At 44.8% G+C, this 72,089-nt stretch overlaps 1 protein-coding gene across 1 annotated transcript; it reads right to left on the bottom strand.

The window, feature by feature from the left end:
* Nucleotides 1-15,680: 15,680 nt before the first annotated feature.
* Nucleotides 15,681-50,068, bottom strand: LY86 (lymphocyte antigen 86). The gene is made up of 5 exons (XM_060242994.1): nucleotides 49,901-50,068; nucleotides 33,353-33,439; nucleotides 29,091-29,219; nucleotides 18,452-18,504; nucleotides 15,681-15,990 (listed from the first exon to the last, which is right to left on the bottom strand). Exons 1-5 carry the CDS (start codon nucleotides 50,007-50,009, stop codon nucleotides 15,907-15,909), a joined length of 462 nt encoding a protein of 153 aa, XP_060098977.1. The 5' UTR covers nucleotides 50,010-50,068; the 3' UTR covers nucleotides 15,681-15,906.
* Between the last annotated feature and the right edge of the window lie 22,021 nt (nucleotides 50,069-72,089).

Genomic DNA, 72,089 nt, shown 5'->3' with positions numbered 1-72,089 from the left:
GCCCATGAGCAACTCACTGTCATCTGCTTCCTTCTCTCTCTCTTGCTTCCTTCTGCATCACCACTTGCTTTGCCAGGCTTGCTCAATTAAGCTACAGAGCAAAGCCTCTATTTTCTCCATTGGCTGACCATGTCATGAAGCAACTTATGTACAAGAGATCGCAGTGCCCAGCCATTTCATGTTTTCTCCTGTGTCTTAGATTCATAGCATTGACCATGAGATTTCTGTAATCAATGCCAATGCAAAAAGTTAGTTTGCAACTTATGGACAAACACTAGAACAACACCTGAACAGCATACTCAAGAGTGCTGCAACATGAACATTGTCCCCAAATTTTGATGCAATCATTGAAAGCAAGAGGTGTCAATTATCAGAGACTGTCAAATAAACAAATTAAAGATTGCTAGAGTGTTAATCTTTTAAGAATATTTTAAGTTTTTTAAAAAATCTTTAATTATGTTTATCTGTGTCCTTTATAAAGTTTATACCTGGCCTGACAAGGTCTCGTTTATGTCCATGCAGCCCTCATAACAAATGAGTTTAACACCCCTGTTTTATACTAATAAGCTTTATTTGTTTTGATACACATTAAGTCTTGTCTCCTTTATGCATGCACATCACTTCTGATTTACAAAAGAATATCCTACATTAGGGAATGGGAAAGTCTCCCAGCTCCACCCCCAAAGATCCCAGATATTTCCAGAACTGGACCTGGGAACCCTAGGTGTGGCTTTACCTTTCCTCCTTTCTCCATATCCCCTGGTGCCCTGGAAGAGGCTGTTCTCCACCAGACTCCTCTCTGAAGCGTTTGAATATGGAGACTGGGCTGCCCCCCAGTACAGCAACTCTACTTGCTATCTCTGATCCGTGCAGCAAATTAAAAATAAAGACAATATAGTTGGATGAATAAAGTTGGAGTGCTAACAATAAACATTTAAGCCAGTTTGGTGTAGTGGTTAAGTGTGCGGACTCTTATCTGGGAGAACCGGGTTTGATTCCCCACTCCTCCACTTGCACCTGCTGGAATGGCCTTGGGTCAGCCATAGCTCTGGCAGAGGTTGTCCTTGAAAGGGCAGCTGCTGGGAGAGCCCTCTCCAGCCCCACCCACCTCACAGGGTGTCTGTTGTGGGGGAGGAAGGTAAAGGAGATTGTGAGCCACTCTGAGACTCTTCAGAGTGGAGGGCGGGATATAAATCCAATATCTTCTTCATCTTCTTCTTCTATATCTTAAAGAGATTGTTAAAACATTTCAAATGCATACAGCAAGTACGAGGAGGGGTCCTAACAGGCCTCCAACTTGTCATAGTTCATTTTCTCTTTGTGCCAAGGCTTTTTTTTGGTAGAAAAAGCCTATTTGCATATTAGACCACACCCCCTGCCTTTGGCGGGGGAGGGCGGGATATAAGAATAAAAACTAACTAACTAACTAATGTCACCATTGTTTCACACGAGGCTTTTTGTAGAAAAAGCCCAGCAGGAACTCATTTGAATATCAGGCCACACCCCCTGACATCATCATTGTTCCACACAGGGCTTTTTTGTTGAAAAAGCCTAGCAGGGACTTATTTGCATATTAGGCCACAGCCTTGACACCAAACCAGCAGGAACTGCATTCCTGACTCAAAAAAAGCCCTGTTTTGTGTGCTCAGTTTATACCACTGTTAAATTCCTTCTGGGGAATGAGAAAGAGAATTCAAGAACAGTTTGAGGCAAACCAGCTGCAGAGACTAGTAGGGATTTTCTGCCTCTGTTTCATGGGGAAAACACCACCACTTATTATCTTGGCAGTGTTCTGTTCCGCTCCTTGACGCACAACACCAGTCTTCAGAAGCTAAGCCAGCAATCTGAAATCATTCACAGAAATGAAGATTGTCTCCAAGCGGCAGGATAGGGTTTCATGGCAGCATAAAAGTCATGGCCAGAAAACATCTGTATGTCAAGATGTTGCTGTAGCCTGAGAGAGACTTTCAGAATGGATGTTTTCACTGACAGGCAACCCCAGTGCCCATTCAGTCAACACTGGACATGTGATACTTTGCCTGGTGACCTATCTCATGCTCTTAAATGCTGTTGATGGAAGCAGGGGGGAGCAGAAAGATCTCAGAATAGCAGAGGCTTGCAGCCAACTTTATTATTTTTTTTGCTGATGTACACCTATGCACACACATTCACCCCCCCCCCCCCAACAATGCATGTTTGCCCATTTCCCTTCTCTATCTTTCACCTGCACACTTGTAACCTCCTCCCCACTCCCTCCTTTCTCGGATCCCATTGCCCCTGCTATCCTAATCCCCAACCTATTTTTCCTCCCCCTTCACTGCTCTTCTCAAAGTCTCTTGTGAGGTTTCTCTCTTCTGGTCACTGTTTCTCTCAACTGTTTCCATCCCCGTTCGCTATTTCCAGGGCCTTTTTTGTAGCAGGGACTCCTCTGCATATTAGACCACACCCCCTGATGGTAGCCAGTCATCCAAGAGCTTACAGTAGGCCCTGCAAGCTCTTGGAGGATTTGCTACATCAGGAGGTGTGGCCTAATATGCAAAGGAGTTCCTGCTACAAAACCCCTCCCCTGACTGTCTCTAACCTCCCATACCCATGCATTGTAGGGCAAAATTACAATACAGTATACAATTCCTGATGCACAAGAATGGAGGTCCTGTTCACAAGTTACACTAAACACACATACAATCTGTGTCCAGGGTATACTTGTTTTCCTTTATACACATTACTTTCAACAGCTGAACATGTAACTGAAACCTCACATTTATCAAGTTACTGTCCTTGGTTTCAATTGCAAAGCAGACGTGTACATGGACTCTTCCTAACAAAAGATGTACCGTACGTATGTACATCCTTGTGAACAGGGCTTGTATTGTTAGTTGGTAAATCCTCTGCCTTTAAATGATTGCCTAATTTAAATTTAATTTGTGCTAAAATTAATTTACTTATTACCAAAACCTCAGCATGCTTCCCCTTTTCAAGAACTGAAGGAAATATCACATAGCAGCTTGATTAATGAAGCCAGCTACTTGTTGTTACATTATAGTCTCCAATTTCCTTTTTAATTTCCTATTATCTTTATAAACATCAAAACAAAAATATTTGCAAAATGATGCTAGTGCATTCTGAATTCACAGCCCTACCAATTAAAATTGGCCAATGCTCATTAATCAATTCAAAATGCAGTTGCCCATTGATCATTTTAAACAATCACAAGCTGCATCTTGATAACAATGTCTGTAATTTGGAGCCAAGACCTTAAAACATTGTGGGGGACTTCCTTTTATTTAAAATTACTCCAATTAATAGTTGTGACTTGAGTATGGGAAATACTGAAGTATTCTTTATAAGTACATGCTGCCCTCTAATGGTTTGTATCTCTGGTTGCTATCCATATATCTAAGTCTTCCAAATTTGATTCCTGGAGCACTTTGGATCAGGGTATGTTCAGAAAGATAGTTTATAAGCACACATTACACTGACTTAGGGTCTGAGGCATGTGCGTCTGCAAGGATGTATACAGAACTTCCCCCATGAATAACGCAGCACCTGGAGCTCTCCCACGATTACGGTTGATCGTGTGACGCTTTGGAAATGGCTGCTTTGGAAGGTGGACCATATGCATTGTACCTTCCCCTCCCCAAACCTAGCCCTCCCCAGGTTCCACCCCAAAATTTCCAGATATTTCTCAATCAAGAACTGAGCTACATTCAGGGCTTTTTTAAAAAGCAGGAATGCATGGGAACGCAGTTCCAGATGTCTTGGCGTGGCCTAATATGGAAATGAGTTCCGGCTGGCTTGGCGTCATGGGTGTGGCCTAATGTGGAAATGAGTTCCTGCTGGGCTTTTCCCACAAAAAAAGCCCTGCCTACGCTTACCCCCCTGAGACTTTCAAAATTCTAATTTTAGCAATTGTGGGACTCCTGTAGGTAAAGTCAAGTGGCCCGAAGGCTTCATTGTGGAGGGGGACCCAGGTTAGCAGCAGTGATAACTACAGGGTTCATTTTGAATTCAGTTAACGTGCTATCCTTCATCACAGTGCCTACGGACTCCCATCCCTCACCCCTTAAATCTGTTAGTCAGGGCCAGCCCTAGGGTGCAAGGTGCCCCAGGCAGAGTTGCCATGCTGCACCCCCTCTGCATGCTGTGCCCCCTCCCCTCCCTTCTTGTGCGCTGCGCTCCAGCCCCCGCCCCCCCCGCCAGTGCTCTCAGAGGAGCAACGCCAGCCTCCCCCTTACCCGGCTGCTTCGAAGCCAGCATCTCATGCCATACATCTCCATGCCATACATTAGTTGGCATTTTTTCTTCACTGCATGCACCTGTTGATCTAGTAAAATGTTTCATGAGAATTACTCATGAGTTTCTTAGCAAGTGAGTTTCTCAGAATCTTGGGGGGGTGGTGGCAATTAGAGGGCATACTGGAGACGGAAAGGGTGGTCATAGGCTGGAATGTAACCACCATATATATAGTCTGTATGTGTCAGAATAGGATGGGGAAGCTGTATTTTCTGGGTGCAATCACATGAAAGATTTGCTGCAGCAGTATCCTAGCTCTGAAAACGCCAGTTCTCTTTGATCCGTGCTGCAGCATTCACAGCTCTCACCCTGCTGCCAGGAGAGGCACCAGCTGCACACACGCAAGAGGAGCAGTCAGACTGCTCATGTGTTTGTGGGGTGGGTGCAGTGTGCGCTCAGCCATTCAGACAACTGGGAAATGTGCCCTACATATATGTTAAAGGTTTGCTACTAGGAAGTTCCCAGTATCTATTTAATCCGGTTCCAGCCCACCCTAAAATGAGGTAGAAATGGGAGAGACTCTGGGAGCAGTTGTGTGCATGTGATTGCGCACATTAAATCTGGATGGGAGGCATGGCTAGGTTAGGCCAAATCTCTCGTGTGATCGCACCCTTTGTGTGATGTTTGTTGGTTTCTCAAAAATATTTGGTTAGCCATTGTAGAAGATGGATTACTGAGCTTGATGGATGCCAATGAAATAGTTTGCCCCCCCCCCCCCCCCAAATCCTGGGCAGCCTTGGATGAGTCACCATACCAAGTAATTTGAACTTGCGTGTTACCATACCAAAAAGGTTGGGGACCACTGCTCAAGAATGCCATGTTCATTATAGAAGAGGCTGCTCACCATCCCCAACACTTCATCTCTTACTCAGGCTTTTATAATGGCAGGCCTTTGCAATGGGCAGCCTAGAGCAAGTGTGAGAAGTGTTAACTCCAGCAATCTTTAAGGGAAATAAGGAATTATTAACAAACTATTATAAAAGGGCTTTTGGAAACTGACCTGTTGGGCAGATAGTCTTATTCGTTGTTGTGGGTTTTAATGTCTATATATAGAAATGGCTTTGAGTGTACCATGGAAAAGAAATACAGAAATATTTGAAATATTCATTTGGGCCTATTTGAATTGATAAACAGCTTTTTTCCTTAGGTGCAGCCCAGTCCAATGTCTCCTAAATTCAGTTTTCATCTATTTCTGTATAAAGTGGAATTAGAATATTTGTAATGCTGTATATATCCAGCACGTGACAGCATTATTCTCCATTATTACCAGGGCTTTTTTTGTATCAGGAACTCTTTTGCATATTAGGCCACACACCCCTGATGTAGCCTATCCTCTAAGAACTTATAGTAGACTCTATAAGAAGAACCCTATAAGCTCCAGGATTGGCTACAACGAGGTGGTTGAGGGTTGGCCTAATATGCAAAGGAGCTCCTGCTAAAAAAAAAAAAATCCCCTTACTAAATGAGTTTTTAAATATTTTATTTATTTATTTAGTAGATTTATATTCTGCCCTTTCCCATGAATGAGCTCAGGGCAGATTACAGACATAAATATATAACAATTAAAACCAACAATAAAATAATAATAAAACAATATCAAAACAAAGCCAATAAGATAAAATACAACATAGGCGGTACGGGCACATTTTACATATTAAAACGTATATATCGGCCTGAGATGTAACGGTTAAGATGGTAAAATAATAGTCACTGTGGGGGAGGACAAACATGGTATGATCAATAGGGTAAGGACACCCGCTTGCCTCAGCCAAAAGCCTGGCGGAATAGTTCTGCACTTGAAAAATATTTTGCGGGGGAGGGAGGGTAACCCTATGACATACTTTCCAAATTTCCTTTGTAACAGTGACTACCAGGTGTCTAATAGTGTTAGATTTAGAAATGTTTTAATTAATTATTGATTGGTTTTAATGTGATTTTAATGTCTTATTATTGTATTGTTCACTTTTAAATGTTGTTAGCCGCCCTGAGCCTGCTTCGGCGGGGGAGGGCAGGATACAAATAAAATTTTACTTACTTACTTACTCTGTGCCCAATGGTGGTTGTACTGGAGCTCTTCCATTTGGGAGTTAAAAAAAAGGTAGTCCCCTGTGCAAGCACCAGTTGTTTCTGACTCTGGGGTGATGTTGCATCACAATGTTTTCTTGGTAGGCTTTTTATGGGGTGGTTTGCCATTGCCTTCCCCAGTCATCTACACTCCCCCCATCCCCAGCAAGCTGGGTACTCATTTTACCGACCTTGGAAAGATGGAAGGCTGAGTCAACCTTGAGCCAACTACCTGAACTCAGCTTCCACCAGGATCAAACTCAGGTCATAAGCAGAGAGCTCAGACTGCAGTACTGCAGCTTTACCACTCTGTGCCATGGGGCTCCTATTCCGTTTGGGAGGAAAGGAAAGGTCCCCTGTACAAGCACCAGTCATTTCCGACTCTGGGGTGACGTTGCTTTCGCAATGTTTTCACAGCAGACTTTTTACAGGGTGGTTTGCCATTGCCTTTCTCACCATTTGGGAGACCCAGCACTAAATTCTGTGTTGACTTTTACTTGAATGAATCTCTCATTTGAGATCAGCTAGAATTTTGCCTGCGGGAAACAAAGTGATCTAACAAAGGTTGGCACTCAGTGAAAGAAAACCTCCTAACTTCTGACAGAGGAAGGATTCACTCTCCCACACACCTTCTCCCTCCGCTTGCAACACGGCACATAAATTTGGGGCAGCTTCCAGTACATAATTGGCCTGTTCTTAGGGCACCCAGATGGATTACTGTCCTACTGTGCCAAAGAGACTGGTGGCAGTAATTAGATGTATGCAAACAGTGTTCAGGGGTCAGCTGAGAGGTTTCCTGCTGCTTATCCCATGCAGCCTTCCATGAGTCAAAAGGGGAAATGAGTAATATTTCTATGCTTCTGTGCCGTTGGTTTCCAGACAAATCGCTTTCTAGTTGCTCTCGCACATCCATGCATTGCCCTAGCTCTCCTCTTGTAACCATATTCTTCAACATGCTATTATGCAAGCCCAGCCTGTATGGCAAACAAAAGCAAGAGAGCAGTCTAAATCATGTAATGTAAAGACTATAATTAAGAGGGGAAAAGTGCTTATTTAGCATTCAGATGCCCACTGGCAATTCAGATTAGCTGAAGTAGCAAATCACTTGGCAGTTCCTTAGTGAGGGAAAGTCTCGGAATACGCTAAACAGCTATTTTGCCATGTCGGGCCAACACTGGCCGATGTGATTAGAATGTTATTGCTGAAGCTCCTTTCCTGAGTAGATGTTTCGCTGCCTATGTAGAAGAGATCTGATTTTTTCCTGCCAGGGATCTCAAATTCAATTATGACCCAGCTCCTGATTTATAAATTCTAGCCATTTTTATCACATCGTTTGGTGTTAGGTTTTCTCTTATGAGCCACAGCTGACAAAATCCTGAAAAATTAGTCACTTAGTTTAAAAGGAAGCTGATGGCACAGATACCGTACCCTATCTTAACCTGATGAAGGATCAAAAGGGGGCAGGTCACTCAATCGGATAAATAGATGGGTGGCTGAGGGAAAAGCCAGTCCCAGCATAATAAAGTGGCTTGCTAACTCCTGAATCTCTTTCCATTATACCGCTATCAACCACAATTTCTAAGGAGTTTGTAAGTAGAATTTTTAAGGAGTTAGAAAAAAAAGATGCCTCACAATGGTCAAAAAGGTTTTGAAAGAAAACTTACAAATAGATATGATAGTGGCACGAATGTAACTACCACAGGCAATTATGCATCTATACCACCATCAGGAGAGGCCTTGTTCGTCTCTAGCAGCAGCAGCAGTGTGTCCAAAGCTAAATTGTCCGTGTAGAAGAATAGGTTTTTATACCCCACTTCTATGCCTTTCTTAAGACATCTCAAAGTTGTTCCCTCCCCCTCCCCACAACAGGCACCTTGTGAGGCAGTTGGGGCTGAGGGCGTTCTGAGAGTACTGTGACTGGCCCAAGGTCACCCAGCAAGCTTCATGTCAAAGAGAAGTGGAGAATCAAACCCAGTTATCTGGATTCGAGTCTGGGTGACTCTTAACTACTAACTCTTAACTACTGTGACTCTTAACTACTGACTCTTAACTACTACACTGCACTGGCTGTCATGTAGTGGCAGATGTGCCTTGGAGTGGAAGTCCTCAGGCAGAATTTTCTATGGGGTTATTACGCATGCTGTATGGTCATATGAATAGGCAAGGGTTAGTCAGCTAGCTCCAACCAGCCTTCTAGAACTTCTTATGTGACCCTCAACAATTTCTACCAATCCCAAGACTCATATCCCATCCTGTTACACTCCATAGCCACTTTCTTTCATGTGCTAGTTATCTCTTTACTGTCTAGTGTCAACAGCAACCCATTCACTTAACTTGCTCACAGGACCGTCTGACATCCTAGGTGAGGCTAATTTCTGGTGCCCCTCCCCCCTCGGTGCTGATAACGTCACTGAGTCACATGGGGTGTGTGCCAAATTTGGTGTCCCCAGAAGGCAGGCACCCTAGGCAATCCCCTAGTTTACCTAGTGGCAAAGCCAGCCCTGCTTGCTCAGATATTCCTGTTTTGTGCCATGGGAATTACTTACTGAGGTAGACCAGGGGAGAACTCTGGCAGAGGCTTTGTTGCTATTCAGTGAATATTAAGTGCCTCAAGATTGCTGTTTTGGTATTCTCTATTAAGAAATCCCAATATGTTTTAATATGACAGAACCATAATATTACTGTACATTTACAACACCCTTGTTCCCTTTTTAAATACAATTTTATACATAATTGATTGGATTACAAATTACAGGGGAGGAAAGACAAAATTACAAAATGATATAATTATACCAGTAGGAAAATACCACTGTATTTTACAATACAAATTGTTAAAAAAATGTATTTGCATTGTTCTGTAAACAGACATTATACAATCATATCATTCCACAGATTTTAGACCCCTAATGGAAGGTGAGGAGCTGCTGTCTGAGAGTTAATATAGGTTTCAAATTGTATAAAAGAAGAAGATATATTGGATTTATATTCCACCCTATCCTCTGAATCTCAGTGGTCACAATCTCCTTTACCACCCCTCCATACACACAACAGACACCCTGTGAGGTAGGTGGGGCTGAGAGAGCTTACAGCAACTGCCCTTTCAAGGACAACCTCTAAAAAAACTATGGCTGACTCAAGGTCATTCCAGCAGGTGCAAGTGGAGGAGTGGGGAATCAAACCTGGTTTTCCCAGATAAGAGTCTGCACACTTAACCACTACACCAAACTGACTCTCTTCTCTCTACACCAAAAAGGCTTCTTCACTTGTTTGGCCTGGTTAATTTCATCTGGAAATATAATTTCTCTACACGAGGTATCTTCTGTGCCACTAACACTGTATATTAATTGTTAGTCATGTAGAAGATTTTGAATGCTGGGATAACAGAGTATGGAAAAGAAATATAATCAAAAGATAATAATAAATTCTGTATCACTAGATTATATTTTTGTAACCAAAGTGGTGTTTTTTTTAAAATTTACCGGTCTGTTGTTGTTTTTTGCATACTCCTACACTGCAGCTATAAACAAAATTTGCTTGTTTGCTCAAGAGACAGCTATTAGATATATAGATAGATGCCAGCCTTATATTAGAAATTGGGATGATCAAGGACTTCTTTTTCCAAAGACTGTGATTTTCTAGATTTCTGTTATTTTGGGATTTCTATTAGTATTTTGCCGCTTTTTCATTATTCGCTTATGAGATAGAGGCTGCTTACAAAGACATCAGTTAAGCAATATAAAGCTTGTTTTTCGGGTCTTATAGTGCCAGGATGTGACCTGATGATAACAGAGGGCAGGGCTTTTTTGGTAGAAAAAGCCCAGCAGGAACTTATTTGCATGTCAGGCCACACCCCTGACATCACCATTGTTTCACATAGGCCTTTTTGCAGGAAAAAGCCTAGCGGGACCTCATTTGCATATTAGGCCACACCCACTGACACCAAGCAAGTTGGAACTGCGTTTCTGTGCATTCCTGCTCAAAAAAAGCCCTGATAGAGGGGATGCTCTAAAAATGCTATAAGATGTGTGCTAATTTTTCTATCCACAATCTCCAACTGTAAATCTAGTAATCAGATTCAATATCTCAGAAGCCCCTTTTAAACTTCCTGCTGTGTATGTGAAATATTTGAATAGATTAATCCCTATATTCCACTGCTCCCAGATTTTCCTCAGAGTTTTGTAAAAAAAAAAAAAAATAGGCTCATTTGTTTCAGTTGATATGCATACATCTAAAATTTAAGATTAGGAATGTCTAATTCTCTCAGCTTGATGACCATGCAAGACAAGTTTATTTAGCCTAGGTTTTTTTATTTTGCTGTATAGAAGTTAATGACCTATTTTGCTATTTTCTGAATATTGAGGGGCAAATAAGAAATTTTGAAAATAAAAATCAGACAGATAACATAGACCAGGGATGGCCAAACTGTGGCTTGGGAGCCATATGTGGCTCTTTCACACATATTGTGTGGCTCTCGAACCCAAGCCAGCCACAGTTTGGAGAATACATTTAAAGTTGCTTTTTTCCCACCTCTCCTCCCCCATCTATTTGCCTGACTGGCCTGCCATCCTTCCTTTCTTGTGGCTCTCAAACATCTGATGTTTATTCTATGTAGTTCTAACATTAAGCACGTTTGGCCACCCCTGACATAGACACTTCCATGGTCAGGCAGAATCTCTGTAATAAAAGGTCGTAAATTTTCCATACTTTCATGAGGCCTCCAATACAGAACCTAATATGCCTCTTTAAATCAATTGCTGGTGAGCAGAGGTAGGAGGATGCTGTTGCAGTCTTCTTGTTGTGGGCTTCCTAGAGGCAGCTGGTTGGCCACAATGTAAACAGAAGCCTGGACTAGATAGGCCTTGGGACTGATCCACCATCTTATATTCTTCAAACATGATGATTGGTTACCACAAGGCCATGTGACTTCTGTGTGGTTTTAATGACCTCCTAGGCAAGAAACTAACACAGGCCGTTTTCGCACTAGCCTTTGCTCCGACGTAGCGCCCCATTTACCTCCGGATCTTTTCCTGGATTTCGCACCTGTTGCTCCGGCGCTTCAGGGGTTTTACACCGGAGTATGTTTTTCAGCATGCTGCCGGAGTTTTTGAAAACCTCCGGATCCACACCGGATCCACTCCGCGGACTTTGCAGTGGGAAATCCATCCACGCCGGATCGACTGCTGTGTGGGCGGCACCCTCTCCCTTTCCGTCCTCCCACCCCATCCACCCCCTTGGCCAATCATCAGCCTTTCACGGCGCTTCCCCAAAGTGCCGGCACGGCCATTTTTTTTTTAAACTTCACAGTTTTGCGTAATAGCGATATTTCGAAATTAACAAATAGGAAAAAAAAAACCCTCCTGGAATAGCCTCAATTGCCACTTCAATTGGTTTTTTTTATTGACTTTAGTTGCGTTATTTCGCGTTATCTCGATAATGCGAAAACGAACATTGTTGGGGGGGGGGGAATCTAGTGCCGGTGCGGGCCAAAGCGTTCATGTGTGTGTGTTTTAAAAAGGGAATGCCTCCCTCAGCTGTGCCACCAGGATTTCTGGACCTGCACAAAATCGCCATGTATAAAATGGAAAGTTGGAGTCCTGCATTCTTCTCCCTGGCTACATTCCGCTCGGTTAGAAAATAGACGCGAGCGAGCTCTTCACACGCACCACAGAAGGGGAAGGAGAGAATGGGGCGGGGGGGGGGGGAGCTCTGGCAGCAGGAATCAGTCAGGTCCCCATTGCAAGCGCCAGCCGGGGAGGGGAAAGAGAGCGGAGGAAATTTGGGGGGGGGAATCTAGTGCTTCAGAATTTGGGGGGGGAATCTCGTGCTAGGATTCTGCACTGTGAATGCTTCTGTTAATACATAAAGGGCTGTGGAGGATTCTACAGCTGCAGCCAATCCATAAGCAGCAGCAGCACACGTGATGCGGTTTGTCCACGAAAAGAAGGGGAGAGAACAGCTCGATGTTACGTTAGTACGTTAGTACGTCATTACGCAACCAGACTTGCGCTTAAAAAAAAAAATTATTGACAGGGCATCGAACTCAAGTCGATGCCAGTGGGAAAACGATTTGAGCCAGGGCTTCAGGGAAGGCGACTCCGCAAAGAGTCACTAGTGGGAAAACGAGAAAAATGATCCGGACATAATTGCGCCGCGGAATAAGGGGAGCAAACGCTAAGTGCGAAAACGGCCACAGAGTACAATGTGAGGGAGGTGATACCTTTAACTGGAGCAAGTAGTATCTGAACTGGGCATGAACTTCTGAGCATTTTCATCAAATGCCCAAAACATACATAATGTGTTGAAGCTAATAATTCATAATATGGTTAATTGATTGAGGACCATCTAGAAAGCCAGGGTCCTTGTGTATATGTAGTTTGGGCTGATTCACATCTTTTCTTGCTAGTAACAGAATGGGGACGCTGGTACTGAACAGTGAAACCAAAGGGAAGCTGAAGGGTTAAATCTCAGTTCCTCTGTCTGCGTAACCCTGAGGCAGGTTGAGGCTACAGGAGCTTCTGATAGGCATTTTATGGATAGGCCAAGTTGTGTGAGTGTTCTTTAGACAGTTTGAGCCTTTAATTAACAGGAACTAACCCCAACACAAAGCCATTTAAAATGAAAGCACTTTTTAAAAAGTCCTCTTTTTAAACAGCACCAAAGTTACTTTTTGAAAAATCCTCAAAATTGTCTCAAATCCACACCCATCTTCTAAGGAAGCTGTCAAGTATTTGTGCAAAGAAGCAGAGCAATTTACACTCCCACCTTTTGATTTTAGGAAGGACTGATTGGGAAGTTCACAAGTCCACTTTTCCATTTTTAAAAAAGTATTTTTCTCTTCCTCTCTAGAGCTGTGAATCACTGTACAATGTTCTTTCACTCAGGTTATAATCAGAATCTGTTAGGTTGCTAGGTGTAGCTGAATTTGATCTGGAAGGCTATTTTAGACCGACGGTTGCAGTAATTGTTAAGTGGATTCTAAATTTGGATGTTACCTCAGTCAAACTCAGCTTGGCAGAAACTGCTTAAGTTTCTAGTTCAGAAGGTGGGGGCAGTGGGGTTGTGTGTGAGGAAAAGGTAGAGAGACCTCCTTCTCAAGCGCTTGGTTAGATACATCTTCTCATACTTGTTCTCTGTTACTTCTCTGCTGACTCTCTCCTGGTAGTCTATTTTAAAGCTATATCACTAAGGTGTTACATCTCTCTTTCTTCCTTTGTTTCTGAGAACTGCTGGTTACTCTCCATATAGAAAATCTTTCTTCTGCCAATCTGTGATTAATATAGGATTTTTGCAGGCAAGCTTAGGTATTCCCTTTCGAAAGAGCATCAAGCATGTGCAAATTGTATACTCAAACACACTTTCTATAGGGTGAATAAAGATGATTCTTCATTCTGCAAGTTTTCTGTGCATGAAACAAATTACTATGTGCCCGTAAGTAAGCAAGTTATGCACAGTGTAATGGCTGCATTTGAGTTTTAAAATGGAGAGCCTGGGGCTGAATCCTGACTTCTTTAGTCAGTAGGACCTTTGTTGTTGCCCTGTGGAGCAACAATGCTTCTTCAAGGGTTGCGCCTTGTTGAGCCACTGTCTCAAAGGAAACTAAGTAAACCTACAAATCATTCCGTTCAAATGAATTTGAAACTTTCCTCCAACAGGAGTCTCTCTTCATCTAGTGGAAGACCAGCTTTCATTGGTTTGCTGGGCTTGACTGGGCTGTGGCTCAGTGGTAGAGACTCTGCTTGGCATTAGGGTTGCCGATCCCCCGGTTTGGAGGCCCTTCCCCCGCTTCAGGGTCGTCAGAAAGCAGGGGGAGGGGAGGGAAATGTCTGCTGGGAACTCTGTTATTCCCTATGGAGATTTATTCCCATAGAAAATCATGGAGAATTGATCCGCAGGTATCTGGGGCTATGGGGGTGCTGTTTTTTGAGGTAGAGGCACCAAATTTTCCGTATAGCATCTAGTGCCTCTCCCCAAAATACCTCTAAAGTTTCAAAAAGATTGGACCAGGGGGTCCAATTCTATGAGCCCCAAAAGAAGGTGCCCCATCCTTCATTATTTCCTATGGAAGGAAGGAATTGAAAAGGTGTGTCGTCCCTTTAAATGTGATGGCCAGAACTCCCTTTGGAGTTCAATTATGCTTGTCACAGCCTTGATCTTAGCTCCACCCCTAATGTCTCGTGGCTCCACCCCCAAAGTCTCCTGGCTCCAGCCCCAAAGTCCCCAGATATTTCTTGAATTGGACTTGGCAACCCTACTTGGCATGCATAAGGTCCCAGGTTCAATCCCCGGAAGTTCCAGTGAAAAGGACCAGGTGGGAGGTGATAAGAAAGACCAGTGCCTAAGACCCTGGGGAGCCTCTGCCAGTCTGAGTAGATAATACTGAATTTGACAGACTGAGGATGATAGTCTAATTCAGTATGAGGCAGATTCACATGTTTATGTTGGGTTGCCAGGCCCGACTCAAGAAATATCTGGGGACTTTGGGGGTGGAGCCAGGAGGAAGGTTGTGGCAAGCACGACTGAACTCTGAAGGGAGTTCTAGCCATCCCATTTAAAGGGACCTTCTGCCTTTTAAATGGCTTCCTTCCATTGGAAATAATGGGAGTAAGGGGCACATTCTTTGGGGGCTGATAGAATTGGACCACCTGGTTCAAACTTTTTCAAACTTGGGAGGTTTTTGAGGAGAGGCACCAGATGCTTCACTGAAAATTTGGTGCTTCTAACTCAGGAAACAGCACCCCCCCAACCCCAGATACCCATAGATCAATTCTTCATTATTTCCCATGGGGATGGAGTGCCCAGCAGACATTCAAAACCCCCCCCCCCGCTTTCTGATAACCCTACAGTGGGGGGGGGAGGACCTCCAAACCAGGGGATAGCCCTGCCCCCAAATGGGGATTGGGAATCCTATGTTCATGTGATCAAACTTGGCTTAGTGGCAGGGCTGGATGTACTTATTTTTTTTGAGGGGGGGGGCAAAGTTAAAAAACTGTGCCCTCCACTACCCTCCTACCATCTACCTATTTTTGGAGGGAAAATGGGTACTGGTGGCACCCCTCTTGCTCTGGTGCCCGGGGTGGCTGCCCCCTCTGTCACCCTAGATCCGGCCCTGCTTAGTAAAGTGGTAGTGGAGAGGCCATTATAATAGTGGTCAGGGCCTAATAAAGATGCTCTGAGACTTGCTTCCTGAACAAAATATATACAACTGTTCTCTGATACACAGTGCCCCCACCTCTCGTTTTGAAGGAAAGTCCAGATCTGTTGGTAAGAATCATGACTGTGAATGGTCTTGCGGCTGCCCCTCGGTTGAGCTTAAACAGAACATGTAATCAAAAGAACCAGAGTGTTATGAAACTAAAGCTAAATATACTTCAGTGAATCTGGAGGAAAAAATTGACACGTATGGGTTTTACAACTTCCTTAAAAGCAACGGAACGCAAGCAGATTGCACCTAAACCTCTGTGTTCTGTTGTTCCACAGCATCATATTCATTCTGTAGGTTTTGGTTTCAAAACTTTCAGAAGATGCAGTGATTGAAGGGTTTAAAAAATCTCATTGGTTCAGAATGGTAAAATTAGTACAAGCGACGGTGTGCCAGTCTTCGTTAAACAGCTCCACAGTTACATCAAAGTCTCCCTGTAAGAAAACAACAGCAGAGTATTAGCTTAGCATAAACCTGCAATGACTGCTCCCTTCTTTTACAAAGTAAGGACTGTGATGCTGGGATCTATTTTTGGATCCCACAATATGTAAACTGTAAAAAGTGGCTGCTGGGGCGGGATTGCTGGGGGATGAGGAAGTGGGGGCGAACATCTCCTCACACCATTTCCTCAACTGGCAGTGCCTTCCCCAGGGGCTGCTTTAGTGCAAGTACTGACCGATTTCCCACTCACCCTACGCCGCTCTAACATGCCTCTTTTCAGCGCAGCTTCCTTCTGATTCCCCACTATCTGCTCCAGGGCTCCATCTTGCGTTGCCGTTTTTGTGCGGCGACAAGAAACTGCTTTTTAGTGGTTTTTGTTTACCATGCAAAAACCGCGACGCAAGGTGAAGCTCCGGGGCAGATAGTGGGAAATCGGAAGGAAGCCCCGCTGAAAAGAGGAACGTCAGAGCGGCGTAGGGTGAGTGTGAAATCGGTTATTGTCTTTTGCTACTGAAGCTTAAAGCAGCCGAGGCAGCAGGTTTCCAGTCAACAAAACTGAAGGTCTCATTATATGACATTAGGACTGCCAAGTCCTACCTTCTGCCCGATGGGCGGGTGGGAGGGACGGGGGTGCAATCTTTGGGCCTTGCCGGGCTGCAATTCCAGCAGGAGCTCCTTTGCATATTAGGCCACACACCCCTGATGTATCCAATCCTTCCCTGCTTCAGGGTCATCAGAAAGCAGGGGGCGGAATGTCTGCTTGGCACTCCATTATTCCCTATGGAGACCAATTCCCATAGGGTATAATGGAAAATTGATCCATGGGTATCTGGGGCTCTGGGGGAGGCTGTTTTTTGAGGTAGAGGCACCAAATTTTCAGCATAGCATCTGGTGACTCTCCTCAAAATACCCCCCCTCAAGTTTCAAAAAGATTGGACTGGGGGTTCAATTCTACGAGCCTCAAAATAAGGTGCCCCTATCCGTCATTATTTCTAAATGGAGGGAAGGCATTTAAAAGAAACACGGTCCCTTTAAATGTGATGGCCAGAACTCCCTTCGGAGTTCAATCATGCTTGCCGCACCCTTTCTCTTGGCTCCACCCCCAAAGTCCCCAGATATTTCTTATTTATTTATTTACATTTATATCCCTCCCTCCCCTTTGCAGGCTCAGTTGAACTTGGCAACTCTACACTTGCACAACACAGGAAATTCACAAATACACCCCCCCCCCTTCATGCCTAGAAGATGGCAAAAACAAAAACCCTCCAGGGTCCCCTGGCCAAACTGGCCTGGAGAAAATTGCTTCCTGGCCCCAAAAGTGCCAATCAGCATTTCCTTGGGCGTTTAAGAAAGGGGAGGGACAGTGGCTCAGTGGTAGAGCATCTGCTTGGGAAGCAGAAGGTCCCAGGTTCAATCCCTGGCATCTCCAAAAAAATGGTCCAGGCAAAAAGGTGTGAAAAACCTCAGCTTGAGACCCTGGAGAGCCGCTGCCAGTCTGAGTAGACAATACTGACTTTGATGGACCAAAGGTCTGATTCAGTATAAGGCAGCTTCATATGTTCAACCATGAGAACTAAGCACTGACGCAACCCTTCCAGCCCTCTTTCTCATGATCTGCCTAAGTTCACAAAGTTCATTAACTGTAATGTCACATCTCTGAGAAAAACACATTTCTTTCATGAGGTGGCTCCTTTTCCTTTGATATGATCTGGTTTAAGTTCCTGTGAGCAAGGGGTTTTTGTAGCAGGAACTCTTTTGCATTTTAGGACACACTCCCCTGATGTAGCCAATCCTCCAAGAGCTTATAGTAGGCCCTGTAAGAAGAGCCCTGTAAGCTCTTGGAGGATTGGCTACATCAGGGGCGTGTGGCCTAATACGCAAAAGAGTTCCTACTACAAAAAAGCCTTGTCTATGAGCCATCTGACAGTGGGGTAATTCTGAACACTGATCCTGGGATGCATCTTTGGATTGTCCTGAATATTATCTTTTTTTTTTTTTTCAAATGGATCAAGTGCAAAAGATACAGAGCTTGAATATCTAGTAAGCTCCTTTCTTAAGTAGTTATTTTAAAGTTGGTGTATGCATACGTGTTCATCATGTGATAATCATAGTCTAAAGTGATGGCTTTTCTTTGATACATGAGCCATAATATATTGACAGTGGTAGAATGGCCACGTCACCTCAAGCAGTTCACATCTTCGACTTGGGTCAAGTGATGGATCAGACAGTTCATACATTCAGCTTGGGTCAAGTTGTGGATCAAACAATGACAATGCAACACATCATAGTGTGTGCACTATTAACATAGCGCATCTACTAAATAAGATTGCAACAGGCATAGACCTTGTTAATATGTCTAGTTTTTGTGAAACATTCACATAATCACAGCACTGCTGCTGGTAGTTTTCTCACCTGGTGAGTATTTGTATTTCAGAGAGCAAACCAAAAACTTACTTTGGGGATGTTATGGATTTTTAATGAAATAGGCCCTTCATAGTAGATAAGTTCTGCAAAACAAATGGACCAGTGATGGGTTAAGAAGGTCAGGCTTGGTAGAAACCATTTACATCTAAACAGTGCACTGACTCTGCACACAACATTCATAATAATAATATAAAAAAGAACAAATCATGTATATTGGATGGAACCCAGAAATCAATATTGTTCTTCTAAAGAGATCGATTAAATGACTTCTTGTGGCATCCTAATTTCCAGGTGTTTCTTACTCCTGTAGCTATTTCCAGCAGCTGCTTCAAGAAACCTCAGCAGCATCAATGTGGCTTTAGTAATCAACTGTGCTCTTTGGCTTCTATTGCATTTCTGTTTCCCAGGGCCCTGGCACTTCCAAAGACTGAAGCCTGTCCGAGATCTGTACCCTGTCTTTGCTAGTTTGAGAAGCTCTGCCTGGTTTCTAAGAGAAAACAAGTGTTGTTAAAAATGGAAATTAAGCTGTTTTTACCATTTTAAGGAATAATTCACAGGACTAAGTATATCTATTACAGACGGCCAGCCTCGCACTTCAGCCTGGAAGTTCTATTTTTTGAAAACGCTGGCAGCTAGTTTGTTTGTTTGTTTGACGTGTTGCATCCCCATTCTGCCACATGGCCTGAAAATGGGTGGTTGGTAAAAATTTCTGTGCAGATAAAGCCCAGCAAAATTTCAATGCAAATTCCAGTAAAACCAACTCTATAACAATTAAAAGGTTAACTTTCACTTATTTGAAACGGCACAGTAGCAGATAAAATGTGCAGTCCTGTGCAGAGCTGTCTGCTGAAATAAATTCTGCATAAGATTCAAGACCCTTTGAATACACAGCCAGCCAGTGTTGCATATAGGGCTGCCAAGTCCCTGGTCCAGGCGGGGGTTCCCCCACCCAGGAGGTTCCCAACCCACTGGCCCACATTGGGCTGGCGAGGGGGAACCTCCCCCCACATTGCTGGTGCAATGACGTTGCCCGGAAGTGACGTCATTGCACTGGTGTGCAGCGGCCGCTCTAGGCATTTCTGGGAAAACGCTACGATTTTCCCAGATGCTCTAGCCATTTGGGAGGGAAAACTCTATGGTACATTCCCAAATGCCTAGAGCGTCTGGGAAAACCATAGAGCTTTTCTGGAAACACCTAGAGCAGCCACACTCCAGGACAAAGAGGACTTGGCAACCCTAGTGGTATAGCAGTTAGAGTGTTGGAGTAGGACATGGAAGTTCCAGGTTCCTATTCGCTCTGTTATGAAATTCACCTTGGGCCAGATACTCTATCACAGCCTGAACAACCTCAGAGAACCAAGTAAAGGGTCCTGAGCTCCTTGGAGCATGGATGGGATAAAAATGTGACAGACTGATAAATCTTTTGCATAGTAAACCCAAGATTCAAGAACTAAGTAGGTACAAGGAAACAAAGAGGCCGCGGTCATAGTGCCTGGGGGTGTGATTTGGCCTTTAATGATTAAAACAAGAGTTTTGAACTGAGGTAATGATTGGAAACCAGTGGGGCTGTATCAGCATAGGTGTCCTGTCCTGTAATCAGGACTTTTTTTGAGCAGGAATGCAGTGCCGGCTGGCTTGGCATCACGGGGTATGGCCTAATATGCAGATGAGTTTTTGCTGGGCTTTTCTACAGAAGAAGCCCTGCCTGAAACAATGGTGACATCAGGGGGTGTGGCCTAATATCCAAATGAGTCCCTGCTGGGCTTTTTCTACAAAAAGAGCCCTGCCTGTAATTAAGTGAATGGCTGTATTTTGAAGAATTGAAACTTACTAGCCAACTTTTAAAGCCAGCCCTGCAAAGAATGTGTTGCAGTAATTCAGCCTTGAGGTTATAGAAATATGTATCATAGTGGCCAAATCAGAGGCAGTGTACCTCTGAATACCAGGTGTGGACATCCACAACGTGCCTTCAAGCTGGGCTTATGATCTGGCTAACTATATCGGGCACAGAATGCTAGACTAAAAGAACCTTTGGCTTAGGGTTGCCAGCCTCCAGGTTGGGCCTGGAGATCTCCTGCTTTTACAACTGATCTCTAGCTGGCAGAGATCAGCTCCCTGGAGAAAATGGCTGCTTTGAAGAGGGAACTCTATGGCGTACCATGCTAAGTCTCTAGATATTTTCAAACACAGACCTGGTAAATCCTACTCTGCTTGATCAGGGCTTTTTCTGCAGAAAAGGTCCAGCAGGAACTCATGGGCATATTAGGCCACACCGCATGATGTCACCAATGTCCCACAAAAGGTTTTTTCTGGTAGAAAAAGCCCAGCAAGAACTCATTTGCATATTAGGCAACACCCCTGTCACCAATTCAGCCAGAACTGCACTCCTGTGTGTTCCTGCTCAAAAAAAGCCCTGGGCTTGATTCAGAAGAGATTATATGTTATATTCTGAAATACTTATCATGGCTACAAATAAACTTGGGGCCTAACTATATGTTATGCTGGTCAGAAGTAGGGTTGCCAGGTCCGTGCTGGAAAATTCCTGGAGACTTTGGGGGTGGATTCAGAAGAGGGCAGGGTTTAGGGAGGGGAGGGGTCTCAGCATGGTACAATGCCATAGAATCCACCTTCAGAGCAGCCATTTTCTCCAGGGGAGCTGATCTCTGCCAGCCGGAGATAAGTTGTAAAAGTGGGAGATCTTCAGGCCCCACCTGGAGGCTGGTAACCATACATGTACACTGGGAGTTCCCTAGGCTTCCCAACCCTCCCGCCCTGGTGGGGGACCCCAGGATTTCCACCCTCTTCCCCCGCTCCCCAAAAAAATGGAAGCGGGGGGAAGGGGGGGAAACGGCGTCGGGGAGCATGGCGAGCTGCCCCATCCCGGAGCAGGCGAGGCTGCCGCGCCGCTGCTGCCCCCGCCCCCTCCCCGCCCACTGCAGCTGCTCCTCCGAGATGGGCCCAGGCTGAGCCCATCTCGGAGGAGCAGCCAAGAGGCGGCAGCAGCGCAGGCAAAACCAGAGAAGGGAAGGGTGGAGGCAGGCCAGGAGCATGGCGAGCTGCGAATCCGGGCCCTTCTAGGACCCGGACTCGCGGCTCGCCACGCCCCTGGCCCGCCTCCACCCCCCCCTCCGATTCCACCCCAGAGGCGGAGTGGAGCGGGCGAGGCTGCCGCGCTGCTGCCGCCCCCCCCGCCCCACCACAGCTGCTCCTCCAAGATGGGCTCAGCCTGAGCCCATCTCAGAGGAGCAGCCACGGCGAGCGGAGAAGAGGCGGCAGCTGCGCAGCGGCTCCCCTTAGCTCTACCCCCAAAGTCTCCTGGCTCCACCCCCAAAGTCCCCAGATATTTCTGGGATTGGATTTGGCAACCCTAGAGTTCCCTGTTGAAATTTAATTTCCAGATATGTGGTGGGGGGTGTGTGTGAGGAGGGAATTCAGATCTAGACTGTGTTGTGTGAGATGAAGGAACTTATGCATTCCCAACTGCATTATTTTCCAATCTAAAATGGCTCCAGATAGCAGCTTGTATGCCTCATTGGGGAAACATGTGTGTTGATAAACTACACATAAGCATCTTCCTTTGGCCATTTTAGGTCAAGAAAATGATGAAGGTTAGAAAGCTTAAGCTCCCTTTCATTGCATGCCATATTCTCAATCCAAATCAGGCCCTTATATATCTGAAAACTAAGTTTCAACAACGAACTCCCAGAACACATCTGCTGGACAAAATCTGGAGTGGACCCAGAAAAAGTGCAATGTGTAGTTGGACTCTTACACTCTTATGCCAAGGAAAACCGTGTAATAAATGCAAAAAGCTTTAACATTTCCATAAAATTACACAATACAAATCTCTATGCAGAGAATGTTGTATAACGAAATATACTCTTAAAAGGCAGATACTGTCCCTTCTTCTCATCTTGTTAAAGAGAAAGTAGCTGTTCAAAACATACTGGTAAGACCTCATACAGAACAGTGTCTGTATTAAGATATATGGTTTTATCTAATGCAATCAGCTATGGCTTTACATCATAATATACTTCAGTTAGCGAAAACAATTTTCCTGCCTTACTAAGATGAAGGATTTACAAAGCCCCCAAAGAATTTGGCTCTTTGGATTTAATATGTAAGCAGCAGTTTGTGTTGTGCCTGGCCTGGACTCCAGTTCTGTATAATGTATTTTCTGCAAGTTCTTATTAAGCACTTCCATCAGAATAAGACAGCCTTCCAGTAGGATCTGTGGGTGCCTTTATTTTATTTTTTTAATTCAATATACAATTGAAAGTGTCTTGGAATTTAATTTTTCCATCAGTCTGGCTTCTATAATTTGCATGATTGGTTACTCTGGCAGCTTTTGTCTTATTATTCCAAGCAATATCTCTTTTCCATGTAAAAATGTGCTCGTAATACCCCAGAGGCCATCTTAGTAGATGAACTGTTGCACAGTCATGAAACTCACAGCAATGTATTTCAAGTCAATTATTATATGTCTGATTGATATCCAGCTGTCGCAAAGGAAAAGCTAAGGGCCTTTGTGTGCGACTGAGTCATTTGCTACAGAGAGATGTTCATTTTGCATTTGTTCCACGCTCTCTGCATGTCTTCACATGTCGAACAAAAAAAGGGAACATGTGCTGATAGCAGACTGCTTTATAGCAGTCAGCCACATCCACCAAGTAGTAACATGTTCCTGATTTTACATTTTCTGCACATAAAAATCTCCTTTCTTTTCACTTTTGTTTTCTGTATCTGGACCCTGGAGATAGACCAATAATTTTTGTATTCTCTACAACATTTAACACATTTATTGGTGCTAAACAAGGGTATCAGCCAGAAGTAATACTAGTCAAACATCATGGCGTTAGAAAAGGATACATGTGATTTTAAAATAACATAGCTGCAGTGAGACAATCAAATAGGGTTGCCAATCCCCAGGTGGGGGCAGGGGATCCCCCAGTTTGGAGGGCCCCCCCCCGCTTCAGGGTCGTCAGAAAGTGGGGGGAGAGGACGGAAATATATTCTGGGAACTCTATTATTCCCTATGGAGATTTATTCCCATAGAAAACCATGGAGAATTGATCCGCGGGTATCTGGGGCTCTGGGGGGGGGAGCTGTTTTTTTGGGTAGAGGCACCAAATTTTCAGTATAGCATCTAGTGCCTCTCCCCAAAATACCCCCCAAGTTTCAAAAAGATTGGACAAGGGGATCCAATTCTATGAGCCTCAAAAGAAGGTGCCCCCATCCTTCATTATTTCCTATGGAAGGAAGGAATTGAAAAGGTGTGCCATCCCTTTAAATGTGATGGCCAGAACTCCCTTTGGAGTTCAATTATGCTTGTCACAGCCTTGATATTGGCTAAATGTGATGGCCAGAACTCCCTTTGGAGTTCAATTATGCTTGTCACAGCCTTGATATTGGCTTCACCCCTAATGTCTCCTGGCTCCACCCCCAAAGTCCCCAGATATTTCTTGAATTGGACTTGCTGTCAAAGCGGCATGAGGGACACGTTCTGAATCTGCTTTGGTAGGCTAAACTCCTTTAATTCTGATTTTTTGCTGTGATTGGTCAAGAGCTAGTTTGGAGGAAAACTTTGCACCTGAATTTATGGTTGAACTCAGGAAAAGAACTCCTACATTGCAGGGGAATCAACAGGGCAGCAGTTCTGTGTCAAATCTCTGATATAATGGACAAGCAGGGCTTTTTTGGAAGAAAAAAGCCCAGCAGGGACTCATTTGCATATTAGGCCACACCCCTTATACCAAGCCAGCTGGAACTGTGTTCCTGTGCGTTCCTGCTAAAAAAAAGAAAAGCCCTGAGGACAGGCTCTGTCAGGCTGTGCCAGTGCCTGCTTTGGATCCATTTCCAAGAAAGGCCATGTAGAGGTTATAAAGAAAGATTAGCCAGCAATTAACCATTTGATTCTTATTTCTGCTGGCCTATAGATAATTCCTATATATCTGCTTTTTTAGTATATATGCTTAGGTGGTAAAGTTTTTATACCCAGGATTTTTGGCAGTGTGGTTCTACTAAAGACTGATTAAGGAGAAATCCTGTTTATGATGCTTAAGACCACTGGGTGATGCTGACTATCCCTTGTCATTGCTGGAATGCAAAGTGGAGGAGGGTAGCAAGAAACCTCTTCCATATGCACACAAATAGATTTCTGGCTTGTAAAAGGGGCCAGAATCCAAACACTTCTTTTTACTGGTGGCAGCTTGTGCCAATGGAGACATTGCGAACTGGGAGAGGAAGCAAGTTCTTTGTTCCACGGGGGGTTTGGAAAGCAAAGTTTTAAACACCAGAACGCCTTGGTTCGTGGCAAACGTGGAGTGCAAGGCTGAACCCCTTAAAGGAGTGGTAAAGCTGGATAATGCTGAGAGCTAAGGTATGTTTGTGACACTGGTATACTCACAACCAGGGCTTTTTTTTAATAGAAAAAGGCAGCAGTAATTCATTTGCATGTTAGTCCACACCCCCTGATGTCACCATTGTTTCACATAGAACTTTTTTTGTAGGAAAAGCTCAGCAGGAACTTATTTGCATATTAATCCACACCCCCTGATGCCAAGCTAGCTGGAACTGTGTTCCTGCTCAAAAAAAGCCCTGCTCACAACTGTCGCTATATGTGAAAAAAAGGAAAGGTCTCCTGTGCAAGCACCAGTCGTTTCTGACTCTGGGGTGATGTCGCATCATCACGTTTTCATGGCAGACCTTTTACGGGGTGGTTTGTCATTGCCTTTCCCAGTCATCTACACTTTCCCCCCAAGCAAGCTGAGTGCTCATTTTACCGACCTTGGAAGGATGGAAGGCTGAGTCAACCTCGAGTCGGCTACCTGAACCAGCTTCCACTGGAATTGAACTCAGGCTGTGAGCAGAGGGCTCCGACTGCAGTACTGAAGCTTTACCACTCTGCGCCACGGGGCTCTTATGTATCTCAGATCATAAAACAGGATTAATTGTGACTTAGCTGGTTGTTTACAAGCTGTGTTTTTTCCTCCTCTGTGGCTGGGTACAGACGGGTGGCTTCGGACACAGCGAAGGCATCCCAAACTGTGCCGTCCTGAAAACGGAGCGGCCACATCCCGATCAGACGCCCCGTGCAATGTGCATGTATATTGCGCAGGGGGCACTTTGGCGCATTCGCACGGTTGTTGTGCGCCATCCCCTTAGCGCAGTTCGGGTTTCTTTTTTCCCCTTACATATTTAGTAGCCATGCACTCTGGGCAGTTTTTTAAAAAAGGAATGCTGGTGAGCGCCTAGAGTGGATTGGCCAATCCACCTCACTTGTGCGCTCCCGTGTTTAGATGTCTGGAAAGATGGATGGAGCGTGGTAGAAGAATTTGCGACTACTTCCCAAGTGGTAGCTATTTGGTCGATCTCAAAGACGTCAGAGGACGGGGTGAGTGCGAGAACAGGACAGGACAGGTGGCAGCTGTGACTGTCTGACCTTGCTTTTTTAATCCACCTGGGGGCCGTCCCTATGTCAGCGGTCTGAATTCAGCCTGTGTGTCTGTGATCATTCTAAGGTACCAGACTGGATTCTCAGGGCAATTTTTGACATCGTAAAGTCAGTATCCTTGTTTTCGTCACTGCCTTTGCCTGATGTACTGTTCTTTTGAAGGCACGTCTACTAGAAAAGAATGTCCTCATCTCCATGTGAGATCAACTGAAGTACAGCTGACAGCCTGCAAAGAAAGACTCCTTAAGTTTAAGCTTGGTTCTGTCTGTAATCAAAAGCCATCAAAAATTAAAATGGTGGTGCTGCCTTCTATAAAATACAAAGAAATGCCATTGTGTTTTTGGGAGAGAGGTAAACTGACTACATGATCCCAAGCATATAGCTCCTTTGAGTCCAGTGGGTATTATGAAATTAGGATTGCAACTTTAATCAGTTAACAAAAGCTTTAATAGGAGACTGTAACTTGCACATAATGTTGGGGTTTGAGGCACTTGAAAGACCTGCTGTCTGCAGTTGTACCTGCTGTATTCTCTTCTTGTTCCAAAGCTTGAAAGAAAGAAGCTTACCGTGCTGTCCTAAGAAGACTTCAGAGGACTTATGGGTTCTTAGGATGGCACTGTTAAAGCTGACTTTCTGCTCTGGCCTTTATCCGTAGCTTTCAATTAGTTGTCTTAATATCCTTAGGAAAGGAATTCGGAAGGTGCATGTAAAAGCTCGTTTCTTAAAGGTTTTGAAATATGGCAGTGATGTCACTGAGGTGTATCAAATTAATTGATCAGTTAATTGCTTAAGAGGCAGGGTGTCAGTTGGCAATTCTTAGCTGATAGTTTTGGTGTCTAGTTACATAGCCTAATGATGTGACTTGCTATCAGCTCATAGAACTTTTCTTTTTTTGCCATAGAGTTGCAGCTAACTTATGGCAACCCCATAGGGTTTTTGAGGCAAGAAACCTTCAAGGGGTTTGCCATTGCCTGCCTCTGCAAAGGGACCCTCAGGGCTTTTTTTTTTTTTTAGCAGGAAGGCAGCTTTGGCTGGCTTGGTGTCATGGGGTGTGGCCTAATATGCAAATAAGTTCCTGCTGGGCTTTTTCTACCCCAAAGTCCTGTGTTAAGCAATGGTGATGTCAGGGGTGTGTGGCCTAATATGCAAATGTGTTCCTGCTGGGCTTTTTCTTCCAAAAAAGCCCTGGGGACCCTTCAGTGTTCCCTCTAAGCTGAGTTGGTGTAAGCTAGCTCACAGTTTTTTAGCTTCCAGCTCACACGTTTTTGTCTTAGCTCAGGAAGGACAGCAAACTAATTTATGCAGTAGCCAGATTGCTTGTTCACAACTTTAATGAAAGTAGCTCACAAAGCAGAATTTTGGCTCTCAAGACTACACAGGTTAGAGGGGGGGTGGTCTCCCACCCACATCTTCAGCAGCTAAAAATTGGGTAGCATTTACACTGATTAACAGCATTGCCACTAGTAAACACAGAATGTAGTTTTATAAATTTATGTTTACTGGTGGCAATGCTGTTAATCAATGTAGACACTACCAAATGTTTAATTGTTGAAGATGAAACTAATATTCTACAGAATCATGACAACGACAAGACTTCCTATACAAACACATGGAGCCAGGGCTTTTTTTGTAGCAGGAACTCCTTTGCATATTACAACACACACCCTGATGTAGCCAATCCTCCAAGAGCTTACAGGGTCTGGTGTAAGCTCCAGGAGGATTAGCTACATCCAGGGCTTTTTTTTTGTAGGAAAAAGCCCAGGAGGAACTCATTTGCATATTAGGCCACATCCCCTGACACCACCATTGTTTCACACACGGCTTTTTTGTAGAAAACTCATTAGCATATTAGGCCACCCCCCCTGGTGCCAAGCCAGCCGGAACTGCGTTCCTGTGTGTTCCTGCTCAAAAAAAGCCCTGGCTACATCAGGGGTGTGTGGCCTAATATGCAAAGGAGTTCCTGCTACAAAAAAGCCCTGCATGGAGCTGAGTCAGGCCGTTGATCTTTCAAGATGACTGCTGGCTATTCTGACTAGCAGCATCTCTCCAGGTTTTTCAGCTGACATCTTTCACAACACCTCCTACCTGATCTTTGTTACTGGAGATGCCAGGGATTGGATTTAGGACCTTTGCATGCAAAGCAGCTGCTCTACAACTGAGCCTCATCCCCATATATGCATGTTGAAGGGAGGGTGCTATGCAAATGGAGCAATCTTCCTAATCTGCATTGTTTGTCTCAGTCATATATCCAGGGCTTTCTGCTTGTAGAACTTTTGTTTTAACAATGAATTTTAGAGGTGGGCTTGAACTCCCTCTTTTTCTTCCTTCCTTGACCTTGTAAGCAGATCTTTCCTGTGGTTATAAAGAGAATACTAGCCAAATGCTTTATGCAAAACATGGAGTGCATTCACACCACACAAAATAATGTGTTTTGCAACTGGTTTTTAAAAACAAGAATAGCAAAAATCCAAATTGCAAAACGCATTATTTAGTGTAGTGTGAACCCATAGTTGCTGCAATGGAAAGAACTTGCTGTGTTAAAATAACTAGAATATTAGGATAGTTCCAATCTGGTATATTCTTCTGACACACTCTGTATATTCTCCTTGCTTAGCACCCCCAGTAGGCAAGTGCTTAGTACAGGGGTGTCAAACATGTGGCCCAGGGACCGAATCAGGTCCTCGGAGAGCTCCTATCAGGCCCCCAAGCAACTGGCTTTTTTCTCCCTTGCTTCCTTCAGCATCACAGCTTGCTTTGCCAGGCTTGCTCAATCACAATGGAGCTACAGAGTAACACCTCTATTTTCTCCATTGGCTGAGGCCACTCCCTCGGGGAGGAAGGGGGGGCTATCTCAATCACACAGCAGAGCTACTGAGCCAAGCCGCTCTTCCTTCGATTGGCTGAGGCTCCTCCCCCTCCTGGTTCCCTGGCAAAGGAAAGAAAGAGCCAGAGCTTCCTTTGCCCAGTTCCCTGGATTCCATGGGAGAGATATAAAGAAAGCACCTTTAAGACTGACAAATGCTAATGTTTTAAACATGTTTTATTTTAAGCTTTTAAAAAATCGTTGTGTTTGTCTGTGTCCTTTATAATGTTTCTATCTTGCTACCTGGCATTACATTTTATAACATACATAGCCTGGCCCAACAAGGTCTCATTTATATTAGCTCCAGCCCTCGTACCAAATGAGCTTAGAAGGCATGTAGAAAAATTAATTACCTCCTTTCTTCCTTCCACAGAAACTTAAGGTTGGATGGTCCCCATCGCAAAGTTGTTGTGAGAAAAATGGGATGCCCTTGCCATTCAAGATTAAATTTACAGTCACAAAGAGTGCCCTGGTGTTGTACCCTGCGGAGAGAGTGGAACGTGAGTGAGCACCAGCAACTGCATGGAAACCAAGGCAAGTATCACAATGCTTTCTTTCTTAAAGAAACGGAGAGCAAAAGATCCTACTTTTTGCTCACTACGATGTGCCTTACCTCCTCCGTACATTCCTGAATACAAAAGCAAGATGCACTGAGCCTTGTGTGTACTCACGGAAGGGATGTTTATAAATTTAATTTATAAATCAATGAATGTAAATCAATATGGCCCCCAAATTGGGTAAGGATCTGGGGAGGGTCTTAGAATTCAGGTGGGTTTGTTAAATGAATTTGATTGCTCTAAGGCCAGAGGCACCTGTGCTTGTAAACATTTGATCTCAAAAATACCGGGCTCCTCAGTGGGCTGGCCTGGACAAGAGAGGGGCAGCCTGGCAAGGCAGAAGTCAAGGCTGAATCAAATGCAGGGCTTTTGCCTGTAGCAGGAACTCCTTTGCATATTAGGCCACACACCCCTGATGCAGCCAATCCTCCAAGAGCTTGCAGTAGGCCCTGTACTAAGAGTCCTGTAAGCTTTTGGAGGATTGGCTACATCAGAGAGGCATGGCCTAATATGCAAAGGAGTCCCCGCTACAAAAAAAGAGCCCTGAAATGGGTCACAGAGTCCGGTAGATTCCAGCAGGTCATGCTTGGAAGTCTTGTTGGCGGACAGATGAAATAAGTAGCATAAAAATCTTCGCCAGACCTGTGGATTTCACTAGGGGCAAGAAGGGAAGAGTAAAATGGAGGAAAAGGGGAGAGTAGGAGAAAGAGTATTACTACTTTAATAGTTTTCTTAGCTATTTTTGTTTATATTGGACAGTATGCCTAGAGCATTCGATGACGCATCCAATTTGGATTGATGCAAGGAACCCTGAAGATAACAGAATTGAAAACTTAATACTCCAGCCTGCAACATATTATTAAAGAGCAGCAATTGGTGCCTACATCAAATCTATTAGGCTATTTTATCCCAAAGTTCCTTTGTATTCCCCCCCCACACATGAAATTTAAGATTATGCTGTCAATTTCCCAACACACAGTCAAATAGTAAACAAGGATAGCCAATCAAAACTTCATAGCTCATCCTGAGCCAGAGGCTCTCTACATCAGGGATGAACTTAATGCAGGCTTACTCTCAAGTAAGTGTGCTTAGCATCGGGGCCTCAGGCAGCCTCTGAGTGCTGACCCATAGGTAGGCGACTGTTTCCGTCTTGTGTGAAGCAAGGAAGGAAGAGGAGGTAGGCAGGCTTCCAAGCTCTTCTCCTCCAACACTGAGGTCGCCTGGAAATCTAGAGTGGGGAAAGAGAGTGCAAGAGCCGAGGGAGCCACTGGGAGGAGGGATGGAATTTAAGAGGATGGAGCAGGGTTCCCCCTTCGTTTCATGACTCTATTAGGCACTGTATTTACTAACCTTGTTGTCAAGGCAAAGAGAGATGCATAATAAGGCAAATGATGGACAGTGATTGATATGGTACATGTGTGTTTCATTCTTCCACTGGTGTCAAATAATTTAGTCTATGTGGCTCTTTGGCCACCCTTGCTCTAGAGTCTCAGTTCATTTATTATGATTGTAAGACCAGTACACAGTTTAATTAGACATAACATAAAAAAAATAGGGATTCAAATTTAAGAACTCCAGCCACCATTTTACAGAGTAGTCATTTCTCTTTCTGAGGTGTCCTGCCACTACTTGGGCCTCATGGGACATACCTTCCTTTGGGAACAGGAAAAGAAGAAATTATAAGAATCTGGACACAAGGAAGAAGCTATCCTGCCTGTTTTGGTATTTTGACTGTTAGCAATTCCAAGCCTTCATGTTAATCTGGACTCCATTTTGAGCACAAGTGGCTGAGGTAGTGGTATGCCTAGCCTATCTGGTGCCTGGGACAGATATTTTTAACATCCCCTCCTCTAACTTCTTTTGCTGTCAAGTCACAGCTCACTCATGTGGGGCTCTCAAGGGAAAAGACATTCACAGGTGGTTTGCCATTGCCAGCCTCCGCGTCGACCCTGCTTAGCTTTCTAAGATCTGATGGGATCAGGCTAGGCTGGGGCTGTCCAGATCAGGGCCCATCCTCTATACAACAAAATTATTTTCAGGAATAAAACCAATAATAACAATGGACAGAAAACAGAGTCCGGTGCATAGCCATGTTAGTCTGAAGCAGCAGAACAAAGTTGGATCTTGACAGTGCCACAGAACCCAAACTTTGTTTCAGTGGCTAGAAAAGAAATGCAGACTGTCAAAAATTCTTCTATTTAACTTTGTATATATAATCATTCCAACATGCTATTCCATAACGAAAGCCATCGTGGTGTAGTGCTTAAAGTGTTGGACTAGGAGCCAGTTTGGTGTAGTGGTTAAGTGCGCAGACTCTTATCTGGGAGAACTGGGTTTGATTCCCCACTCCTCCACTTGCAGCTGCTGGAATGGCCTTGGGTCAGCCATAGCTCTCACAGAGCTGTCCTTGAAAGGGCAGCTGCTGTGAGAGCACTCTCAGCCCCATCTACCTCACAGGGTGTCTGTTGTGGGGGAGGAAGGTAAAGGAGATTGTGAGCGGCTCTGAGACTCAGATTCAGAATGAAGGGCAGGGTATAAATCCAACCACCACCACTACCACCACCACCACCACCTTCTTCTTCTTTTTCTTCTTCTCACTCCTGCCATGGAAGTTTGCTGGGTGACCTTGGGCCAGTCACATCACTCTCAGCCTAGCCCTGATCTGGATAGCCCCAGGATAGCCTGAGCTACTCAGATCTCAGGTTGATCCACACTAACCAAAAAGGACAAGAAGGAGAGGAGGCAGCTCTTAATCCTACTCCCTTTGAACATCTAACCAGGCATGCTGATCCCATGGCAACCCGCCAAAGAAAAAGGGAAGATGTGACTGCAGGGCAAAGCCTTTTAGCAGCAAGGTAGCAGAAGATTTCTAAGTGCTAGTCCTCAGAAAGAAAATGCCCTCAGGAAGAAAATGCCTTGACTAGCTGGTGGCAGCAAAAGTTACCCAGAGATAGAATGCGGAGCGGAGGGGGAGGGGCTACGCAGGGCAGCCAGGTGATATAAAAAGACTCAGTAACTTCCTCCCCACTCAGTCATATCCTGTGGGCAATAGCAAAGGCTTGCAAGTCCTGCAAATCCTGTTTCCCAAAGTATTATATGTGCTTTCCCATTTCAGGCTGCTGTCAGACCCAGAGTCAAGGAAAAGACAATTGAAGTTCAAGATCTTTATTCCAGCTTCGTGGGCATACACACGTGTTGTCGGAACAGACCTCTCTGTCAGTTCCCCCAATTTATAAACCTTTGCCCTGACTGTTATAATTCAAGCCAAAGCACGCCAAGCAAAAGCGGGGGTTTTGCGCAGGGTTTTTGCAAAGCTCTCATCATTGCAGGTGCTCGCTATCAGTTCATGGTTCGCATCTCCTCCAGCTCCCAGCCTTGGTTACCTAGCAACTAGCCCATTCCCAGACATGCCGTCCTCCCTCCAGATAAGCAACAAGTTACAGTTATATCAAAGGCATAGCAAGCGCAGCATAGCATTGAGGCACAGCCTAGCATTGTATAATTGGATACACATGACAAGAGGAACAAGATGGAGTGACTCTTGACAGCTGTATGTTGGATGGCATTTGTGAATTCTCACTTATAAAACTTCTGTCAAGGAAAGACAGGTCAGCTGCTAGTTTTCTAATATTTGTCAAGGCTTTTGATTGTGAGGGAGTATTAAAAGTGTAATTTCCCTCAATGGCAGCCTGAAGTGGTACAACCAGATCTACTACTACAGGGCTTACTCATGTAACTCTGCTTCATGTGTAGATTAGGCCTTTATTGAAGACCGGCTGAGGTCACATGAGGTGATGTGGAAATCTTATCCATAGTGTTTGATCTGCAGTGGTTATTTCACAAAGGTCAGTCATTCCTGTCAGTTAATGATGAACATAACTTGAACCAGTTTTAACTACTGAGAGCATCAGGTTCAAGTACCAGTCTGTGACCTTTCTCCTGAGGGAAGTCATCCACGGCTGAGATCTAGATCTCTTGCTTTTTGTTAATTGTTTAAGATGTGCACATTTGCAATGATGTTTCATATTCAATCGTAGTAAAATATATTTTATACTTACTTAAAATTGTTGCTACTCTGATGTTAACATGTTCGGCAGTCAGTTTAGGACAACTGTCAAGAGTAAGAGCAAAGTCTTGCAATGGATCTGTGAGGAAAAGGCAAACACAAACCATAGATAATTCATTTAATTTCCAGTACTGTGGAGACTTTATAAATAAATTGACTCATTGTCAGTTTCTTACATATTATCCAGAAAACATCCTTCCGGCAGTCTGGATTAAATATGAAAATTGATTCTTAAACTTTGTTGCATTGTGGATTATCATTCTGGTTTGAACATTTTCTCTGTACTGATACAGGTTCTTACCTTATAGCCTCCACAATGAATGAAACTCAAGCAGCATTTATCCTGCAGCCACGGTCCAGTCATGCAGCGTGGAAAAGGAGGAAATATGTATAGAATCCACAGAGTATTTGATGTTTCCATTGCAGCCTCTTATACTGCTGCAGATTAAAGTCATTTTTTAATTTTAAATTTTGAAATGTAAGCCAAAAGTAGTTGGCTCTTTGGCACGTGGTAAAAACGTCTAAGGGACCTCTAGCTCTTTGGCATTTCCATTGATTTTCAGGAATGCCCCAAGGAGTACTGCCAACCCCAAGACCAAAATTTAAGAACAAATGGTATTGGAAAAGACCACTTTTTGAATTGTTCCCAGGGCCAGCTCTGCCACTAGGCAAACTAGCCAATTGCCTAGGGCGCCGGCCTTCTGAGGGTGCCAAGTTGGCCATCTCCCCATATGACTTGGTGATGTTATCAGTGCAGGGGGGGGGGCACCAGAAGTTAGCCTTGCCTGGGGTGCCAGACAGTCTAGGGCCAGCCCTTATTGTCCCCTGGTGTTTCAAGGATGAAGACTATCTTACGGGGTCAATAATGCTGGAACTGGAAATCTTTCACCATGGTCATTGACATCTTGCTAAAAATCACTATGACATCCCCCTTTACACATGGATGATGAGGTTCACTATTCAGAGGAAAACAAAGGGATCAAATTAGGATTGCCAGCCTCCAGGTGGGACCTGGAGATCTCCCACTTTGACAACTGATTTCCTGCTGGCAGAGACCAGCTACCCTGGAGAAAATGGCTGCTTTGAAGGGTGGACTCTATGCCATTGTACCATCCTAGGCCCCTCCCCTCCCCAAACCCCACCCTTTCCCAGCTCCACCCCCAAAGTCTCCAGGTAGTTTCCAACACAGACTTGGCAACCCTTTATCAAATCCAGATGAAACCTCCCTTAAAGTGTATACGTTCTGTACTGCACAACTTGCTGGGCATACTTGTTGCATTCTCAACTACTTAAAACAATGAAAGAAAATAAATTATGAAAAAGGAGCACGTCTTTCTTTTGTTATAGTCAATCAGCAAGTTAATCAGAGTTGCTGCGTTTTTTGCACATAAAGTGAGGAGCGTATGATGTTCACACTAAGGAAACATGAGTGAGTATTTCCCCCTCCTGAATTTTCCCCTGTATTTCCTTGGTAATATGTAATTTTAAACAAATATATGATATGGCATTGTGTAAGTGTCTTCTCATTGTCCCCTCCTCTCACTTTATTGGCTGCCATTTATGTAGGGTGGGAAATATACTAATGAGATAATACAACATTACATCTATATTTTACTGGGGAGATGAAGGCGGAAAGAAAGGTTGGTGACACCCAATGCGTTCCTGTAACGTGTAGTTTCGGTCTCAGATCTTTTGGAGAATTTCTGAGTGCTCTTTAGCAATGGAGCACTGTTTAATAATTTTGCTTTTGTTTTCTTAAATCCTTATTTTGCAATTCTGTTTTCAGAAAGCGTTGCTAGCTTATTTTACTGTGCCAGAGGAACTTCACTGCATTCAATATTTTGTTTTCCTTCCTCTTTTCCTTTTCAACCGTTCTGTGAATTCCGGATTAAGATAATTTGACTTCTGCATGAGAATGTTTCACTTCTCTTTTGCCTCTGTGTGTGAGCCTTGTGTAAAGGAGGTCAGCGAAAGAACATGTTCTACAATGTACACTATATGTGGCCATATATAATGGCAGTTGAGGTGTTTTATGCCTTAAAGTATGAATGAGTTCTCTGCCTGCTAGAGCAGCTGGTATCTTGTGCTTAGATGTAGAGAAATCAGGGGTAAATTTACCAGATAGCAAACTGAGCCTAAGAAAATACATCCAATTGTATGTGATGGATGCTGGATTTGTAGACCTTTTGAGAGAATCCTGCAGCAGCCATTTGTATACATCCTGCAACTTTTGCCTGAGGTAACTAATTTGTCTTACAAACGGCTTAATCACTTGGGCCGATTTCGCACTAGAGCTTTAATCCTGGTTTAACTCTATCCCCAAACTGACTTTCTACACTAGAATCATAGAGTCAGAGAAACCAACTTTATGACTCTATGATTGGAGACTTACACAGCTTGGAAGTCGCATTATGCCCGGGTGGTTGGTGATGGCTCAGGAAGATCCCTCTATACCTGGGATCTTCCCTCTATTCCTTCTGTCAGAAGTGTTGCACTCATTTTGTTGTGAGGGCCAAATCTGACATAAATAAGACCTTGTTGGGCCGGGCCATGTCAGGCTGGGCCATGTGTGTATCTATTTAAGATTAGGTAGCAGAGACAGGGGTCATTTTGTGGAAAAATAGGTGGTGAAGCTCATCCAGGGATTGTTATGCAGCTGCACCTACTATTCAATGGGCAAGGTGGGGAGGAGGAGGGGGAACCCTCAGAAAGATTCAGGAGCTCTGCTCCTGTGAGCTCCTACTGAATCCGAGGCCTGAGCAGAGATATAAACTTTATAAAGGATACAGAAAACACAATTAAAGGTTTAAAACAAACATCCAAACTTAGAACATGCTTAAAACATTACCATTTGTTGGTCTTAAAGGTGCCTTTTTTATATCTCTCTTATGTGATCTAGGGAACTGAGTAAATGAAACTCTGACTCTCCTTCTTTCTCCAGGGGACCAGGAGGGGGAGGAGCCTTAGCCAATAGAAGGAAGCGACTTCACTCAGTAGCTCTCCTGTGCAATTGAGAGAGCCTGGCAAAGCAAGCTCTGCCTTCCCCCTTCTGTCCCCAAGCGAGGAGCCTCAGCCAATGGAGAAAATAGAGGATTTGCTCTGTAGCTCCTGCATGATTCAGCAAACTTTGCGAAGCAAGCTGTTATGCAGAAGGGAGCAAGAGAGGGAAAGAAACAGATGACAGACATTTGCTCGGAGACCCTGATTTGGCCTCCGGGCCGCATATTTGACACCCCTGTTCTATACGATTTCAGATATTTTAGGCTGAGCTGTGCTTTTGAAAGTAGCTTCAGGGACTAACCTCAGATGGTCCTATGTCAGCTTGCATATTCTACTGGTGTAGAAGGCAGCTCAGATAGAAAAAAGAAGCTCCATTTGCTGGCATAAGAACTTGCTCCCTTTGTATTCACTTATAGAGTTCTCTTTCTCTGGCTGCAAATGAACACATCTCAAATTCTCAGAGTCAAAATGTTTATGGTTTTTTTTACCCCCAGAAGAAAACAGGATACTGCCCTTCAACCTTCAGCCTTTTGCTTTCTTCCCACAGTTGAGAGCAGGCAGCATTGATGATCTGTTCCAAGGCTTCCCTCCACCCACCTTCTACAATCTGTTATTCCCCTCAGAATCCAGCATTTTAACATCTTTTACTTGTCATGCATCATCCCTTTCAGCTAATCATTTCGAGAACAGACAGGGCTCTCCCAGAAGAAGAATATACCACAAAATAGACAGGGCTTTTTTTGTAGAAAAAGCCCAGCAGGAATTTATTTGCATATTAGGTTGTACCGTCTGACATCACCATTGTTTCGCATTGGGTTTTTAAAAAAGAAAAAGCCCAGCAGGAACTCATTTGAATATTAAGCCACATCTCCTGACACCACGCCAGCCGGAATGGCATCCCTGTGTGTTGCAGTGATGATACACAATGTCTTTGTATATCCCTGGGTCCAAATTAACCTAGAGTGAGAATTCTCTTTCGCTCTGTTATATAAATAGGCATTTTCATAGCTAGCACCTTGCCTTTGAAATATTCTTCCCCTTGAGGCTTGCCTGTCACCTATAATACAGTCTTCTAGGCACCAGGCCAAAACATTTATTTTTACTCAGGCTTTTAACTAATGGTTACCTATTTAGCTATTTTATGACCTGATTCTGGTCTGAAATCTGTTTTAGGGGTGCTTATACTGTTTGTGATGACTTTTTAAAATATTATGTTATTTTAAAATTATTGTTATGGTATTGTTTTTACTTATAAGCCACTTTGACCAGGACTCTGTTGAGGTGGCACATACATTTCCTTACATAAATGTCTAGGTCAGGGGTGGCTAAACTGTGGTTCAGAAGCCACATGTGGCTCTTTCATACATATTGTGTGGCTCTTGAAGCCCCCACTGCCCCGTCAGCCAGCTTGGAGAAGGCATTTCTCTCTTTAAATCACTTTACCAAGCCAAGCCAGCCAGTGGCTTGGAGAACACATTTAAAGTTAAAGTTGCTTTCTTTCCATCTCTCTCTTCCTCCCCCATCTATTTGTCTGCCTGCCTGCCTGCCTGCCTTCTTTCTCTCAAACATCTGATGTTGTCTTGTGGCTCTCAAACATCTGACATTTATTCTGTGCAGCTCTTTCATTAAGCAAGTTTGGCCACCCCTGGTCTAGGTGTATATAGAAATACAGAGGGGAATGATGAGGGACAAAATTTGAATTAATTACTACAAGAGTGCTGATCTGGAAGCTCCCTCAAAGAATTAGCAGATGGACAATATAGTGTAATGTCAAAGAATATCGAACTGGAACTGTGAAAACCCAAATTAATTTCCTTCCTCATTCGTGAATCAAACTGGGTGACCTTGGGTCACTCATACTCTTTCAGCCTTACATGCCTCATAGGGTGAAAATGAGAATGGGAGAACCAGGTATGTCACCCCGAGCTAATTGAAGAAACCATGGAATACAAATGCATTTGATAAATCTGTTTCAATCTGTCTGAACCCTGACTCAGAAATGAAGCCCACTGAATTGTTTGTGGTGTAATTGTACTGGTGCCCAATAAAAAATTGTGATATTATTCAAATATGGAAGAACACTCTGAGCCAAGACTCGTTTCTAAGAAGCTGTACAAATTGTTGGCTGAGGGGGTGAAAGTGATGAGCTTAAAGAGCAGACTGAATGATAGGTAGGGCTTTCTGAATAAAGAGTGCCAGAGCTTTTTTTGTAGCAGGAATTCCTTTGCATATTAGGTCACACACCTCTGATGTAGCCAATCCTCCTGGAGCTTACAGTAGGTCTTGTAAGAAGAGCCCTGTAAGCTCTTGGACTATTGGCTACATCCGGGGTGTGTGGCCTAATATGCAATGGAGTTCCTGCTACAAAAAAGCCCTGGGGCCCTAGAACAGCAGCCCCCAACCTTTTTGCACCAGGGACCAGTTTTGTAGAAGACAATTTTTCCACGGACCGGGTAGGGGGTGCATGATTTCGGGATGATACAATTGTGTACTTTATTTTGGTGTGGTGGTTAAGTGTGTAGACTCTCATTTGGGAGAACTGGGTTTGATTTCGCACTCCTCTACTTGCAGCTGCTGGAATAGCCTTGGGTCAGCCATAGCTCTTGCAGAGTTGTCCTTGAAATGGCAGCTTCTGGGGAGAGCTCTCTCAGCCCCACCCACCTCATAGGGTGTCTGTTGTGGGGGAGGAAGATAAAGGAGATTGCAAGCTGCTCTGAGATTCAGAGTGGAGGGCGGAATATAAATCCAATGTTGTCGTCTTCTTTTTCTTTTTCTTCTTCTCCTCCTCCTCCTCCTCCTCCTCCTCCTCCTCCTCCTCCTCCTCCTTACTACATGGTAATAGATAAGGAAATAATTATGCAACTCACAGCCTGGTTGCTAACAGGCCACGGACCTGTACCGGTCCACAGCCTTGGGGTTGAGGACCCCTGCCCTAGAACAATGAGGAAAATCTGGCAGGCCTGATGCTCTGGTGACTTATGTGGGAAACAAAACCCACACTTTTGGGCCATTAATTAAAGCATTATGTACTAAGTCCATTCCATCCCCTCTTCCAAATTCCCTCCTAATAGAAATATGGGTTCAATACTTCTAGAAAGCTACCAGCTAGTTTTCTTGCATTTTATTACTTTAAATTATCTTTGTGATTACCAAATTTAGTGGATTAATAGTATGAGTTTCCACGCACTGATTTGGCCAAGTTCATCCAGTTCTGCAGGTGAGGGGAACCTTCCTCTTTCTGCAGAGTATATCGATACTTTTGGCTTTTCATTATTACACTTTGGGAAGCAGTCAAATGATGGCATGGCCGTGAAGCATTTTACCTTATTTTTGTTGACTGACTTCACACTAAAATAGAACAGCTAGATATGAACACACACGTAAAACTGTTAGCACTTACATAGCACTTTTCACCTTCATTGCCCTTAATAAGACTTTCTGATTAATCCTCTCGACAACTGTCATGAACACATGATTACAGAATTGTTTTTACTTTCACAGTTAGTTTTTATCCTCAACATTGTAATATGTCTTTAATTACTGCTTTAAAATCGGTGTTTTACACACTTCTGAGACTGGAGGCACCTTTTATTTCTGGATTTAAATTGGAGGCCTATCGGTTTTACATCCTCAGCTATTTACTTTTGATGATTTAAATGAATGAATACAACAAATGGGGATTATAACAGATTTCCCTTAACATTCCAGCCCAGCAGCATCAATGCGAAGGATGTGGTGAGAGTTGCCAGTTTTGAATTGGAAAATACCTCAGGACTTTGGGGGTGGAGCTGGGAGAGGGTGAGGTTTGGGAAGGGGAGGGGCCTCAGCATGGTACGATGCCATAGAGTCCCCCCTTCCAAGCAGCCATTTTCTCTAGGGGAGCTGATCTCTGCCAGTTATAATAGTGGGAGATCTCCAGGCCCTACCTGGAGGCTGGCAACCCTAGTAATGAGCAAGGATAAGACACAGTAAAAGACACAGTCTTCCTTGTAAACTGAATTCTGTTGTTCTCTTTTCTTTACAGAGAAATTGCAGTGAACTATTTCATAGGGCAGAGGCAAAACATCTAGCATTGCCAGCTTTGGATGGGAAATTCCTGGAGATTTTGGGGGTGGAGTCTGGGGAGAGCGAGGTTTGGGAAGGGACCTCAGCAAGGTATAATGCCATAGAGTTCATCCTCCAAAGCAGCCACCTTTTCCAGGAGAACTGATCTTGGTCTTCTGGAGATCAACTGTAATAGCAGGAGATCTCCAGGTGCCACTTGAAGGGTAGCAACCAGGACCACCAGCAGAATTACTCAGCCTTGTAGGAGCCACCTTATCTCATCAGTGGCTGCTAGGGTTCCCATCCTCCCACTAGGTAAATCCTGGCAACCCTAGCAGCTGCTCTATTTCTGATTGCTTGTGTGGTATGTTTTTAAGACAAAGGTCTAAAAAAGACAATTCTTTTTTAAAAACGGAAATAGCCCTGGCTGTGTGGAGAAAGAAAAGCCAGCCAGCTTTTGACACCACCTTCCCTGGGTGTATAAAAAAATAAAGTAATTCACTAGTTGCTTTTGTTGAGTAGATATGCCTTTCCTCTTATATTTCTGCAGTGAAAGGGGCTAGTCACTTTTAAAATATGAAAGCCAATTCTTTTTTTTTTCTTTTTTAAAAAAACCCTGCAAAAGCCCTGGTGGTATTTTGTGGGGCGGGGGGAGCTATGTGGAAATCAGCCATGTGGAAGTTGTGTTGCTACTGCGCTACATCAGCACCTACAGAGAAATGACACCAGCTGGTTCCCAAGTAGAAAGCAACTTAGTAATCCTTCCCACACAGATGCCCACAGTTCATCAGTGAGTCTTCTCTTTGGAAATCGGTACTGTGAGACCACGAAGCAACAGTTCCATCAACTCACTAAGGGATGACGTTTAGACAAGGTAGGAATGGGCTGATGCCCTTTTCTGTGTTTTGACATCATGGGACTGTTTCTCAGGAGCCACCTATCTTTCTAGTACTATGCACTGAATGTCTGTTGTATTAAATTGGCCTACGTGGTATAAGGGATGTATGCCAAAGGGACACATATCCCTTTGCAAATCCCGCCCCCCCAAAAGTGTGTACATGGGATGGGTGGGGTGATGGTGACAACTTGTCCTTGGTTAATATTGTGAGAGGGTTTGGGGGGTTTTTTTGGCCGGTCAAGTAACAGCTGACTTATGGTGACCTGGTAGGGTTTTCAAGGCAAGAGGGAGTTTGCTGTTGCCTGCCTCCACATCACGACCTTGGTGCTCCTTGGTGGTCTCTAGTCCAAATACTAGCCAGGGCCAACCCTACTTATAGGGTTGCCAAGTTCCTCAGAGCCTCCGGCAGGGGACTTACCTTGTGCGTGCTTTGCGCCGGTGATGTTGCGTGGCAGCCACTCTAGGAGTTTCCAGGAAAACACTATGGTTTTCCCAGATGCTCTAGCCATTTGGTAGGGAAAAACTCTCTGGTACCTATTGTACCATAGAGTTTCCCCTCCCATAGTTTTCCTGGAAACCATAGTTTTCCTGGAAATGCCTAAAGTGGCCATAGCGTGATGTCACGGTGTGATGACATCACTTCCGGGTGACGTCATCACATTGGCGACGTTGGGGGAGGTTCCCCCTGCCGGTGCAATGTGGGCCAGCAGGTTGGGAACCTCCCAGGTGGGGGATCCCCCGCCCGGACTGGGGGCTTAGCACCCTACATACTTAGTTTTTGAGATCTGACACGACTGGACTAGGCTGGGCTATCCAGGTCAGGGCAATAGTTATATTACATGGTGCAATGAAGTAGTCACATCAAATTGTCTTAATGTGTATAGTTTCTTCTGCAATCGAGCCTTAAGATACCTGGGGTCTTCTCTTTGCTGAAATCTGAAATAGTGCCTTGATCATATTTCAAGCTGTTAAACTTGAGCCACGCAGGTGAATGGCAGAAGGATCCATACTTGTCTCTGAGGGAAGCAACTCTCGGTTGTGTGAAGTGTGAGACCACACCGCGACTGACGCATGTCACCCAGCAAGTCAGGTTTCTGAGTACTTTATAAGTCTTCCTTGTATTGACATCCTCTGATTTGTGATTCTCATGATCTGTAAAACCATCTGGTGTCTAATCTGTCTTTATTGCTGACTCTCCTTAAGCATGCACTGGGGAGCCATTTTAGTACCTTGAAGCTTATAGATATTTTTCTTCTTGCTGCCACTGTGTTGATTTCTGGAAATAGCATGGGTTATGCTTCATTTTAAATGACAGAGTTTAATCTAAGCGCATAACCTCTGGGAAAGACAAATCTGAAATGTACTGGCTTCTGGGTTTGGCTCCTCCCCCCCCCCATATGTGTTGAATGGTGGATGAACTTGGATTAAGTCCCTCAGAGAGATCTTTCCAAGGAGAAAAAGGGGTGGGCTTGAGCTGCACTGTGTAGCTACCTAGCAGAAAAAGAATCACTTCCCTGCTTTCCAGGTAGGAATCTGATAGGGGAAAAAGTCCTTCTACTTATTAATTTGATATAAGGAAAACACATTAGACAGGGCTCTAATCTTCAAAGTCTATAGTTGCAAACCTTTAGGTGGTGGTTGGTGATTTCCTGAGATTACAACTGATTTCCTCCCATCAGAGACCAGTTCATCTGGAGAAAATGGCTGCTTTTTAAGGTGGACTCTATTGCATTATGCCCCACTAAAATCCCTCCCCTCTCCATATCCCACCTCCTCTAGCTCTGTCTCCCAAATCTTCAGGTATTTTGCAGCCTGGAGCTGGCAACCCTAACAGAGACGAACAAAGTCCAGTGTGGACTACAGTACTGTATACTGCGGGGCCTGAGTGTATTTCAAAGAGGTGTGTAGACATAGCCTTAAAGCATACTTGGGGGCGGGGGGGGGGGAAACCACTTGCTTGATTGCTAGTAGCAAAGTAGGGCTCACCTCCAGGTGACATAAGGACATGTTCTTTTTTGGGAACTGCTGAACAACAGCGTGTTCTTTCTGTCCCCGTTTAACTTCTCTCCTTCTGAGTTTTGCAAATATTTGAAGTTTCTGAAAATGATATTGCACAAGTAAGGCCAGCAGGTTAGCACCTAGCAAAACGTACTATTGAAAACGGTATGTACACTAATCCTCATGTGAGGGGTAACATGCAACAAAATGTTTTTGTCGGCTGAAATAAACCCTGTAAACTGCAACCGGGGTGGCAAGCTCATTAAAATGTATACAGCCAGTGATCTAAGCCTTGTGGATTTCAGTGGGACTTGCCTTTATGTATACTACCTAGGACTGCAATAAGGCAATTCTTCATGTACACAAGATTTAAAGCAAAATAATTTGGTAATATATTGACTAAAGGACAAATACCATAAGTTTGTTGGGAACTACATATGGCCTCACAGAGATATTTATTATTTTCTGTTTGCTTAGCTTATGCAAGACTGTTGCTGATGAAAGATATGACTATGTACTTGCAGATGTAGTGGCTGGGTGGGTGGGGGGAACAACCCAGCATATACACTGGGGAATGTGAACTTCCTGGTGGTGTTTTCCTCTTTTCTTTTTAAATGTAGCCTGCTGTTTGATAACAGTGAGATTGCTTTGCTTTTGGGATAAGGGGATATTACAAGAGTATAGAAAAAAAAGATGATACTGGATTTATATCCCGCCCTCCATTCCGAATCTCAGTCTCAGAGTGGCTTACAATCTCCTTTATCTTTCTCCCCCACAACAGACACCCTGTGAGGTGGGTGGGGCTGAGAGAGCTCTCCCAGAAGTTGCTCTTTCAAGGACAACTTTGTGAGAGCTATGGGTGACCCAAAGCCATCCCAGCAGGTGCAAGTGGAGTTGCTCTTTCAAGGACAACTTTGTGAGAGCTATGGGTGACCCAAAGCCATCCCAGCAGGTGCAAGTGGACCCAAAGCCATCCCAGCAGGTGCAATATGGAGCACAGGTCCATCAGTGGCTATTAGCCACAGTGTATGTGTGTATATAACATTTTTTGCCACTGTGTGACACAGAGGGTTGGACTTGATGGGCCGTTGGCCTGATCCAACATGGCTTCTCTTATGTTCTTATGTTCTTATGAGTGGGGAATCAATCCCGGTTCTCCCAGAAAAGAGTCCACGCAATTAACCACTACACCAAACTGGTTAGAGACCACCACTATTCACTCTTCCTCGTTATATAGGGTTGCTAGCTCTGGGTTGGAAAACACAGTAGATTCTGGGGTGGAGCCTGGGGAGGGCAGGGTTTGGAGAGGGATCTCAGCAAGGTATAATGCCATAAATCAGGGGTGTCAAACATGTGGCCCAGGGGCTGGGTCAGGCCCCCGAAGGGCTCCTATCAAGCCCCCGAACAACTGGCTGTCATCTGCTTCCTTTTGCATCTCAGCTTGCTTTGCAAGGTTTGCTCAATCGCATAGGAGCTACAGAGCAAAACCTTGACTTTTTTTCATTGGTTGGGGCTGCTCCCCCTCCTGGCTCCCTGGGGAGTGAGTTAAAAAGCCAGAACTTCTTTTGCCCAGTTCTCTGGATCCCATGGGAAAAATAAAACAAAGAAAGCACTTTTAAGACCAACAAGTGCTAATGTTTTAAATACGTTTTAAGTTGTTTTTTTTTTAAAAAAACCTTTAATAGTGTTTGTCTGTGTCCTTTAGAAAATTTATATCTCTGCTACCTAACCTTAAATAGGTACACATATGGCCTGGCCCAACACAGCCCGGCCTGACAAGGTTTAATTTAGGTCAGATCTGGCCCTCATGAGTTCAACACCCTTCCATAGAGTCTGTAATGTCCCCCTTTGGCTGTGGGTTCCCAGGTTTAGAGTTCTCACTCAGGCACTCGTTTTCAGGTCCATTCAGCAAAGACAAGCTGGCTCAAAACATCAGCCTATTATTTGGGAAGAGATAACTTCAACAGCAACCAGCTAACATACAAAACTGGAAACTGAAACAAGAGTTCCACCCAATACGACCAAACTAAATCTCACAGATATTAGGGGAGGACTGTTCCATTACATATATGGAAGAAAGCCAGGTTGGTGTAATGGTTGGTTATGTCATGGACTCTTATCTGGGAGAACCGGGTTTGATTCCCCACTTCTCCACTTGCAGCTGCTGGAATGGCCTTGGGTCAGTCATAGCTATCGCAGGAGTTGTCCTTGAAAGAGCAGCTTCTGGGAGAGCTCTTGCAGCCCCACCCACCTCACAGGGTGTCTGTTGTGGGGGGAGAAGATATATAGGATATTGTAAGCCGCTCTGAGTCTCTGATTCAGAGAGAAGGGCGGGGTTTAAATCTGCAGTCGTCTTCTACACACACAAACATACATACATACATATGTATGTGTGCTTGCAATAAATATGCCAGAGTCCATCCACCAGAACAACCATTTCCCCCAGGGGAATTGATCTTGGTCATCTGGAGAGCAATTATAATAGTGGGAGATCTCCAGGTGCCACCTGGAGGCTGGCAACTTTACACCCTAGCTTTGTTATCATGTCATAAGGTTGTCAGGTCCAACTCAATAAATATCTGGGGACGTTGGGGGTGGAGCCAGGAGCAAGGGTGTAAAAAGCATGATTGAAAAAGCAACCCTATTATACCAGGAAGTGTAGTTCAGTCCCCTGAGGTAGGGCATCTCCTTTTTAGTGCTGTTTTAGTGGCAGAGTGTATGTTTTGTAGGGAGAGAGAAAGCGCCTGGTTGGATCCCTGGCATCTCCAGTTAAAAGGCAGCACGCCAGCCTGGTAGGGTTGCTAATCCCCAGGTAGGGGCAGGGGATCCCCTGGTTTGGAGGCCATCAGAAATCGAGGGGAGGGGATGTCTTCTGGGCACTCTGTTATTCCCTATGGAGACTGATTTCCATAGGCTATAATAGAGAATTGATCCGCAGGTATCTGGGGCTCGGGGGGGGGGGTGCTGATTTTTGAGGTAGAGGCACCAAATTTGCAGCACAGCATCCAATGCCTCTCCTCAAAAGACTCTCCAATTTTAAAAAGGATTGGACCAGGGGGTCCAATTCTATGAGCCCCAAAAGAAGGTGCTCCTATCCATTATTTCCAATGGAGGGAAGGCATTTTGAAGGTGTGCCGTCCCTTTAAATGGATGGCCAGAACTCCCTTTGGGGTTCAATTATGCTTGTCCCAACTGTGCTCCTGGCCCCACCCCCAAAGTCTCCTGGCCCCACCCCCAAAGTCTCCTGGCCCCACCCCCAAAGTCCCCAGATATTTCTTGAATTGGACTTGGCAAACCTAGCCAGAAAGGCCTACCAGAAAGCAGGGTGACTGAGGGGCAGGAGCCCTGAGTTTTCGAAGGTCCAATAGCTCGACTCAGCGGAAAGCAGCTTCCCGTGTGTTTTGCGTCTTGAACACTGAAGAAGATGATATTGGATTTATATCCCGCCCTCCACTCCAAAGAGTCTCAGAGCAGCTCACAATCTCCTTTACCTTCCTCCCCCACAACAGACACCCCGTGAGGTGGGTGGGGCTGAGAGGGCTCTCACAGCAGCTGCCCTTTCAAGGACAACCTCTGCCAGAGCTATGGCTGACCCAAGCCCATGTTTTGTAGGGAGTGGAGGAGTGGGGAATCAAACCCGGTTCTCCTAGATAAGAGTCCTCTCACTTAACCACTACACCAAACTGGCTCTCACTGAAGGGGGCCGGGCCAGCCTGCTGCACCGCTCTTGATTCTCTTCCCCTCAATACGGGAGATCCTCTTATAATATCTGAAAGGCGACCTCGTCTCCTAGGAACCGGCTGGGGAAAGGATTTCATTCCAAATATTTATTTACTTCTGGTTTTTCTTTGAAGGGCTGCGCGCCTGCTCTTCAGGCGAAGAGTCCCACAGGGGCAGCCTTTTTTGTCCGCGGATGAATTGGGAAAACAAACGCCCGGGTTCGCCTGGGCCATTAATCACTTGTCGCGTCACGCGCCCGGTATGAATGAGCCGTCTTATGAAGCTAATTCCCCTTTGTGGCGCTTTGCAAAGGCGCATCCGTGCGACGGAGGCACCGGGCCAGCCGAGGCCGCGGCGTTGAAAAGGAAGCGCCGCCGGGCGGATTTCGCTTGCCATTCATCTCCGAGCCGCTCGGTCCCCTTTGCTTTCCGAGCCGATTGGAAGAACAAACAAGGCCGCAGTCTCTGGGAAACGGCTGGTGGGATGCACTCCACCCCCCCGGCCGAGCACGGCGACAGCTTTGGACGGCAGGCAGGCTTCCTTCCCAGAAACCACCTTCAGCCTTCTTGTCAAGTTGGGGGAAAGGGAGGAGGGGGCGTAAAATTTGCCCCCCCAAAACCTTGCTGCGTTTCCTCTGCCTTGTTTAATTTGCACGGTAGAAAGAAGATTTTCTTTTTGAAAAAGAAACATCAACATTGTATTTTTTTAAAGTCTCTTATTTATTTATTTAAAAAATCCTTATTACTCAGCTTTATGGCATTTTTGGTAGCTGATGATGAATTTAAAAGGTAGTCCCCTGTGCAAGCACTCTGGGGTGACATCGAATCTCGGCATTCTCACAGCAGACTTTGTACGGGGTGGTTTGCCATTGCCTTCCCCAGGGATGAATTGACATTAGTCCTTTTCTCTCCTCGGTGATTTAGGCTGCAATCATGCACACCAAACGATGCACTTTCAATCCACTTCCAATGCACTTTTCGACTGGATTTTGACATTTCACACAGTAAAATACAGTTGGAAAGTACATTGAAAGTGCATTGTGTAGTGTGCGATCGCACCTTGTTTTGATTTTTTTTTTTAAATGATCGGGTTAAATTGGGGATTTACATTGCCACATCTCACTATTGGTAATCTTGGCTTTAAAACCAAGCCGCCCTGTGAGCCGCCCTGAGTCCGCTTGCGGAGAGGGCGGGATATAAATCAAATGTAATAAATAAATAATAATATAAATATAATAAATATAAAACATTTCAGCAAGCAAAATATTTGACTCACCGTCTGATTTTAGATCCCAGTAGGTAGCTGTGTTGGTCTGAAGTAATAGAACAAAGCAGTGAACAAGGCAGTTTTAAGACCAACTAAGTTTTATTCAGAATGTAAGCTTTCGTATGCTCTTAAACAGACTTCATCAGACAAATGCCCCATTTTGTCTGATGAAGTCTGCTTAAAAGCTTACATTCTGAATAAAACTTAGTTGGTCTTAAAGGTGCACTTGTCTACTACTTTGTTTATCTGATTTTATTTCTGTCTGAGGGTTGGAAGTGTGTGGCCACACAAAAGCTCACGTCCTGAAGGTTCCCCTGGACTCTCGCTTCTGTTGCTTCAGACAAACATGGCTGCCTACCTAGATCCATTCAACTTCATACAACTCGCCCAGCAGCCTTGTGATATAGCGTTGCCAAGTGGTGGCTGGAGATTCCTGGAGGAAAGTGGGCCGGGATCCTTCGGGAGGGAGTGTATAAGATTACACCTGTTGAGCTCCCTCCCTTCCCCAAACTGCACCCTCCACAAGCTCCACCCCCTGAAATTTACAGGTATTTTTCACTGGGATTTGGCAACTCTACCTCTGAAGCAAGCTACACAGAAAAGCCGCTGACCAGGTCAGGCACTGATCCCCCCCACCCCCGCACAGAAGTTGTTTCCATGGAAAGGAGCCAGTTTATGCACACCGTGATTTGGGTATGCAGATTGGGTCCAAATTTATAAAAAATTGTATGCTGCCTTCTCCAAACTTGCTAGAGACAAATAATAAAAGAACTCACTGATAAAAAAAAGTCCAAGCTAATAATTAAAAACAAACCAATGTAAGCGAGCCGGGGCATAACAGTACATAAAACAGAGCAATCCAAAACGATATTGATAAAACTCAGACTTGATGTAGGCAATCAAATAGCTAAGAAACAGAAGCTTTTAAAGTCCTGGCAAAAAGAGAAATGTTTTGGCTTTGTGCTTAAAAGGTACTAAAAGGCAGCAGATGAGTCTCAAGGGGGAGGATGTTCCTAAGGCAAAGGTGAAGGGCCACCACTGAAAAAGCCCTGTCTCTGGTCACTGTCTGACTATTTTTTTTTTACTTTTTAAAATAATTGATAATAACATCAATGTAACATCAACAATGACAATAAAGTTACTACAGGATTAAAATGATCATTATTACCTTATATAAATCTAAATCATTATATTAATGAGATAAATGTAAAATAATTATGATTACTAAAAGAAAATGGGAATCTACATTATTTGATTCCCCCCCACCCCCCAGGTACCACTTGTTCAGGAAGTTTGACTCGGTGGTCACTGTCTGACTTATCTCTGCAGCTGTGGGCACAGAGTACCGGGCTTTGGAAGAGGATCTCAGCTGGCAGGCTAGGCATAGCTGGGAATGGAGACCCTTATTGTGTAAGATAGATGTCCATATATGCAATGAAATGCACACAGATCCCTGTACTGTGGTGACTCTCTTAAAGTCCCCCTGTCAGTTTTGTGTCTCCTTCCAAACCCAGCAATGTCTCTATTGCATCAGAATGGCCTGTTCTCTGCTAAAGTGCAATAGTCACAACAAAATGAAATTAGTTAAATTAAAGGGAATTTGAGAAATCTCACCGCAGCTTCTGTAATATATTTCCAAATGGCTGTTCTTGCAGACTGTGTGTGTAGGCCATCCAGTGCTGGAATAAATCAACAAAAAGATGAGAGGAGCCACTTGAAACATCTTCGTGTTGTGGGAGATTGTCTGTGTGATTGCTGTCTTTCTTCGTAATCAGGGTTTGAAGGCTTAGGTTGTCCACTTCCTTCTTAGAAGTGAATGTGAAAACCCCAACTTCCTGTGCAAGTGTTAAACCAATTCAGGTTCACACATTGAAAGGAGATAACTGAATGAGGAAGAGGCTAATTGCAACAGTGGTGCTCCTCTCTCAAGATTACTGCTTTCTGTTTCAGAGTAGTTTACGTTAATACAGGAGTATCTAAGAGTGCTTTACTGGGAAGCATGAAAACCATCCTTGCTGCAAAAACAGCAGCAAGCCAAACAGGAGTGTGTGGGAACACTGTCCACAAGCCCTATCCCAGGGGTGTCAAACATATGGCCCGGGGGCCAGACCAGGCCCCTGGAAGACTCCTATCAGGCCCATGAGCAACTCACTGTCATCTGTTTCCTTCTCTCTCTCTTGCTTCCTTCTCCATCACAGCTTGTTTTGCCAGGCTTGCTCAATTGCACTGGACCTACAGAGCAAAGCCTCTATTTTCTCCATTGGCTGAAGCAATTTATATACAAAAGCTTGCAATGCCCAGCCATTACATGTTTCTCCTGTCTTAGGCACAAAGCATTGACCATGAGATTTCTGTAATGACTAATAAATCAAAAGTAGGTTTGCAACTTTCACCACATATACCTGAACAGCATACTCAAGGTTGCTATAGCACAGACATTGTCTCCAGCTTTTGATGCAATAATTCAGAGCAAGAACATTCCCTTGTTGGGAGTGGCTCAGGATTTCATGGTCTCCATGACAACCATGGACCTGTCTCAGGTAGTAACAAGTGCCACACACTGTGCAGGTCACGCTCTCGAGCTGGTATTTTATTCTGGGCAGGAAGATGATGATCTGGAGGTAGGGGGAATTGAAAATGGCTTCCTTCTTCAATTTCTCCCACTGTTAATATCCTATGGCCAAATTCCTCCATGGTCAGGTCATTACTTACCAGGGTTTAGATTTACAGGGGTACTGAGAATCAGAGGTGGGGGATTGATTAAGACAAATCCACTCCTGTAGCCTGATGGATCTAATTGGTTTTCAGAAAGAGTTAAGAAGTTTTCCTGATGCTACAGCTGGTGCTTCTGTTGATGCCCTGGTTGACCTGTGGAATGGAAAAATGACCTGGGCAGTAAATATGATTGCAGCTAGGTGCCCTCTCTCAGTTCTGCCAGTTTGGTGTAGTGGTTAAGTGCGCAGACTCTTATCTGGGAGAACTGGGTTTGATTCCCCACTCCTCCACTTGCAGCTACTGGAATGGCCTTGGGTCAGCCATAGCTCTCACAGAGCTGTCATTGAAAGGGCACCTTCTATGAGAGCTCTCTCAGTCCCACCCACATCACAGGGTGTCTGTTGTGGGGGAGGAAGGTAAAGGAGATTGTAAACTGCTCTGAGATTCAGCGTGAAGGGTGGGGTATAAATCCAATACCATCATAATCTTCCAAGTGCCTAGGCAGCCCCTTGGTTTACTGATGGGCTTTGGTTTACAGATGATGAAAAGAATGGGGACGCAGCTTAGAGCAACAGTGGAGAAAGACTCGGGATGAATCCAGCAAGGGACGGGCTAGAGCTAATTTTAAAGCTCTGTAGCAGTGATGGCTGCAAAGCATAAATATTTCTCCGCTGCCACCGCATCCACACAGTGCAGAGCTCTTCCGGGTGGTTAGGGGCCTGTTGGGTTTATGCTGACAGGAAGAGGCGGGATGCTGTGCTGCTGCAATCATTTTGCAAGCACTTTGTGGATAAAGTCTCTCGCATGTGTTCCAACTGGGACTCTACATTAGCAGCAACCATTTAAATACCGTAAATGAAGGTGACTTTTGAGGATCCCAAAACAAGAGGAGTTACTGTCACGCATGGAATAATTAATAATCAAGCAAAAGCCATCACAAAAAGCGAACTCAAAATATAATATGTTTGCTTATAACCTTCACATTGAGTTTTAAGAGCATTCCATGTCACTTATTACAGTTCCCAGCATAGCCATAACGGCTTTTGACATGAACTAGTGCTACAGCCACACAAATGTTTTTGATTGCCTTAGCTTTCAGAGTCTGGGCGCTGTTTTTTAAGTATCCATGCAACATCGTCCTCTAATCATCCCCTGTTTAGGCTTTCATGGTCTTTGGTGCGTTCTTTCTGGAAACATCATACCAACATGATATGATCTTTCCAGAAAGAATGCAGTCTAAGCATGTTAGCAAGGTGTCTTTAATGGAAAGGTGTGCATTTTTTAAGATGTTGCCCCACCCAGGGTGCCATTTTCTTTGCCTCAGTCCCTCAAAGCCGCATTTTTCCAGTCATGCCACTGAAGGGCTTTTTAAAGGATTTTTTTTTGGGGGGGGGGACATTCTGGGGGAGGCTTCAGGATATATTATGTGTGGCTGTGCATGTGCTCCATGTATTTTTGTGTCCTCTCTGTGCTGCCATGCTGGCTTTGTAGGTATGCCCCCTATCCGAGTATATGAAGTAACAGAAATTCTCAATGTAAAAGTGGATTCACAATCAAAGAAGGGGTGCTTGTGTTTGAATTGCTTACTACAGATTCACCGATCATTGATTCATATCTACATGTGCAATTCCAGGGCTTTTTTAATAGCAGGAACTCCTTTGCACATTAGGCCACACCCTCCTGATGTAGCCAATCCTCCTGGAATTTACAGTAGGCCCTGTGCTATGAGCCCTGTAAGCTCTTAGAGGATTGGCTACATCAGGGGTGTGTGGCCTAATATGCAAAGGAGTTCCTGCTACAAAAATAGCCCTGTGTGATTCCTTGACCTAGTCTGATCCTTATGACCTTAACCCTGGTGTGGCTTGGATAACTTCTTTATCTCCTTTGTTTTTAAGTGGGTTGTTTTGTGCTTTCTGAGTGTGCTGTGACCTGCAGGAGTCTGAGACTATGTAACTAGGTCAGCATTATATCCAATATATGATCACTTTGAGGTTATGGGGGGAATGTGAGTATTTCACATGGGACAGGTGAGTAACTTAAGCTCTCCCTGACTTCTGCCTGCCTCTCCTAAGATACCTTGGCTCTTTCACTTTTCTTTCAATTGCCCTTCCTCCACAATGCCGTGAACTTTGGCAGGAAGTTCCTATCCTGCTCTGTACTGCATCTGGCTTTGTCACTGTTCTTCGTGGCTTCTCGTTAACAGCTTCCAAGTCCCAGAAGGCAGAGTTGCCAAGAGTCAAAGATTCTATCTGCTCCCCCCCCCCCAATATAACTCTAATCCAAACCAAATGTAACAAAACAAATCCCCACACATCCACAATAATGAAAGTAACCACATGTCCCTTTCTGGCAGGCAGTCTCTGATTCAGAGAGAAGGGCAGGGTGTCAATCTGCAATTCTTCTTCTTCTGGGAGAGCTCTCTTAGCCCCACCTCCCTCACAGGGTGTTTGTTGTAAGTGTATGTGGAGGGGGAAGGTAAAGGAGATTGTAAGCCGCTCTGAGATTCAAAGTGATCATCATCAACATCTTCTTCTTCTTATCTGTGTTAATGTGAACCTCCCATGCATAGGTAGCACATCTTTGGAATGGTTTTGAGCCTTGCCAGCTCTGAACTTACATGCGCAGAAGCATCTGGAGTGTCTCACGTGAACTCAGGTCCATTGTGAAGCCCACCTGCATGTTGCACTGGATTTTTTTACTCAAATACAGCAAGTTCTAGTCTGAGCCATGTTTGCTCTTGATGCTTGACTCCTTTGAAATTTCCTGTAATTCAGAACTCAGTGATTAGTATTGATCATGTGTTTCCAGGAGACCAGCAACGATGAGAATATGTACTTTCCTAGTTCAATGTGAGAAGCAAGACAAGACCAATTTCTGCACTGCCCCTTTAAAACAGAGAACAGAAGCTTAAGTCTGCATGCCTGCTGGTAGAGAAGAAGACACCGCTTATGACTCTCACATTTAAGATGACCTGAAGTCCCATGATGCAATCCCGATGTGCACCCTTCCAGGATTGGCCCTAGACTGTCCGGCACCCTAGGCAAGGCTAACTTCTGGTGCCCCCCCCCCCTGCACTGATAATGTCACCAAGTCACATGGGGGTGGCCAATTCTGCGCCCTAGAAGACCAGCACCCTAGGCAATTGCCTAGTTTGCCTAGTGGCAGGGACGGCCCTGCACTCTTCACGAAAGGCACACAGCTTTTTCTACTATAAAACTAGCTCTGTCAGGGCTTTTTTTGTAGCAGGAACTCCTTTGCATATTAGGTTACACCCCCCTGATGTAGCCAATCCTCCAAGAGCTTACAGGGCTCTTACTACAGGGCCTATTGTAAGCTCTTGGTGGATTGGCTACATCAGGGGGATGTAGCCTAATATGCAAAGAAGTTCCTCCTACAAAACAAGCCCTGACTGCTGTGTCATTTCCAATTGCTGCGGTGAGAGCAAATATGAAACACCCAGACCAGTGTATAGCAGAGGAACACGGAACCCAAGATTTTGGACTATTCGTGTTACTCTTGTGTGTGCATAGAGTAAGGTGTCTGGAAAGCAGGTGAGCTTTGAGTCGATATATATGGAACTGAACTATGGTGCAGGACACGAACGCTAGCTGCGAAAAGGGACTGTAGATCTGTCTGAATTGATCAAAGAATTGATCAAACAGGCCAATAGCAAGGTCTGGTTAAAGCAAGAGCAATTATCCACAGGAATGTGATGGAGAAACTCCACCTGGCACTGGGGGAGAATGTGCTGTATTTTAATATTGACCGGAAGCAGAACTCTGTTGCAGCTGAGAATTATGTGCAAGTCTAATTTGGAGGTTAGCTTGCAAAGTCGATTTTATGTGTTCTTCGTTCGGTAGCCTCTATCCCTGCGTGACAATTCATATATTCACTCAGTGAGGGTAGCATACTCTTGAGGATTATCACCTTTCCCAGATGAGGAAAAAAACCCAGCCCCGGGGGTGTGGCCTGAAAAATGCTCTCCTTTATTGCAAAAATGCTCTCCTTTATTGCAAAATTGTGTAAAGGCATATACATTGAACATTGGGCATTGCTTAGCACCGAGGCCAAGTTTTGCTTTGTGGGGTGGGGTGGGATGGGAATACAGATAAGCTGAGACCACTTTTGCACAGACATCTGCGCTCATATTAGGGAGGAAGTGGGAATGTGCATTCATTATCACCAACTGAATGGAGAAATGAATGTTAAAAGTTATGTTCATTTTATTTGTGTCATTTATTCATTGGTCATCTCTCAACAACAACAACAAGCCTTTATTGGCATAAAACAGATTTAGCAGTACAAATAACAATGTAAGTAATATAAAATCCTGAAAAATAGAGTACGCAGGGGACCTAATGTACATAAGATGAGTAAAATATATGTAATTTCAGGTTTAACAAAATTAAATGAATAAAACAAATAAGATATGGTCATTCCAGAGCCAGTCTCTGTCGGATTTCCATGGCCTGTTGAAGAAATTCGGCAACCGTTAAAGTTAACTCAGAGCAGGTGTCATTTAAAAGTCTGTAGACTCTGGTCATCTCTCCCTCCCTCGTTCCCAAGGCCGGTCCTGCCACCAGGCAAACTAGGCAATTTCCTAGGGCACTGGCCTTCTGTGGGGTGCTGGATTGAGCCCCCCATGTAGCTCGGTGACGTTATCAGTATAGGGCTGCCAACCCCCCGGTCCGGGCAGGGGTTCCCCCACCCAGGAGGTTCCCAACCCCCCAGTCCACATTGGGCTGGTGGGGGGAACCTCCCCCTACATCACCGGTGCGATGACGTCACCCAGAAGTGACATCACTGTGCTGGCGATGTTGCGCAACAGCCAATCTAGAGTTTCTGGGAAAACTATGGTTTTCTCGGACACTCTAGCCATTTGGGAGGGAAAACTCTATGGTACAATAGGTACCATAGAGTTTTCTCCTCCCAAATTGCTAGAGCGTATGGAAAAACCATGGAGTTTCCCTGGAAACACCTAGAGCAACCATGCATGATGTCACCGGCATGATGATGTCACTGCGTCACGTGCATGCAAAAGTCCCACTGCTGGAGAACGCAGAGGACTTGGCAACCCTATATCATTGTGCGGGGGGGGGGGGGGCAGAAGTTAACCTCGCCTAGGGTGCCAGGATGCTAGGACCGGCCCTACCCGTTCCCCTTAGGGTTGCCAACTTTCACATGGGAAATACCTGGAGATTTGGTGGTGAAATCTGGGGATGGGCCTCATCAGGAAATAATGCCATAATGTTTGCCCTCCAGAGCAGCCATCCCACCCCCATGGGAACTGATCTCTGTCAACCGGAGAACAGTTGTAATCACAGAGGATCTCCAGCTCCCAGCTGGAGTTTGGCAACCCTGTACCCTGTCTGCTTCTTCCCAGCATGCACTGGCTGATTCTGGCCAGGCCAAGAAGCTGTCATCTGGCTCATCAGTTGGTAGGCAGGTGAGCAGGGCTTTTTTTTTTTTTAGCAGGAATGCACAGGAAAGCAGTTCTGGCTGGCTCGGCATCCGGGGGTGTGTGGTCTAATATGCAAATGAGTTCCTGCTGGTTTTTTTTCTACAAAAAAGCCCTGTGGTTGGGAGAAGAGAGAGAGCCCACCAACTGATGAGCCAAATGACAGCTTCTTTGCCTGGCCAGGAGTCCATGCTTCTAGTGGCTCTCCATACTTCCTGTGGCACCGCAACCAGGGCCCACTTGTGGGATAGGGCGGGGTATAAATCGAAACTGCAAAACAATGGTGATATCAGGGGTGTGGCCTAATATGCAAATGCATTTCTGCTGTGCTTTTTCTACAAAAAAAAAGAGCCCTGGATACCACATTTAAAAGGAATCAACCTTTTTCCTGTCAGCTTTCTTCACTGGCCATCTTTCACACCCATACATATTAATGGGGAATACTATGGTATGAATTAAGGAGCCCCATGGCACAGAGTGGTAAAGCTGCAGTACTTCAGTCCGAGCTCTCTGCTCATGACCTGAGTTCAATCCTGGTGGAAGCTGGTTCAGGTAGACGGCTCAAGGTTGACTCAGCCTTCCATCCTTCCGAGGTCGGTAAAATGAGTACCCAGCTTGCTGGGGGGGAAGTGTAGATGACTGGGGAAGGCAATGGCAAACCACCCTGTAAAAAGTCTGCCATGAAAACATTGTAATGGGACGTCACTCCAGAGCTGGAAATGACTGGCGCTTGCACAGGGGACTACCTTTACCTTTTAATGGTATGAATTAACTTGATCTTGCTTACCGGCAATACATCCTTAAACAAGTGGCAGTAAAGTACCAAAGTCACACGTGATAGAAAATGTGGCTTGTTTTGCAGCCTTCCTTGGTCTTGAGGAGGCATTGAGTAAGAATTTTAGCTTTCGTCGTCTGTGGCCCCTAAATCTAACCTGTGCTTGCTTTTGGCTGTCTCTTGTAATGGGACACAGCAGCTCCGTGAAGCATGTTGCTCCAGAGGCCCAGGCGATCAGCGTCAACACAAAATGTTTGACCTTCAAGCCACCCACTTTGTCAACTTCAGCTGAGACTGACAGCAGCAGATGCAGCTGAGATGGAACACATGCAAACAGAGCTCTCTTGTCATTCTCATTCTGGAGGGCGGTTTCTATCCATGGGGTGGAGGCTCTCACTGGCTTTTCTGAAGGATTCTTACTCTGAAATAAGGCATCGTGCAATTTGCAAAAAAACCCCACCCCCCATTAAACTGACTTTGAACCTTTTCTAGATCCAGGGCCTTTCGTGCAATGTCAGACGTGTTTCCTACTTTTCATCTCCTATTAGCTTGTCTGTTTCTTTCTCCCTCCCTCCACATCTGTTCACATCTACTCTCCTCTTCTCTCTCTCTCTCCTCCCTCTGGGTGTAGTGGTTAAGTGCATAGACTCTTATCTGGGAGAACCAGGTTTGATTCCCTACTCCTCCACTTGCAGCTGCTGGGTTGGCCTTGGGTCAGCCATAGCTCTTGTAGGAGTTGTCCTTGAAAGGGCAGCTGCTGTAAGAGCTCTCTCAGCCCCACCCACCTCACAGGGTATCTGTTGTGGTGGGGGGGGAAGGTAAAGGAGACTGTGACCGCTCTGAGATTCAGAGTATAGGGTGGGATATAAATCCAATATCATCTTCTTCTTCTTCCCTGCCCTCTCTTCTCCTCCTCTCTCTCCAAAATATTATAGTGCGACTCACAGAGATGAACTTGGATGATCTACTGTTTCCCTAGCCCTTCTGGTTGTTACGATGAATGACAGAGTCATTTGGTGCAGACCTACTCTGGCTTTAGTGAGGCAAAAAACCATGATTCTTACCCCTGTCAGGTACTCTGTGGGACTCATTATGGCAGAAGGCTGTTCCTTGCATCTTCCTGGACCTTTGTGTTCCTGAGCTTGGAGCAGCTGTTCAGCATTTCCCTGTGTTTAACAGACATCCGAATCAACGTCAATCGCTCAGGGCCTAAATGAAACCCTCCCACAGTTCCAGGTGTGCCAGGTAGATATTTGTTTGCCAGTGTGGCAGCTGTGACAACTGCAAGGGGAATCAGTGTGAAGCCGCTCTGGCAAGAAACAGCAGCTTTCTATAGGAGTGACAGAAATTCTATGGTGGTTGCAATTTGCTTTGGTGCATTTTCGGGTAAGAGTCAAATCTGAGCATAGTTAGTGGCTTCATCTGAAGTCTTTGAAGATGCTCACAATACATGTTCAGAGAGTCCTGTTACCCATGGCTCTTGCCCTTTATTGGTTACTTACCTGCCATAGCCACAGCTTCTATCCTTTGGCATTACATACAGCCAGGGCTTTTTTTGTAGCAGGAATCCCTTTGCATATTAGGCCACACCTTCTGATGTAGCCAATCCTCCAAGAGCTTACAGTAGGCCCTGTACTAAGAGCCTTGTAAGCTCTTGGCGGATTGCCTACATCAGGGGTGTGCAGAGCCGGCGCATGGGACTAGGTGGGGTAGGCGTCTGCCTAGGGTGCCAACCCACCTGGGGGGCACCGCTGGGTGCCTCCTCTCTCCCCTAATGAGCTAGGCCTGGAGCCTGTGTACTGCGCTCCTTGCAAGGAGCATGATACAGAAGCATCAGTTCTCCCCACCCCCAATCAGGCTTTTTGCATAGCAAGAAGCCTGAGCGGGGAGGGGGGGGGCAGGCTTGCATACTGTGCTCCTGCTCTCCCCATCCCTGACCTGCTTCATGATGTCACTTTTGATGTCATTGTGTCACGCACAATTTCATTTCCTGGGGGAGCAGTGGGGGAAAGGGTCTACGCAGGGGTCTGCCTTAAGCAGCAGAACCCTTAGCTGCGGCCCTGGGGGTGGTGGTGGTGTTGTCAATTATGCAAAGGAGTGCCTGTTTAGTTTATTTATGATTTATATCCCGCCCTTCCCACCAAGGTGGCTCAGGGCGGCTCACAGCACATAAATCTAAAATGGAAATATTAAGTTTAAGCATTTTACACAGTTAAAAGCATTTAAAACATTAAAACATAGCAGAAATCTAATAGAACTACACTTAATTTCCTATGCCGGTTAGTTATAAGCCAGCCGGAAGAGGGTTGTCTTACAGGCCCTGCAGAACTGAGCAAGGTCCCGCAGGGCCCTCACCTCTTCCGGCAGCTGATTCCACCAGGAAGGGGCCATTACAGAGAAAGCCCTGTCCCTGGCAGATTTTAGGCGGGCTTCCTTTGGCCTGGGGATAATGAGAAGATTTGTTGCAACAAAAGCCCTGTACACAGCCATTCCCATCACTACATCCAAGTGTAAACTGGCTACCCCCCCTGGCTCCCATGTAGGACAGAAGCTGCAAAAGTGGGCCACCCACACACATAAGGTAGAGGCCTCTATTTACACAAGGGGGGGACTCTCTTAGCAAGCAGAAAAATGTGGATTTGTAAATTAACTAAAAGGGGGAGAGGCTGGATGAGAAAAAAGTATCCTCCAGAGTTAGGGTTGCTAACTCTGGATTGGGAAATTCATGGAGATTTGGGGGGTGGGGGGTGAAGCCTGGGGAGGGTGGAGTTTGGGAAAGGGAGGGGCCTCAGTGGAATATAATGTCATAGAGACCAACTTCAAAGCAGCCCTTTTCTCCATGGCAGCTGGTCTTCGTCACATATTCATTGCTTCGATAGAAGTTGTGTTGGGAGTGTTACCTTCCATGAAACTATATTTTTGTGCTTTTTCATTTTGCCATTGACTTTGTGTGGCTTCTCTCATGCCTGGAGGCTGGCAACCTATGAGTAGATGCAGTGTTGCCAGCAGCAGAGCGTCCCCTGAAAAGTCTTAAGCTGAAAGCATGGACTTAGAGATTTCTTTAATGAATGTCATACTCAAGATTGTTACAGCAGACATTGTCTCCAGATGCAATAATTCAGAACAAGAAGTGTCAATTATCAGAAACTGTTATATGAGCAAAATATTGTAAAAGTGCTAATCTTTTAAGCGTGTTTTCTTTTAAGGTGTTTTAAAAAAAAATTATAAACATAACTTTAAACATAACTTTAAACTTTATATTTCCACTACCTGGCATTACATTTTATGATGTATGTGGCCCAGTCCGACAAGGTCTCATTTATGTCAGATCCGGCTCTCATAACAAATTACTTCGACACCCCTGATCAAATTCTTTCCAATGCCTTTGAGGAAGGTTAGGCTGAGAGGGGGTGACTGGCCCAAGGCCATCTGGCCAGCATCCATGGCAGAGTAGGGATCTGAAACTCGTTCCTAGCTCAGTATTCCAACCACTACACCATAGCGAGATTCAAGCACCTCAGAAACCAACAAGTTTTTCTGACTCTTGCAAGCTTATACCCCTCCAAATTTGCATTGGTCTCTAACAGGGGTAGCCAAACTGTGGCTTGGGAGCCCCCCATCGAACCCTACTGGTTGGAGAAGGTATTTGTCTCTTTAAATCACTTCTCCAAGCCAAGCCAGTTGGCAGCTTGGAAAATGCATTTAAAGTTAAAGTTACTATCTTTCCATCTTTCTCTCCCCTCATCTTCCTCCCTCCCTCCCTCCCTCCCTCATCTGATGTTTACTCTATGTGGCTCTTACGCTAAGCAAGTTGGCAGCCCTTGTCTCTAGGGAACCACTGGGCTCAAATCTAGCTGTTTTACTGCCAGCCAACATGGATACTCTCTGAAACCTACTATATCATGCTGGATCTCCTGACAATATCATGCTGACAAAAATGTACAGTGGATGGGTTACAGTCAGTCACATATGAGTCTTTCTCAGACTCTATATTGGTTTGAAATTCCTGGATGGAAACCATGCCCTTCCTTTTAATTTGTTCAGTCCTCTGTTCCCCACCCCCCCCACAAGAGTCTTTTCCAGTTGTCATGTTTTGGAATAGCAGAATGTGTTACCTGCAAGTGCAGCTCTCTTGGGACGGGCAGTTGCCATTTTGTGAGAATAGGACAATATCTGTATTTTCCAGCTTTGCTGTACGCAGTTGGAAATGGTTTTGTTGTGAGTATGGCTTTGTGAGTAAGACAATATGAAAATACGTGTGTTGCCCGTTCACACAAAATGGTGATTGCACATATTGCAGGGATTGCATTTTCCAAGTAGGTGAGGAGCATCAAAAATGTAACAACTGAAAAGGCTACTGTTGCTTTCCTTTGTTTGTTCCTCTATACCATAATAGACCAACACCTTGATTTCTCTTTTCTTTGATCCTGGGAAAATTCCTTTCCTCAGAGTTAGGATACTGGAATCTAAATTTATGCAGGTGCATCTTTGATGGAAGTAAATAGATGATTTCTAAAAAATGTGATTTGGGTTTTGTTTTTGTTTTTTAAAAACAAATAGGGGTCGGAAATTGTCCCTCTTCAGGCTTTTCCCCTTATTGGCCACCAGATGGTGCTGTCTGTTTATATTCTAATTTTACAAGCAATCTTTTATTTTATTCAACAGTAGTATTGACCTAAAAGTAAATCTTCCCAACACAACACCTATTTAACAATTAAAGAAATCTGTCTGCCCTCATTCAGGCTACTGCCTCTTACCTTTCGTCGGTGCCTGGAGCAAGCAGTGTACAGCAATTTAAAATTTTATATCAGGATTACGCATAGGGAGGGGTGGCAGGGAGACGCAACTGGGTTTTGGTGCCTTTATGTCTTGCGGAATAACAAGACCGTTTGGTGGGTTCTCTGAAATTGTTCTACATCCCCCTCACCATCTCCGGAGTGGAACATTCCAATATCAACAGTGATGGACTGCAGAACAGGAAATCTTGAAAAATCTCACCACTTGCCTACTGATGATAACTCAAAGGGGGGTGGGGGGGGAGAGGAAACGCAGCCTCAATCCAAATCTAAATGTTAAAAAACAGCAAAATAAATATGCCTCTAGCAAATCCATAAAAAATAACCTGGATCCTTGGAAAATGTACATGTTTAGTAATACTGATAAATGGATGAAATCAGGGCTTTTTTTGAGCAGGAATGCACAGGAACGCAGTTCCGGCTGGCTTGGCACCAGGGGGTGTGGCCTAATATGCAAATGTGCTCCTGCTGGGCTTTTTCTACTTAAAAATCCTATATGAAATAATGGTGATGTCAGGGGGCATGGCTTAATATGCAAATGAGTTCCCATTGAGCTTTTTCTACAAAAAAAAAAAAGCCCTGGATGAAATGCTTGCATTTTCAGGCAGAACTGCAATGGTGCTTTGCCTTTTTTTTTTGGTGGGGTGGGGGCTGGTGTTCCCCCAAGGAAGCCAGTGATAAGACCAAGCTTTCAAAATGGGGATGATTGTGAGCTATAGAATGCATCAAGCAAAACCCACTGAACATATCCTAGAAGAAGCTTAAAAACAAAACTCAGTTGCAATGAGGCAAAGACAGTCTGTGTTCATAGGATTTTTAGTTATGAACAGGGGTCATTTCGTAGAAAAAGAGGTGCTGGAGCTCATTAGCACAACTCATTTGCATATGCCACACACCCCTAATGTCACCGAAAGGTGAATTAAATTATGTTATAACCTCTTGAGAAATCAGGTCCTCTATTTAAACTAACCAAGCCAGAATGTTACCTAGATTTATGGCACTTCACACCTACAACAGCAGTCTGCTTTTTATCACCGTCTAGAGAGTGTTGTTTCAGCCCTGCTTTGTTCTAATACTAACAAACACAGACCCCTATTTGTGATTCTTTTAATCTGCTAAAGACATTCCCATGATTCTACATACCAACTCACTGCCCACTTATATTAAGAATTGCTGCTTGCCGTTCCCATTTTGTCTGATAAAGTCTGCTTAAGAGCATACGAAAGCTTACATTCTGAATAATACTTGGTCTTAAAGGTGCCTTTGTCTACTGCTTTGTTCTAAATTACCGTATATCAGCTCAATACGGCTTTTTTTGTGGCAGGAACTCCTTTGCATATTAGGCCACAGACTCCTGATGTAGCCAATCCTCCAAGAGCTTACAGGGCTCTTAGTACAGGACCTACTGTAAGCTCCAGGAGGATTGGCTACATCAGGGGCCTGTGGCCTAATATGCAAAGAAGCCCTGCAGCTCAGCATCTACCTTAAAATGCTTCTTGGATTAGAATTGTCATAATAAAACCATCATATTTTTAAAATGACTTTCTCCTATGTGACCACAATGGCATGAGGAAGACTTCCATCTATCTGCTTGATATGTTTTGGTTATTTTCCCATTTTTTGTGGAGGGAAATATTAGAAAGTCTGTCAAATCTTAGAGTTCAGCAAAATTTTCATGGGGGGTTTGAACAATGGAGCCCAGAAGCAAGTATGGGGGGGGGAGGTTAAGAAAGAAAGAGAACAATAATATTTAGAGGTTCCAGAGCTCCGCCCCTGTGAACTCCTGTCCAAAATTAGGCCTGGTTATGAATATGGTATTACCTGCATTCAAAGTGCTTGCATTGAAAGAATGTGTCAACAACATGGATTGCAATAATCTAATGCTATGTCCCTGCCCCAAGGAGCTCACAGTCTTGACAAAGGGAGAGAAAAAGGGAAGAGGAAAAAACCCTACTTGTCTGCTTTATCACCAGAAGCCTCTGGGTACTCATTTTACTGACCTCGGGAGGATGGAAGGCTGAGTCAACCTCGAGCCGGCTACCTGAAAACTCAGCTTCCGCCAAGGATCGAACTCAGGTCGTGAGCAGAGTTTAGGACTGCAGTACTGCAGCTTTAACGCTCTGCACCACGAGGCTCTTTTAAGATGGTGAAACTCCCTTACTAATAAGGGGCTCATGGTGCATTCTTTGTTTCTTAGTTTTAGCTTTTGTAAATGGTTCAAGATAGATTTTTGAGTTATATTGTGCAAATCGTGTCTTGTTATTCCATTCTTCTGGGTGAAACTATTTTACTGGCTACATTAATCTAATCTCCTGGAGTTTTGTTTTGATCTTTTCTGCTGGTTTTGATATTACTTGGTTATGGGGTTTGATTTAATTAGTTTTATCTCTGCTGTATTTTAACGGATTTTGTTGCAAGCTACTTCAAGGGGTGCTTTTGACACTCTTATCACCAGCTTCCTTTGGGGAACACCAGCCTTAAAAAAAAATGAGAGAGGCGTGAACAGTGAATGAATATGGTAACGTAGAGAAAGGAACAGAATAATAGCCTCTTGCTTTGGCACTCTTTTATAATTTGGGGCAAAGGCAGAACATGGGAGATAACTAGGGTTTCCCCCCCCCCCCTGGAAAAAGTGGTACCAGAACTCTTGAGGGAAATGAAGGAGAAACACACGGGTGCCCCTCATGAACTTTTAAACATTTTGGGGGAATTTTGTTTCTGCTGCATTCCCCCCTGAATGAAAGCCCTGGGGACAGCCCAGAAGCCTTGGTTGGGATGGATAAAAAGCAAATATTTCAGGGAGGGCTGTCCAGGGCTTTTTTTTTCCGTAGCAGGAACTCCTTTGCATGTTAGGCCACACTCCCTTGATGTAGCCAATCCTTCAAGAACTTAGTACAGAGCCTACTGTAAGCTCCAGGGGGATTGGCTACACCAGGGGTGTGTGGCCTAATATGCAAAGGTGTCCCTGCTACAAAAAAGGCCCTGGCTGTGGCTCAATCGTAGAGCATCTGCTCTGCATGCAGAATGATTCCCAGTTCAAAGAGCAGCGTCTCCAGTTAGAAGGACCAGGTAGGATATGACTCGAAAGATCTCTACCTGAGATCTTGGAGAACTGCTGCCTTTCCGTGCAGGCAATGTTGACCTTGGGTAGACCAATGGTATGACTCAGTGCACGTATCAGGTGTTAAGACCTGGTATTGACAGCTCTATCAGATGGGAGCGTAAACAGGGATTCTCCTCATTTGCAGTTCAGTGCCAGCATCGTTTGTCTAAGCCGTTCTCCTTCTGTTTGTGTTTGCTTCTTGCCGGATGCTGACAAAGCCTGTGTTGTTTGTAGCTCTCTCTCTCTCTCCTTTCAGCAATCTTCTATTCCATTTTAATGCAGATGTTTTCATCAGAGGTCATTTACTCAGTATATTCCTGGGCCATTTACAAATATGTGCTGATGAATATTTCATAGCATTCGCTGGGAATTCCGTCAAAGTGCTGTTTTATGGCAGCGAATCAGTGAGCAATGAACTCCACCTGCCAGCCTGTTTCTGTCTTCAAGACACACTCATTGTGGACGTGGTGAGTGCCAAAAATATCGAGTGTGTTTAAATATGGGGATTTAAAATTTTTCCTCTTTTTGATGCAAAAGATGAGATGGCTGGACGGTGTTACTGATGTAACCAACATGAATCTGAGCAGACTTTGGAGGATGGTGGAAGACAGGAGGGCCTCGTGTGACTTGGTCCATGGGGTCGCAAAGAGTCAGACTCGACTGTGCGATTGAACAACAACAAAAGGACTGAGAAAGGAGGTCTGTTGATTGCAAATTGAGCTGGAATCCTGTGTGCCCTCCTTGGGCAAAGGGGGGGATGATTGTGACTGGCTCAAGTCAAACCGAACCCTTTTCATCCCCACTCCATGCAAGCCAGTATGGGTGGTGCTGGAATGTGATGCATTTCGCGTGCTGTTGGAGTGCATTGGATCAGAAGATGCAGGTTCCAAGAAGGGAAGGGCACATGTTCTGTCTGTCTGTCATTTGTTTGGTTATTTATTGCCCCCACAGATGGACGAAAGAGATGGACACAAAGCGTTGGGTAAACTAAGGGCCACTTTTATTCAGGACTTTTTTTGTAGCAGGAACTCCTTTGCATATTAGGCCACTCCCCCTGATGTGGCCAATCCTCCTGGAGCTTACAGTAGGCCCTGTACTAAGAGCCCTGTAAGCTCTGACTGTTCCCTGGAAGGTCAGATGCTGAAGCTGCAGCTCAAATACATTGGCCACCAAATGAGAAAGGAACATTCGCTGGAGAAGATCCTGATACTGGGAAAGACAGAAGGCAAACGAAGAAGGGGATGGCAAAAGATGAGATGACTGGACGGTGTTACTGATGTAACTAACATGAATTTGAACAGACTTTGGAGGATGATGGAAGACAGGAGGGCCTGGTGTGACTTGGTCCATGGGGTCGCAAAGAGTCAAACTCCACTGTGCGAATGAACAACAACAACAAAAGCTCCAGGAGATTGGCTACATCAGGGGTGTGTGGCCTAATATGCAAAGGAGTTCCTGCTACAAAAAAGCCCTGCTTTCATTCATTTTTAACACATTTAAACAGCAAGAGCAACAACATAACTAGCAACACTGCCAGGGCCACAGGTCAAAACATCCCCTCCCCTGCTGCATAATGGACGAGCCACCTTTGCCCTTTGGTAGAGCCATCCACAAATGGCTCATACCCGGCCGGCACAGCAAACGGGCTATGTCCTGGAGTTCCAACCCCAGCTGCATGGCTGAAGGGGGGGGATCAGTCCAGGTGATCCCAAAGCAGTCTGTGTCCTCACTCAACGGTCCAGGAATGATTCAGCAGGCCCCCGTGTCCCTAAAGGGTTGCTCACCAAGCTGCATAACATTAACTAACAGAATCCTGCCAGCCTATGAAGTGACCAACCCATTTAACAGCTGCACCCAAGCCAATTCCACAATCCCTTCTACAAGCAGTGCAGGGTAGGCAAAAAACACCTCTTCCACAGGCCAATACATACAGAAAAGGCCCCCCCCCCCCAAAAAAAATCCTGCCCAGTCCCCTTGAAAAAAGGGTGAACAGCTCCTGCTCACGCTGCCTAAAGGGCAGGAGGGTGGGCTGAGCACAAGGTGAGGACTGACTGGGCGGGGGTGGAGCCAGCTGTTAGAGAAAGCAGGCTTCACCCCCGTGGCTCCCAGGATGCTTCTTACGTGGAGGCAAAGGCAGCCCCCTGGCGGCACAGCTGACTGTTGGCACTTGCAGCTATACCCCTCCCTTCAGCTGCTCCATCAGCTCACTTGGCTGCCCTGGCACCCAAACCAGCTAGTTCATTCTGCCTAATGGTCTAGGGCTCCTGGGGAGGTCTAGGGCCACCCCGTTGGTACACCCCCCCTTCTAGGATGACTGCTGCCACCTCCACCACTGCGTCAACATCTTCCTCTTCTGCATGTTGAGATAAAAAAAAAGTCCACATTAAAATAAGCTCCACCAGCTCTATGCACTACCTGAACCTTATAGGGCTGCAGTAATCAGTACCATGAGGTTAACTGAGGGTTCGTCTCCTTCATCCTCTGTGGAAACTGGAGGGGTGCGTGGTCTGTAACCAAGGTAAAGGGCATACCTAGCAGGGCTGGCCCTGCCACTAGGCAAATTAGGTATTTGGCTAGGGTGCCGGGCCAGGAGGGGCACAGCATTGGGCACATTCTGGTGCCCTAGGCAAATGCCCGGGTTGCACAACAGCCAATAATATGAAGGGAGGTGAAGCACATACGGAATAATATGGAAGGGAGGTGAAGCACAGCCAGTTGGCCACTGCACAACCACTGGCTTAGCTCCACCTCCCTTCCAATTGGCTGGCTGGCTTGCACACCTTCACTTCCCTTCCCGGATGCCCTACTTCACTGTGCGGGTGGTGAGGTGCGGCGCCGTTGCAGAGGAGGGTAGAGGGTGGCAAGCAACAGGTCTGCCTAGAGCGCCACATGCCCTAGGGTTGACCCTGATACTTAGGGTTGCCAGCTCTGGGTTAGGAAATAACTGGAGATTTGGAGGTGGAGCCTGAGGAGAGCGCAGTTTGGGGCATAATGCCATAGAGTTCTAACTTCCAAAGCGGCCATTTTCTCTGTCACCTGGAGATCAGTTGTAATAGTGGAAGTTCTACAGCTATCACCTGGAGGCTGAAACCCATAAATTAAACCGTAAAAAAGCATAATGTTAATCATTCATAAAAGTTTCTGCAATGAACCAATATTTTTACTACAATGTACAATCTTCAATATATAAGCTATTGATCACTATAAACACTGGGCGTTTTCGCACTGACCTTCCAGTGGCGCGACCACCCTCTTCACACCGGAGGATCTGCGTGGATTTCGCACAAGAAGCGCCGGAGCACCCAAAAGAGCCGGCGACTTCCGTCACGAAACCCGCTCAAACGTTTTCCTGCTTCTTGGCGGTTTCCGGCGCTTCTTGTGCGAAATCCGCGCAGATCCTCCGGTGTGAAGAGGGTGGTCGCGCCACTGGAAGGTCAGTGCGAAAACGCACACTGAGTAGTCATTTACATTACTCAAAATGCACAGTAAATGACTAATCGGTGTTTATAGTGATCATTGAATTATGTATTGAACCTTGTACATTGTAGTATATGATCGAGTTCATTACAGAAATTTTTGTGAATGATTCATATAATGCTTTTGTAGTTATTTTTCATGCCTTAATTTACGGGTTTCAACCTTTTCTATGATTCTCTCTTGGTTTTATCACCTGGAGGCTAGCAACCCTTGCGTACCCCAGAGGCAATGTTCTCTCTAAGCTGCAGAGTCTTGTGAACAAAAATTCTACTTTGTGAGCTACTGGCATTCAAGTTGTGAACTACTGGTATTCAAGTTGTGAGCTGCTGCATAAATTATTGTGCTCAGGAGTCATCCTTCCTGAGCTGAGTCAAAAATGTGTGAGCTGGAGGCTAAAAATCTGTGAGCTAGCTCACGCTGACTCAGTTTAGAGGGAACGCTACCCAGAGGTAAAGTAATGCTTTAAGTTCTTCATGGCTCCTCACACAGCTAGTGCTCTCTCTCAATGACTGCAGTGTGAACAAATAGCAAATGACATGGAAATACCGTAAATATTTTTGATTACTTATTTGATATGTTCAAAGAGAAGTGAAATAACCAGGGTTGTTTTTTTTTAACAGTTCCGGCTGGCTTGGCACTAGGGGGTGTGTGGCCTAAAAAAAAAGCCCTGGAAATAACAGAAAGATTCATGGGTCAAAAGAATAGGGTTAAGACAGGGCTTTTTTTTGTAGCAGAAACTCCTTTGCATATTAGGCCACACACCCCTGATGTAGCCAGTCCTCCAGGAGCTTACAGTAGGCCCTGTACTTAGAGCCCTGTATGCTCTTGAAGGATTGGCTACCTAAGAGGGTTGTGGCCTAATGTGCAAAGGAATTCCTGCTACAAAAAAGCCCTGGGTTAAGTCAACTGAAATGACACCTAGTTCTATTCCACATGGTTCAGCAACCTGAATAGCCCAGGTAAGCCTGAGTTTGTCAGAATTAGAAGCTAAGCACATTGGCCATATTCAGTACTTGGATGGGAGACCCATAAAGAAGCCTGGGTTTACTACACAGAGGACGTCCACCTCTCATCATCTTTGCCTGGAACACCGCAAGCCTGGAGCTGCTGTGAGTTGTTGACAACGCAACATTGTTCTTTCTAAATGCTCACCTGAAACTCACTGACTGAACTTCTCTTTTCCCCAAACCCACCTTGGGTCATTGATCCTCACAAAAGCTACAGAAATTAGGGGGAAAAAATATTTTTCAATTCCAGAAAAGGCTGTCTGTTTTTCTTTCTCTTTTTCGGCCTTCAGTTTAATCACACCAGAATTAATGCTTTTCTTTCTGCTGTTTGGAAAGCCGCTCGAGGTTCACCCAAGCGCTGTAAATTCCTTCCCGAGTAATTACAAATCTACTCTTTAAATTTCTCATTCTAGTTATGGTGAAGCAGAGGGAAAAACACAGAGAAAGCTCGAGAGCAAATTTTCAGCGTTGACCTTTTTGATAGTACTTTCCCTTTCAAATAACTTCTTTTTACAGAGCGTTTAATTGCCATGGATACTCAGTAGTTAGCTGCAAGAGTTTTCAATTCAGCAAAGAAATAAAATGCTCTGTGCTCTCCCTAGTTAATACACAAATGGATAACGTTATCCCACATTGGAGAGGTGATTTTGGGGACACTATGCTAGGCAGCTCTAAAGTGGCACTAAAGCATTATCTGAAACTATCATACTGGACCCAAGTCCTAGTTGAAAGACTTCAAAATGTTCTACTAGTTACCTGTTCAGTCAGATTCTTATGTTAAGAGCAGCTTCCCAACACAATAACAATTAGGGGACGTTATCAGGATTGCATGGCGTATTTCATATTTAGAAGTCCACTGTTAGGCGTATAGTCGGCTTCCATGTCAGTTGTTCCACATCCTATTGTCGTGACACTAAACATTTCAGTTAGGCTGGTTTTAGTGGCCAAAATCAAACCAGTAGGGGAATGTGGAAGCTTTATTAGCTTTTATTTCAGCTAAATGATTTGCTTCACCTATGAGGCTAATGTATAATCCCTCAGGATGGAACAGGCTGTGTACCTAGCATTTCAAAAGATGGCCAGTTTCTCATGTTTGAAGGTTATCTCTAAATTTTATTGTGCTCTTTCTTTCTCTTTCTTAACTGCCCCCCTTCCCCCAAATACTTGCTACTGGGCTCTATTGTTCAACCCCCCCTGTGAGAATTTTGCTGAACTCTGAAATTTGACAAACTGATATTTTCCCCTACAAAAAATGGGAAACTAACCAAAACATATAAAGCAAACAGATGGAAGTCTTCAAGATGCCACTGTAGCTACATAGGAGAAAGTAGTTTTAAAAGTATGATGGGAGTAAGGTTTTATTATGACAATTATAATTCAACAAGCATTTTAAAGGAGATGCTGAGCTGATATAATTTAGTACACCTTCCGGTGATGTCAGGGGTGTGTGGCATATGCAAATGAGTTATGCAAATGAGCTGTGCTAATGTACTTCTTCACCCAAAGGCTGATTAACATGTGGAATTCACCCAAAGTACTAAGTACTTCTTCACCCAAAGGCTGATTAACATATGGAATTCACTGCCACAGGAGGTGGTGGCGGCTACAAGCATAGCCAGCTTCAAGAGGGGGTTAGATAAAAATATGGAGCAGAAATCCATCAGTGGCTATTAGCCACAGTATGTGTGTGTGTGTGTGTGTGTATTGGCCACTGTGTGACACAGAGTGTTGGACTGGATAGGCCATTCGCCTGATCCAACATGGCTTCTTTTATGTTCTTATCTCTCCCATGGGACCCAGGGAACTGGGCAAAGGAAGCTCTGGCTCTTTCTTTTCTTCCCCAGGGCGCCAGGAGGGGGAGGAGCTTCAGCCAATAGAAAGAAGAGAGGCTTGGTTCAGTAGCTCTGCTGTGTGATTGAGAGAGCGTAGAAGAACAAGCGCTGCCTTCTCCCCTTCCTCCCCAAGGGAGGAGCCTCTGCCAATGGAGAAAATAGAGTTTTTGCTCTGTAGCTTCTGTATGATTGAGCAAACCTTGCAAAGCAAGCTGTTATGCAGAAGGAAGCAAGAGAGAGGGAGAAGGAAGATGACAGCCAGTTGCTCAAGGGCTTGATAGGAGCTCTCTGGGGGCCTGATTCAGCTCTTGGGCCACATATTTGACACCCCTGTTTTAGCCCATTGCTTATTGCTGTCAGGTCATAGCTGACCTGTGACCCTGTAGGGCTTTCAAAGCAAGAGACATTCAGAGGTGCTTTGCTATTGCCTGCCTTCATGTTATGACCCTAGTATTCCTTGGTGGTCTCCCATCCAAATTCTAGCCAGGGCCAACCCTGTTTAGCTTCTAAGATCTGACAATATTGGACTAGCCTGGTCAGGGAATCCCATTTTACCACTACTAAAAGACTACTGCTGTGTATTGAGAACCACCAGGTGTGTGAGAGGCCATACGCCGGAGGTGTTAAACTCATTTGTTAC

Source organism: Heteronotia binoei, chromosome 7 (genome assembly GCF_032191835.1).
Source record: "Heteronotia binoei isolate CCM8104 ecotype False Entrance Well chromosome 7, APGP_CSIRO_Hbin_v1, whole genome shotgun sequence".
Classification (NCBI taxonomy): Eukaryota; Metazoa; Chordata; class Lepidosauria; order Squamata; family Gekkonidae; genus Heteronotia; species Heteronotia binoei.
This window is presented reverse-complemented; position numbering and strand designations above follow the sequence as displayed.

Excerpts from the sequence above, each read along its gene's own strand:
- LY86 (XM_060242994.1), bottom strand. The coding sequence starts at position 50,009 with ATGTTTCAAGTGGCTCCTCTCATCTTTTTGTTGATTTATTCCAGCACT. Across the intron at positions 33,440-49,900 it reads AATATATTACAGAAGCTGCG|ATCCATTGCAAGACTTTGCT; the intron begins GTGAGATTTCTC and ends TTTTCCTCACAG. Across the intron at positions 29,220-33,352 it reads CAGAGTAGCAACAATTTTAA|GGTACAACACCAGGGCACTC; the intron begins GTAAGTATAAAA and ends CTCTCTCCGCAG.